Genomic DNA, 64,084 nt, shown 5'->3' with positions numbered 1-64,084 from the left:
TTTTTAATTTTGGAGATGTAGTGACCAATATCTTATAACTGATCAGTTTTAATAAAAAGGAGTTTGTTTGCACTTTATTTCTACCTCCTCCTTATAGGTAGTTGGAGAGCATAATAGTAATTTTCTCTCTAACTCTCCAGAATTGGTGCAGAATGGCATGAAAACCTTTCCCATGCAGCATCCAGGAAGGTGGGAGGCAGGGGATTGCAGCAGTGAGGAGATTTGGAGTAAGATACTCCTGCATACGTGAAATCTCACCTCTTCTTCTTACGACTGCTACATAAACCTTCAAGCCTCTCAGCTTCTACATTGGGAAAATGAGCAGCACCTCATACGTTGTTGTGAGGATGAAGTAAGGTAATAAGCATGTTCCTGGCACATAACAAGCATTTAATAAGTATTCATTAATATTAACTTTTCATGTGCAGTCTTACACAATTTCTGAGTAAAGCAACATTTTATGTTCTGACTCAATGGAGTGAATCTATTTCTGGACATTCATCCATGAACATCATAAGTTTTGGAATGGCTACCAGTTTTGTTTGTTTATTTATCATGAAAACACTACTTTCACATTATAAAAAATTATTCTTCCATTTTGTAAAAACATGACTTTCATCCATTTCTCTGCATACCTAAATTGACCTGAGATTTCACTGATCCTTTCTTTACCATTTTTTTTTTGCTTTTGTCCTCTGTAAATATGATAATTACCAAGAAGAAAAGAGTAAGTCTTTTCACTAGGGGGCATGGAATGAATCTAAAACTCATCCACAAAATAAGAAAGTTCTAGTAGAAAGTTTTTGGAGAAAATCTTAAGAGAACTCTACATCATAAGTAAAATGGATAGGATTTTTGAGAGGGAAGAAAATACCAGAAGACACCACTCCAGCTCAGTCATTCTTGTTTAGGACTTGAGCAGAATGTCCTATCTATGTTTAAACTTCTACCTATTCTCAGTCTTCATCTTCCTTAACATCAGTTTCTCCTTCCATGTCAAGGCCCCTATAAGAAATAGGGTTGTTACATGAAACTGAAACTGGGTAATTTGAGGAGAGCTCAAAAAACTCTATAAAGATGTGGGCAGGATATAGAAAAAAACCACAAGGGATGATGTAGCTCCCTGAGGCTCCTAACAACAGGGATCCCGAAAAGTCAACGGAGGGAGTGATTATTGGCACCCATAGAGTATAAACTGTGTGGAGCTGTGGCCTTGGGTAGAGGGATGCAACCACTCTCACCATCTCCACTGGGTGGAAACTAGGGAAACTGTGTTTTCACTTTCTTTCATCTCTCTGTCTTCTGTTGATGGTACCCCTTAGCTGAATCAGCCAGGAGCCAGAGGGCAAGAGTGTCCTATTAATCTAAACTATATACAAATCAGGTAGAAACAGTCAAAAGTAGTTTGGAGGGGAAAATGAAAGAAATCCAGCCAAGCTTATATGATGAGTCCTTCTCTACAACTTGTTAATTTATTTAATCATTTGTCTTATGCAATATGGAGCATCTATTAGAATCAAGAAATGTGCTAGATTGAAAAAAAAAACAAGATATGCTGCTTTATCTCAAGAAACTCGGTGAAGTGAGGGAAGCAATACATCTAAAAATAGTTTAGTTCAATTATACAAATGTAAAAGAAACATATTCAAAATCCTAATGGAGCATAAAGAGAAAAAAGATAAAGAAAACATCATCGAGGAGGTGATATTTGAATTAGGCTACATGGGTGCTTTACCTCAACCCCAGCTGCTACTTAACCAACTGCTATTTTCCTTTAACTTTGTATCAGCTTCCATTACTGTTCATGACATCCAAGACCCCAGCATAGAGTCAGGTCTGCTAGTCTTCAGCTTGAGTGTGCAGAGAAATAACCTGCAGTCTTATAGAGCCTGCTGTAAAAATCACAATCCTATTTGATGAGAGTAGAAAAGAATATGAATATTTAGATTGATAAAAATTCTACTGCTGGAGGTATATTAGCTAATCATTTACCTCCTATCTTGGGATTATAGTTAGTCTAGAATGACACTAGTAATCCTTTGCTACCTTCCTATGCATAAAAGCTTAATTTATTCATAGTTAACTGGAACATGATGTAAATCTGTAAACTATTTTCACCCTTCTATTTTTAATAGAAAGATTCCTGCCATAATCTTCTAGGATTACATGTAAAAGTGTGGACATTCTCTTTCCAGAATAGGCTTTAGTTATAAATTAACTGATTTCCTTTGTTAGTGAAAATGAGTCAATGCTATTTGGTTTGGGGGTATCTATCTTTTTAAAATACTTCTCCCACTCAATTTGCCTGAAGGGAGGTGGAGGTTGCCATGAGCCAAGATCATGCCACTGCGCTCCACACTCCAGCCTGAGTGAGACTCCGTCAAAAAAAGAAAAAGAAAACAAAAAAAAAAAACAGACATTTGTCTTTAATGAGATCTGAAGGAGTTACGGTAAATACAAAGCACTTGTTAGATGAGCAGACAATTCCCAAGAATTAACATTACTTAATATGCCTACACAAAGTTTTCTCTACCTTTATTATTTAGCAAACATTTTATATTACACTTGTTAAGTGCCATGTACTGCTCTAGGCCCTTTAGAGGCATTAAATCAGTTCCCTCTCATAACAACCCTACCAAGTAGGAACTATTATTACACACTCGACTTGTTTAGGTAGAATCAAAACACAGAGAGATTCAGTGACTTGTCCAATGTCTCACAGCTGGCAAAAGGCAGAGTCTGGATTTAATTCTGAAAGATTTAACTCCAGAGGAGTCTGCTACCTATGGCAAGATCCAGTCTGAGCTCCTAAGACTAGAATTCGACTCTCTTCTCACACTCAGGTTCCACACTTCATTCCTGTCTCCTATGCATGACTCTTCACGAATATCACCTTTCCTGCCCCTGAAATATGCACTGTCCCAAACAGATCTTACCCTTAGCTGTTTGTTTCTCTGTTCTTGCCTTCCCCCTTCCCTTCTGCCCAAACAAATCTTACCAAGCCCAGCTCCTATTACATTTCCTGCACATAGAATCTGCCAGCTATGGAGACACCTGCTTCCCATGTACGCTTATTAAATATACAATCCAACTGGAAATTAACCAAACCAACTTAGGTGACTGCCTTTCTCTGTTGCCTTATGTGATTATTTTTTAGAAGTTTTACTTTAAGATTACTTATGTAAATATCTTTCTAAATAAAGTGTGAGCTTCTCAAACTCAGGGCCATGTATATATCCTCAGCATTCTCCATGCAGTGTATAGTCTGTGTTCAATGACCCCTGAGCTATTCCCTATGGATGCTAAGGGCATCCATAACTTAAACTGCTCTTCAGGATGTCCAAGGTGCCATTTGAAGTGGGCAGATTTCTGTTACAGCCTTCATAGCAAAGCAATTTACTCTCCCCTCATGCCCTGGTACTCTGACACTTCCCTCAAAAGAAAAAAAAAAAAGATAAATGGTCAAAAAATAAAGGCTAGATTAATTGTATCAATATAGAAGGAAAACAATATTTTTTAAGAATTGTTTTTATGAAATGTTCACAAAACCCTGAGACAGGCATTTATTGTCTCCATTGTTAAAAATCATTGAGGAAAATGAGGATTGGAGAGAAAATATCTCACTGGGGACTAGTACACTAATATAATGGGTCAAGAGCAGAGTTTTCTACTCAGGAATATCAGTCTTGCTGCCGTCCAGGAAGGTGACCAAACTGTGTTGCCAGGGCACAGTGTTCCAGAGCAGTGGTTCCCAAATTTGCATGAGAAGCACCTGGAGGGCTTGTTAAAATACAGATTGCAGCTTCTCACCATTCCCTGTCCATTTCTGATTTAACAGGTGTAAGATGGTCTAAGGATTTGCACTGAAAACAGGTTGAGTTTCCCATGTTGTTGATATGGGGACCACACTCTGAGAGCCCTGTTCTAGAGAAACTTGACCCAGGAATGAAGAAAGAAAATGACAATCATAAGACCACATAAGACCATTAGTCCATTACTCTTTCCTGATGTCTGTAAAGTAGCAAGTGAGGGAAATGTCAAAGTAAAAGTTTATATAATACTTTCTGCAGTGAAATATGTATTTCTGCAAATCACAAGGAGCTGCTCATGCTTCCACCTTCAAGATAATTTGAAATAAGTGAAGTGCTAAAATATGAGGTTTCTAAATGCAGTGTTTGCAGGGCAGCTCTTGTTAGCATAGAATATTTCTAAGGAACTGGTGATTTAGGTGTGTGTGGGGATGGTGGAATTGGGAGATGGAGGGAGGAAGACATTTCAAAATCTCATGTGTCAGAATTTCTAAGAATGCTCATGCCCTTTTGTTTAGTAATTCTAATTAGAGGACTTTACCTCACGAAAATAATCAGAGATGCTTACAAAGATTTATGTTCAAAAATATTTATTGCAGCATCATTTTCATAGCTCCAAACTATAAATACTTTAAAATATGAGATTGATTAAACATATTATAATACAGCTATATGAGAAAAAAGATAGAGCAGTTAAAAATCATTCCTCCAAGAATATTGGAAGACAAAGAGGTAGAATATTGGTGTAAGGAAAATGGATGTGCTGTGGTCAAGAATAGGCCGAGGCAGACATCCAGTCCAGCATGACTCAGTGAGTTTGGAGCAGAGGTGCACAACTCTACTCATTGTGTAACTACGCCACATGAGGTGCATTAGGTGATCACCCACGTGAGTTCATGCTAGGCTTGGAGCCACTATTGTTTGTAAAAGGTATAATTATCTTGCTAACGCTGTACATATGGCTCGTGCCTGGACTTGCTCGTGCCTAGAAAGAGTAAAGCCACGTCAAAACTGTCTATGTTTCCTTGAGTGTTTTTCCACCTCCCCCGCACTCGCCCACCAACTCCCCTTGGATCTCAGTTAGAACCTGACAATTGGTAAATGAAGAGGTACAATATTATGAAGCAAAAAAAAGTAGAAAACAAAATAGCGTGTAAAATATCAAATATACTTATATTTATTTTCTAGAGGCAATTCGTGCAGTGGGTCTCCAAGTAAAAATTTTTCCCCCTGCTTTCTAATTTTTAAGATATTGTAATTAAAATTTTTTTCAATGAATATGCATTATATTTGTAAATATAATGCATACAAGGAATCCCAATAAATGATTGAGTATTTTTAAGTACCCTGTATAACAGTGAATTTGAAGTTTTCAGAAGCAGAGGTGCTATAATGGGGAAGTGTATCATAGCAGTTAATGTTTCTTGAATGCTAACTATAGGCTAGGAGTGATACATATTATCTCACAATTTTCTCATTATAATAATACATATGTCATAAATATGACATGTTATATTGTAATACTGTTAAATACATTGTGTTTGTGTATATTATATATATACATACACACTATAGTATTTTATATACTGTTAATAAGAGTGCTATTACTAAACTTATTTCAGAGAGATGATACTGATCTAAGAACTGACTTAAGAATTCCTTTTAAAAAAATAACTGTTTAAAAACACCTCTTAATGAGTATGGTGCTTTTAAAACATGTCCCCCAGTTCTTTGGCACTCCACCCATTGAGAGGTAGAATTTATGTTCCTGTCCATTGAATCTGCGTTTTGTGATTTCCTGTCAAATAGAGATGATGAAAGTGACGCTGTCAGTTTCTGAAATAGGTCTTAAGAAACTGGCACTGTCTGCCTCCTGTTATAACCCAGCCACCATATTCTGAGGAAGCCCAAGCAGCAAGATGCCCAAATGAAGAGGAATCAAGACCCTTTTCTCTAGGGCCTAGCTAAGCTTCCAGCTGACAGCTAGCATCAACTTGCCAGTCATGTGAGTGTGCCGTCTTGGAAGTGGATTCTCCCATTCCTAGACTGATACTATGTGAATCACACTCAAATCAGCCATGCTGAGCCCTGCCTGAATTGCAGATTCATGAGCTAAGCAAATGATTTTTGTTATTTTTAGCCACTAAGTTTTGAGGTAGATTGTTTCTCAGCAGTACATAACTAGAGCAATTGGCATGCTTGTTTATGAAAGTAAGATCTTCTGGATATAGTGTAGTGGGTCTGCATCAATAGGGATTCATTAGATAGGTAAACTGCTTTATACAAGAAATTACAGAAACATAGAGGATGGGGAACCAGAAATCTAGGGAGCAGAGGAAGTGGAAGATGAAAGGAGAGGGCTCTAGCAATTAGTAGAGTGTCTGGAGCACAAATAAACTCAACAACCAGTGAAAATGATCTCGTGCCAGAGATGGCATGGGGCTATTTAAGAATAGGAATGCCAGTGGTTCGGGTTTAAGGTGTATGCTAATGCAGCTGCCTGCCATATGATGAACTACCTGCTAATCTCCATCAAGTTACAGCAAACCTTCAGCCAAATGCTGCCACACATACAGTTGCTGTTTCTGGACTATTCAGGATTGGGTAAGTGTGCTGTAATGAAGGCTGGTGGGGTAATGCAGTGCAGAGAAAAATGGTGCATACTTGATGCAAAGTGGAGATTGTAGTTTGAGAATTCATTAGAAACAAGAGCCGGAAGCCCGAGGTGACTCAGAGGTAACATATAAGATTTGAAACTGCCCTTAATTTCCTTTCTTGCTCTATATTCCCCAATGACTAGATAGATGTGAGGAATCCTGGATGTCTGTCTTTGTGGAATATGGGTTCAAGCGTTTTGGGGCCGTAATCTTAAGGTTTATAGTGATCTCAATTGACTAGTGGATTATTTAAGGGACATGTTACAGCATTAATCTTCACTGTGCAGTAGGTTGCCAAAATGTATGTCTCTGATATGTAGCTTTTGAGAGGGATGACCACATTACTTTCTGGGGCCTCACCGTGGACTCTCAGGGACACATGTTATCTGTGTTGCTCTTCGGTGTCAGTGGAGTGTCAGACACCTTCGTTGGTGTTCCTTACAATGCTACTTAATGAGCCAAGCTCAGATCAGACTCCTTAGGTTGGCCAAAATACTCTGGGTACAGGAAGTAAAATACTCTGGGTACAGACAAAAATCAATACCAGACTTCTGACCTCCAGAGCTGTAAGATCATAAATTTGTGTTGTCTTAAGCCACTAAATTTGTGGTCATTTGTTACCACAGCAATAGAGAATTAATAGTATCTGGATGTGAAATACTAATAGAGTATTTTAATTAAATGAAGGATTTAAAGTAGAAGAAAATAAAACTATCCATAGCTTGTTTTTTGAGTTAAAATAAAGACAAACAATGCATGTTTTCTTTGAAGTAATTTTTACTGGGGAAAAAAAAAAATAAAACATTTTTTTTTCCAAAACAGTCAAAATAAAAGACCATTACACAAGATTGCACAATCATTTACAAATGCTGGCAATTAAAGGTAAGTAGCCTAGTCTCACAGAATCCTTGTCTAGTTTACTCCATATTCAATGCACTGAAAATGTGATTCTCAGAGCTGTTGAGATTCAAAGTCCCCTTGGCTGGATTCAAAGTCCCCTTGGCCAAGCTCATTGCATTCTACAATTGAATCATATCAGACCTCAGGCAGGAACTTTTCCACCAAGATTCCTACGTTGAGAGCAGTTTAAAATTTCACATTCTTCCCATTTACCACCAGCTTTTTTCATAGTCCGGGGTATAACATTATCCAATATCCTTCCCCATTAATCACACAATTTACTCTCCTTTTTTCCAACATAACTTCTACAGTGTTCACATTCTTTTCAACCACTGTTGTCTTTACTATACAATAGTACGATTTATGTGTAAATACAGAAACACACGTCTTCAAAGTGGGGATAAAAAGAAAGCATGACCTGCTATGGATACAGGTATGGTAAGTTATTCAGGGAGCCCTGGGAAGGACTTTTTGCCATTAACACTAGCATAAAAAGCAATTATGAAACTTAAAAAAAGAAAAAGAAATCAAATCAGATATGTGTGTGTGTTTTATTCTGCACCATTATGAATTAAACAGGAATAAATCTAATAATGTGTTCTAGTTGCAACACGAAATACTGAATGTTAACAGCTTACAAATGCTGCTCTGAACATTCAGTTCTCTTCTGAGACACAGGACATACAAATGAGTTCAATTTTCAGACTCTTCCCCTGGGCCTAGTACTCACACGTGCCACAGATGGACATGTTTTTTTCCCCAGAGGACCAGCATCTGCAATTCTGATTAGATTCAAGCTTAAGGCACCAATTAGCAAGTGCTACATGCTTTATTAATGATTTTATGCACCTGTGAGGTCTACTTAGGACCCAGAAGTTAGTTAAGAATATATAAGCAGTCTCTTGATAATATATATCTTATTTCTACATATATCTCCTTAGAAATTATGTGAAAGCCTAACATATTTTGTGAATTTGATTTTTATAAGCAGTTTTATCAAACAAACTTACACAAAAAATTTCCCCCTCAACAGTACTGATAAAATACAGGGCACCTTTTTCTTTCAAGTATTTGGGTGAAATAGCATACCCTGAGAATTTGGGGTGCAAACCTACACCTTGTAAACTGTAGAAACTCCTCAAGCACCACATAAGAAAATGTATACCATGATAGTTTTTAAACACAAAGACTATTATTGAATGTTGTTTTCCCATGCACATATACATACTTATCATGAGATTATAGTCAATCTACTTAGGAATCAACACTGTCCTGTCCTGCAGTCTAAAGTATTATTTCAGGTAAGGTGAGCACTCAATTTGTAGCAAACACAGACTTTGATTTCTATGAAGTATGAAAACAATTAAAATGTATCTTTTTGAGAGGCAAGGATGATAATGTCAAATTTGAAAATAAGAAAAAGGAATTTATATCACCAGGTATTTCCAGTGACATAAGGATGCATTAGAAATACATGTCAATAGTTGAGATTTGTTATAAAGATATAATGTGTAATTTGCTTTAGCTTATTTACTCCACGATAAATGGACATACAGAGAGCCTATCTGCTATGTCATTACCTATGTATCTGGGCCTTCACTTAATCCTGAGGGCAATTTCATTGAGTACTTTTTAAGAAAATACATTCTGGTGAATTAAATTTTTATATGGTTACAAATATGTTCAGTTTTCCAGAAACGATTAAAATGGGACATATTTCAAATATGACCATTTTATCAACAAGTAAAAAGTGGGTCTTCTGGAAAACTGAGCCACACATATAACCCTAAGAGGATATTATAAAAGCCAGACTCTGCAATTCTGATTAGATTCAAGTTCAAGGCACTATTTAGGAAATGTTTTACTAATGGTTTTATAGTAATAAAAAATAAAAGGGAAGTTCAGTAACTAAAGGGACATTATTAGGGTAATAGTTTTATGAGTCAGAAGGCTTCATAGATTCTTGTTTGATTCCAGTTGAGCTATAAAAGGAAGGGTATATCACTTCATTCAAATATTCATGCAACCTCAAGAAATGACAAAACAATAAAAATAAAGATTGAGATTTACCTCATGCCCATGAAAATATTTTTTCCCTATCACTGGAGGTAGTGAATGGCCTAGCAGCTTTGTATGATTTGGTGAAATAGAGAACCATAAAATTATCAACAGATGACATGATATTAATAGAACATTATTTAAAAGTTGCGTTTTTAACCACTTAGACATCACTGTTTCCTTGGCAGCTTCCTAAAAGGTGAAGCCTCTTGTATAGAACAAACAAATGAAAAGCTTTTTCTTTCTTTCCTTAGTTTGTGTCCTAATTTACCTCAGTGTGAGAATTTAAAACTCAAATCTGCTAGCGAGAAACACTGATACATAGATTAGGGGTCCCAAACCCTCAACTCTACCACATTTTCTAGAGAAGGAGTTGTCTCTCTTTTTGAAGAGCTGGCGAGCAGTCACTACTCAACGTGGCCACTGGTTTTTCCTGAAAGTCGCATTTGGCTTTAAGCCAGTCTTAACAATTTTGGTACTATCCACCCAAATCCTATATAGGTTTCACCAGGTATATTCAAATACTGGAGGTTTCTTGGTGCTGCTTTCAGTAAAATAAGTGTAAGATTTCTGAAAGGGATTCTACTTTCTTGGGTCAATATTAAGTTACCTTATACCCAGCCAATCTCTCCTGAAAATGAGGAAGCTCTGATGTCATAAGACTTGTTCCCCAGTGGAGAAAACTTAAGTCAGTTCTGGGAGGAATTGATTGACGGGTAAGAAGACCTCTAAGATAAAGAAATATCTTTTTCTTGAATTTGGAACAAGGGCATCTTTTTTATACACAGAGACTATGTTTCATATTTCATGTCTCATAAAGTCTATAGCTTCATTTCACAGCTCATCAGCACAAGCAATTGAATCGTGATCAGAGCTGACTATTCCCACCTCAAACCTTTCCCTTTCCCTATACCCAAGAGAACTTTTTTTCAGAGTAAGATCCCTTAAAGTAAGGCCCTGAAAGTGAAATTAAGTTTTTTTAAGAGTCTGAGATGGGAAGCATAACCGCAAAGTAACAAGATTATATAAATCATACAAAACTCAGTCTCCTAGTTTTTTACTCACACTTTTTGTCATAAGTAGCATAAAATTCTGTGGCTTATGAAGAAAAGTTAAGCAGAAAGCAAATATTGCTGATGTTTACAATAATAATAGGGTGTTTAAAAAATTACCAGAATGCTTTATCTTTAAACAAATTGGTAAATAAAAGGAGATTCTTAAAAAAAAAAAATCCTGGGAAAACCTTCAAATTATTCCTTTAAAAAGTAATTAAGTAATATTTCAATGTAACATTTGCCAAGTATATATCGATACACTTATTATAACAAGCTAAATATTTATCTGTTCAATCAAGTCTTCCAGTCTTCAAGACTCCCTGTGAACACTCACTCAAATAGCCTTCAGAATTGGGTTACAACTGAGACAGTACTAAATGTCGATAAAAGATTCTGTGATTTGGATTCTTGACATCTCTTCAAACCTGCCTCATCCTCATAAGGAGCAAGTGCTGTAACTCTAGGTTACTATTATTGGGATAGTGAGGCTAGGGCTGGAGTGAATCACAGCCACTGAATTAGTGCCATATTCTACTCTACTGCCCCAAACGGGTCACTCTTTAGACTCTAAACAATCCATGAGAGACATGAGTATGCAACTATGGAGGGAATTATTGAAGAAAAGAAAAATGCTATGCACCCACAAAAATAATTGGATTCTTAAAGGAAAATAGATATTTTATACCTTTCTGAGACTAAGTACTTAATTTTAGATGCAATCATTGGCTTTCCAGTATTTCAAGCCATTCTATTTTAAGGCAACAAATAGTGTTGTGGCATTGTAAAAATGGGAAAAATAAAATAAAGCACAAACATTAAAACCACCATTTTTCACAATCACATTTGAAATCGTGCCAAACCTAATAAAAGAACATATAAAGCATAACCAAGAGAATGGGTAGGTTTGGCTGATATATGATTCAAAGAGCAGACCATCATACTGAAAACTTAAATATGTATTACAACTCAGCCAGCTAGTCTTGATATATTCCAAGAACCTATAAGGAGATTCGTGATCCAAATTACTCATTTACTAGCTTGCTTTACAACAGAATCAATCCCATTCTGTTGCATGTTTTGACTGAACAATGGGAACAAAGGAATTGTTTGTCTAGTCACAAGTACAGGGGGGAAGGAGGTGAATAAAAAGCTTATATCCTGTGTAGAAGTATAAAAAGAAATAGTCATAAAGGGAAAAAATGCAACCATTCAATCAACTTAATAAAATTAAAATAAAAACTGCCTTAAGAGGATTGTTCAGAAAAATATAGAAACTTACACACTTGGCTTATAAGAAGCAAAAATTAAGAATAACACATGTGGAAGAAGTTTTTCAGATGAATTAATTCTTAGTGCTATTACAATGCAAATTCCAGATTAAAGAAGAATAGTCCACCTTTTTGTCTTGCTCCTATAAAATAAAAAAATTAAAAAAAATAGTCAAGGAAAAGATTTTTAGTTCTAAAAGCAAATTTCACTTTTACAAAACAAGAAAAATATTAAAATACATTTTATTTACTGTTTGACTAATTTCAATGTTAATAATGAAGTTAACATTTTAAAATGTGCTTGGCAAATGTTTTTATGAACTTACTAAACATTATGCCAACTTCAAGAAATTGCCCCAAGTGGAACTTGAATCAAATCTAATCAACTCTTCAAAAATGACTTTAAAGTTAAATGTTCAGTTTCATTGAAATCATTCATAGAAAAGATAAAATAATATAATAGATATGTTTCTAATATTAGCATGCAGAAATATTTAAGCGAAATGGAAATATTTGAAATTTAGTTATCAATCTTATTAAATGAGTAAACCCCATACTGAGAATTCTTGTAAAGCAAATGACCAGTACTTAAATTATGTGGAAATTCACATAGTACATTTTGTTCAAAATAGGATGTACTGGTTAGAACCTAACTTAGTTAAATCCATTCTAGAACAGCATTGACATGTTCAAAAGCTTACTGAAGGTTAGCCTTTTCTATCTCCATATAAGTTCTAGTATATCTACCAGAACTTTGCCTAAGTAAGTTTTTTTTAACATATGGGAGTTGATATGTGAACATAATATGAAAACAGAAATAGAGTGGCCTACAGGTAATATTTGTTAGGGATTAAGAAGGCTCATGTGAAAAATAACCTCCAAGAAGTATCAAATAACAGCTATCTAGCCAATTATATACACTCAAAGTAGCAAGGCAAGGGACATTTTAATTCTGTCATCTAGAAACAAACTTGTTTCAATATGTGTTTTAAAAAAGAAGTCTATAAGAATGATTTTTAAGCTTATATGTATATACTCCATGTTTATTTTATTGTGTTGTACTTTATATTGAGGAATGACCTGCAAGATGAAAAGGACCGTTGTGAATTTGGAGACCTCTCATTTGCTAAATGTAAGTTTTTCTACCTTAGGACATAAAAAGCAGCAATACAAAAAGAAAATTTAATTACAAGAGGGAGAAAAGAAAATATGGGACTGAGAAGAATAATTTCAATGTGGATCCAAGGGTTGGATAACAACTCTGGCTGAGTCCCATCACTAGGCAAGGTTTGCAAAGACTCCTTGAGCAGTGAGAAGACATTGAGGGGAGACAGAGAGAGAGAAAGGAAACAGTCAAGAGAGAGATTGCACTATAGGACGGTAATATAAATGAAGGAGAAATCTGGTTATACAATCTGCTAGGATCATATTTAGGGATTGATAGTGTAGATATTGCCTTTTTGGATAGTCACAGAATATCGCTTCTGCTTACATTAATTTCAGAGGAATTTGGTTTGAAATTGAAAAGTAGTAAAGTTGCTCCCAATTCCTGTTAAAGAAAAAGCAATAAAAATTGCCAATATAGCTAACCTGTTAGAGGCCTCACAAACATTTACTGCAGTAGAATGGATCATGAAGAAGTCAGTAAAGATGAAGGGATGACTACACTGTGTCACCAGGGAGTTTAACTGGATGACTTCCCACGGTTTTAGGACCAGAACACATGACAGAGTTCAACAGGGATGCTGGGTCAGATTTTCCCTTTCTCCACGCCGGCCTGTGCCCAGACAGAGGGGAAAATCACCACACACAGCTGGCAAGCTATGCTCAGAGTTGTATAACATTCTGGAAGGCCTTGGGGGATACTAGAGTACCCTGACACACAGCCAACTGGCCTGCCCTGAGAGATCAGCCAGCTAGCTCAAAGAGGATTGCAGAGCTGTGGGCACTGCCTCCGGTTTGGGGAAATACAGAGCAATCCTGGGCACAGGTCCATGATGCTTACCCTGGGAGTCTGCATTGATAAGGGCTGATTTTCTGCTCTGGTTAGGGGCCCTGAGAAGATAAGAAGATTCTGAGGCATTTATGAGGATCTAGTTTCAAGGGAGCTTGAACACTTACATGAGCCGTGTACTATGTGCTATGTCTTCTGTCATGGTTTCATAATTCAGTCTTCACTACTCTCCTGAAATGTACCCCATTTTACAGATGAGGAAAATGAGGCTTAGTGACAGCAAGTCACTTGCCTGGACTACACTGTGACTAGTAAGTAAGACTAGTTACTTAGACTAGTAAGTAACAGTATTAGAATCTGAGTTGGGGTTGCCTGACTTCAAGGCACATGTACTTGTGATTTAGTAAAAGCCACACAGCTTCCCTTCAACTAAAATGCTTTAATCCACTGGCATCCAAGAAGATTTCACCCTTACCTTTACAGCCCACATTCTTCTGCTTTACATAAACAAAAATTCTCCCACCACTGGGAGCCACAGCTCCTAGGAGTCCTTAAGCTGGCTCAGGTTTCTTTTTGGGGCATACCATGTTCTAAGGACAGCTAGATTTTTAATCAAATGAAAAACACACATGGAGTTTTAGTATATGCTGAACACTGACAGATTCAGGGTCAGTTTCTTACCTTATTCCCTTTCCCTGCTCTTTCCTCCAAGCCACAACACACACACACACACACACACACACACACACACAAACACACACACACACACACACACCCTCCATGGCAGTAAAATGGCCAGAAGATTCTATTTCCTCTGAATGAAACAGAAGTTTGGAAAATTAGCAGCAGGGCAGCCAGTAAAATTCCAACTGTGTTCTCTTCCCCCATCCACAAGGACTTTAATGTGTCATATAATTAACCCTTTAGCGGACTGATGTGGCCGAGAGGAAAAATGCAATGGCTGAAAAATTTTGGAGAAGTTAGGTAGTGGGAAAGTCCTGACACAAAGAACAGATAAGGGAAGAGGGACAATTTACAACAAAGAACTGAGACCAGAGAGCAGAGAATAAGACAAATAGATGAGCAAGGGGGTGATCTATAAGAGCACGGGCCACGGAGCTCCAAGTGCCTGGATTTCAATAGCTGTTGATCTGGGATAAGTTAATGTTTAATTTGTCAAACAGAGATTAAAAATAGTACCTACCTGTGTTAATAATTCAATGATGTTAAGTCTTGGTATATACTAAATGATTAATACATACTAGCTTTTACTTTTAATTTCTTACTAATTTTAGATAAGTTAAAAAAGAAAATATAAAGGTAATGGAATCGTGAAGAAGCGTACAAAATAGTAAGCTAAAGGAAAGCCACAATGCGATTAAAGGGAAAGGGAGAAAAGAAAAGGCAAAAACAAACAAATACATTAAGAAGATAAAATAAAACAGCAGCTATATACAATAATTGGGAGAGGAAGTCACTACCAAGTTAGTGGGGAAAATAGAAATAAACTAATCAATTCATGAAGGTAACTATGGAATGAAGTGAAAATAAAACGTCTAGGTTATAGCCTGTAGATTAGCTACCTGGCCTGCATGCACCGAAGCAACAAATTTCCTGTCCTTCGGATGACTTGCCTGGGCTCAAAGTACAAATGCTTGAAGAACATTCAGGTGAGGGAGATGGAGGACTCACCCAGTCCTACCCTTTAAGCCGTCTAATCTATGATAAAAAAAAAAAAAAAAAAAACTACAAGAAAAGTGAGGAAAAGGGAAGAAGCAAGGTGTTGGAACATTGAACTAAATCAAGTTGAAGTGAACGGAAAATGAGAAACCACAATAAGGAACAAGTTGAAAAAAAAAACAAAAAACAAAGGACAGAAAATAAATTCTCAAGCAAATGGCAATGGAAAAAAGAGAGACTAGTGGGACAGACACCAGGAAGTAACTCCATCAAAGAAAAGTGGCCTTAGGGAGAAAAGGAAAAGGAGAAATGGACAAGAAGAAGAAGGCTCCTGTGCACCACTGCACTCCAGCCTGGGCAATGTAGTGACCCCATCTCTAAAAAAGGAAAAGACTGGCATGGAATATTTAGGGTTTGAGTCCTGGTTCTGTGACTAAGGAAGGGTCACTTAACCTTTCTGAGTGCCAATTTCCTCTTGGAATTTCAATACAAAGAGACTGGGTTTGATGATCTAAGGACCAGTCTAGGGACTCATTAGAATAATAAAACAGCTCTCCCTGAATCCAGCCCTTGCTCTTGCTACTTTAGTTGCTGATGCATGGGGCCCTATACAGGGGGTAGAAATAACTCTGAGGAAGTAAATAGAAAAGAAAGAACAACAGTGCAGGAGCAACATGAAACACAGGGATAAATGAAGAAACAAAGGCTTACAGTAAAATAAATAAATAAATAAATAAATAACACACAGGGATGAAACAAAATAATTGCAATTCTCTTAGGCTGATATCCACTACTTGTGCCAATGAAAGTTTTCTTTTGTTAATATTACATATTTATTTTATCTTTATGCCCTTGTAAATGGTATTTAGTATCAAGTCCCAATTAAAATCTTAAAACAAAAATACAGCATCTAAGTGGATGGGCAGGAGAGCATGTCAGGAAGGGAAAAATATAGCCATGTTCCTCAAATAACAGAAATCTAAAAAGAAAATCTCATTAAAAAGTTGTCAAAGATCATGTGAAGAAGGAACATTAAAAACCAAAATAGGCAGACAAAAAGGCCTAACAACAACAAAAAAAGAAAGTGGTGAAGTGTTGCAACTGGTGTGCCTAGTACACTGGTGTGTTGTAATTGGGTTACTGCTGTAGCCATCTGGGCAGTTGAGTCCCAGGTGGTGCACAGCCTTGTCCCTTAATCACAATGTGAGATGAGAGTACTAAATAATAATAAAGTGAATAATATTATCTTTTTAGATGAGTTGTGGCATGGCAAAATCTGCGAAGTACTGGGATATTGACCACAGGATGAAGAGAAGTGAGAAAAACCCACTTATAAATTTTTTTTTAATAAAGGAACATTTATAAGAGAATAATCAGAAAAAGATAACAGCAGCTGTTTATGTCCAAATATATATGGGAAGGAAGAACAGTGAAGCTCCCTATTGCAATGTGGTGCTAAAAATAGATGATGAAATACTTATTATTTGAACTGGAAGGAATCTTAAAGGTTATGACAATTCTTGAACACTTGTTTTGCAGTTTTGTGTATACAAGTCTGTCTTCCGCTGGAGTGTAGGCCCCTAATTTGTGTTATCTGTATGTGGGTTTACGGCCCCAACAGGGAGTACACAGTGGCTTGTAGAATGTAGGCATGTAATTCATGCTTGTTGAATTAGTGCATTTTGTTGAAGCATTCATTTTACAAATGTCCAGAGAGGCAAATGGAAACACAGATGGTTAATGGCCTAATGCCACCACAGAGCAGATCCCAGGTGTCCTTGCTGCCAGTTCAGAGTTCATTACACCTCCTTTACTGTCCCTTTTTCGCTCCATGCATCACACCAGGGAACATGGAGTGGTCTGCAGGGAGCAAGGTGTGGCCCAGGAGTTAAGAGCTGGTTCTAAAGGTCTTCGTTCTCTCATTCTCGGGGACCTCAGTAAAACCATTTCTTTCTAAGTCCCAGTTTTCTTCTCTGTGAAATACTGTGGTCAGATAAAATCATTTACACAAATTCTCATTTGAAAAGGAGACATAAACCTACCCTACCTCAAAACAAATATCTGCAATAAGTCTGGTTTTTAAAGGAAATTTTGACCTGAAATCACCTTTCAAGATTTCTCACACTGACCATCTATATGAGTATCTTGAAATATCTGAACGGTACTTACAATTTGTTTACACAAGGAAAAGAATTACCACTTAAAAAAAATCCATCTGGCTTTTCTTTGGAGGTTGGTATAGAATGTTCAAAATGGCGAGTTTTGAAAAATTTTTAATTCATTATTTCAATTTGGCTAAGTCAACTTTTACCTGCATACTAAAAGCTAATCTTTGGCTGCCAACCAAATTTGGCCTGTCTGTCTATCTTTAGGGCTTTATTTACTAAAATAAATGTCATGCTTTCAAAAAGGGAAACATTTTCAAATATCACTATTCAAGTCCCAAACACTAAAAACTCTAATCTATATCTGTGTCTACTGGAAACAACCCCAAGACTAATCTCTCTAGACTCAACAGACAGGGGAAAGGCCAAAGGCAGCTGCTTAAGAGGATACTGTGCAAGTGTGTGCCCGATCCTCCCTCCTCTCTTCCCTGTCCTCCCTTCCCCTTGCTTCTGCACCTCCACGGCTTGCACAAAGGCCTCATAGCATTAGTTGGTCCAAAAAAGCCCTAGGTAAACACACCACCTGTCTAAGCGGTTAAAACACTTTTGCCTTTAGGCTACTCTTTTCCTTCTTCGAAACTAATTCTCTAATTCTGAGTCTCCTACCCATGCATATTGAATATTTTTAAAATTTTCTACACTAAACAAAAGATGACTTATTTGTCTTTAATTTTCTCCCTCCCCTTTTTATCTGTTATCATCACACACTGTCTGTTGCAGACTCTCCCAGAAGAAGAATTTAAATAATGTATTTCTAGATTGCAGCTAAAATGAGGCTTGTGCTTTCAACTGAATTCTTAGAGAAAGATTTAAGGGTTTTTTAAACAGTGCCTAATATTGTCTTACCGTCCAATAAGTGTAATAATATTCAGTAACAATCCCTTAATTTGAACAAAATTTTTAGCTTGCAATACATTGTTATATCATCTGATATTTAGATACATGTTTAGGGTTAGATATTATTTATTGTCCCCACTAGAGATGACACATGAATGCTAAAAAGTTTGTCATGCCCAACATCACACAGCTGGTGAGAAGCTGTGTGACTCCAAAATCCAATGATCCTAACTCCCGAATGAAGGCTGTTTCGTTGCACAAAGCAACAATATTCCTGTTCCTTTTCAGTTATAACAGAGAAGAGAGAAATAATGTATTTTTTATTCTAGAAGCATAAATAGGATTTCTCTTCTTTCCGTCTCTCTTTTCTTTTTTTTTTTTTTTTTTTGGTTCAGAATATGATCTTACCAAAGACTGAAAGTCCTAGAAGCTTTTATAATATCACCCTTTCCCGATCTGAAGAGAACAGGAGTGTAAGGGGCAAGTTTGTCCCCACACAGTTCTGACACCTTTACGCTCCTATCTGAAGGTGTCTTTGCCCTGTCATGTGTTTGACCTGAAGTGTCCCAGTTTGAACAAGTAAAGCTCACTCTTCCTATCAAGTTCCATGTACTGTATTTCCAGGGATTCCTGTTTGGACATTTGGATTAACTTAGTTGTCAGGAATCTATTTACTCTGATTTCCTTTACCTAGGGGTAAGTGTGGAAGTTGATTCTTTTCTGAAGAAAGAATGCAGACATGAAAATAACAGTTGTGGGGATTAGCAGCAAAGCATAATGTGTTGTCTGGAAAGGACTGGATTAAACACAGCAACTCCATGCAAGCAAGGAGTAACGGCAGCTCCAGAATCCTCCCTCCCCCATAGAGATCAAAGTGTGTATGTGTGTGTGTGTCTGTGTGTGTGTGTAAGATACATTAGAGACCTTGAACTCATCCTAAGAACATGTTCTGATTATCTGAAAACTGAAAAACAAGAGCTTAGAAAATACAGCTGCTTTGTATAAGCAATTTCAAAAGGAAGATACAAGAGGAGAAAGAAGCTTTTCTGCAGATTTTAGAAAATGTTCCTACAAGAAAACATCTGTCTTTGCTTCTCCATACTTCCGGGGAGCAAACAGATTGAAGGGGTTTCCAATGACCTTCTGAGATGTTCAGTGCCTCCTGTCCCTGGGACTGTCATGAACAGAGTGAGGCTCAATCCACAAAATCCAAGCTGGGTTTTCATTTCTTTGCCCTGACAACATTCACCACAGACTGAAGGAGCAGACCCAAGGTTCACTTCCCTTCTACTCTCAGGTGGGAAAAAACATTCAGGCAATCTGAAAAGGTCAAAGGGCAAAGGCTGACCTTGGGGACTGAAGCCTAGAGAGAGGGGGAATCCTGGCAAAATTATCCCCTTTGTAAACTGGATGCGGTTTTGTTCTATTCTCTCAAAACATCCATTTCTAGAGACAGTCTCCTTTGTTTTAAATCTCTCACTTCCGACACAAACAAAAAAATATTGTTCTTACTCTCTTAAACCTGATTATAAAAGTGAAATTCACTTACCAGCAGTTTTTCATTCTGCTTCCTGGTGGCTGCTCATCATCTGTGTTCTACCACAAAGCTCATGGTGGTGCCATCAAAGGAAGGGGGAGCAATGATCCGTGGCCCCAGGGGCTGCGAAGTAATGCTGATGACAGGCTTGCCATGCAGCTGGGCAAAGCCCTTGGCCCCTACGAGTTGGGGTGTGGCTGCTGGGGCTGAGGAGGATGAGGAGGCCGGAGACTGACCAGAAGCCATGAAGTATGGGGCCTCGGTGAACGTTGCAGCTGCCTCTTTGCTGGAAGGCTCTGCCACCATTGGGGAGAGCTCACTGCCTCCTGGAGTGCGAGCAATTGGTGTGGGCTGCAGGGCATTGGTGGGCAGCACAGTAGGCAGAAACCCAGGGTAAATCATGTAGGTGGGTCCATAAGCCCCGGGACTCAGGGCCAAGGGAGGCACAGGGATAGACATGGGAGCCACAGCCTGCTGCTGGGAGGTCATGGGTACATCCACATACTGCCCTGTCTCAGGGTCAAACAGTCTCCGGGTCATGGGCTGTACTGGTGTGTCCACCAGATAGTACTGGCCCGTTGTCACATCCAGGAGCATCTTACGCTGGGTCTGTTGAGGCTGTGGCTGCTGGAAGGGGTCTGTGGGGACCGGAGCTGGGCCTGCAGGTGCTGGGGCAGGCATGCTGGGTGGGGAGAAGCAGAGGACCTGGGGCTGGGCCCCCTGTAGGGTGAAGGGCAGCGGCGGCTGGTGGTAGATGGTGGTGGGGGGATGCTCGGGGTTCTGTGGCCCTGGGGGGGCAGCTACTGTCTCCCGGGGGTTGTCAGGTTTGGTACGCCAAGCTGGTCGGCTGGTTCCACTAACCTGAGAGCCTTTGGAGCTACTGGGGACCTGACTGCGGGCACTCAGTGGGGGTAAACTACAGAGAGTGGCTGCTGAGGAGTTGGGCGGCCCCTCCCTGGAAGCCCCAGGCCTGCTAAGAAGCTCTCCTGCAGCAGAGCTTCCTTTAAGAGGGATGGTCAGGTAATTCTCACAGTCACTGTTGCTCTTCTCCAAATTGCTGCCACTTTTCCTGTTGGTCACCTCATCAGGAGGTGCCCGGGTGGCTGGAGAGATCTTGAGGGACCGGAGTCCCTGCGATTTGATGCCCTTAGCTGCTGAAGGACTCTCCGGAGAAGGCCCTTGTGGGAACTTGCCAGCGACACCCCCAGTTTTCTGGATGCTGCTGGCACTCACTGTGAACACGTTCCGGTTGCTGGGGAGTGGTGGGAGGGGCTGCAGGGGTTGGGTTCTCTCCACATCCTTGTGGACTGGGGGAATATAGAGAGATCGGGGTCTTTCCCTGGCCAGGTTCTCAAAGGCCGCTGCCCTGGCAGACACACTCTCAGCGCTGGGGTTGGAATTTCTCCGCTGCAGACGTTCTATGGGGGCCCCTCGCAGGACTACACCAGCTTTGTTTCCTGTGCCCCGCTCTTCCACCTCACCCAGCCGTCTGGACAGCTTGTCGTGGTCTCCCTCAGCACCCACTACCCCTTCCCTCTCCTCACTGGCAATGAGCGACAGCACGTGGCTGTCCATCATCATAGGCAAGGGGTCGCTTTTGCGCTTCCACTCGTTCCTGTTGAAGCTGTACAGCTCTTCCATGGACCTCACGGCTGCGGTCAGCTTCTCCAGGGCATTCCGGGCTGGCTTTGTGGCTTTTCCTTCCTCCTTGACCTCCTCCTCCTTGAGCTTCTCTGGGGTCTTCTGGGTAGAAGCCTTGGAGACAATCTTGAGCACAGGCAGGTATGAGCCCTGCTCGGGCTTATTGGGGGCAATGGTAGCCACAGGCAGCCTGCCAGATGCCCTGTGAACCAAGACTGTCCCTTCTGGGGAGGAAGAATTCAAGACTCTGCTGCCGCCCATGCTCTCCCTGGGGTCTCGGTCCATGCTGTCTTCCCTCTGGTTCACTACAGCCTGGCATGTAATCACCATGGGGGACAGGGATCCAGATCCGCCAGCTGCTGCAGACAGCTGCCTGGGTTTGGGTCCCGTCAGCCCCTGCTCTGGGGTAACACTGCCCTTGTCACTGCTATCCCCTGACCCTTTAATTAGTTTCCTGACATCTCTCACCTGGTGGAGGGGGCCTTGAGACTTGGACTTGTCTCTGATGTCTCTCACTTGGAAATGGGGCACTTTTTCTAGGTTGTCCCCACGGAAGAGTTTCTGCTGTGCCCTGCTGTTGTCCTCGATGGTCTTGAACAGGTTAGAGGCGCTGCCACCAGCCAGCTTGGGCGTGAGCAACTTGGCAATGTTGAAGTCTGAGCTCGGCTGCTGCACACTCCCCAGCCGGATCTTGATTTCGGGAGCCTTGGGTCTGATCACCGCTGTGGAGGTGGCCTGAGCAGCAGGGTACTTCGTGGCCTGCTTCCTCGGCTGCTTGTCCTTGGGTGTCTGCTGGATGTTGGGGACAAAGAGGCGAGACATGATGGTGTTCTTGCTGGCAGAAATCTCCCCAAGATCAGCCCGCCAGTCGCCTCCTTTGGGCAGCTTCAGCTTCCCTATAGGGGCTTGTTCCTCCCGCTTCTCGGCCTCTTTCTCCTTCCATGACCGGAACGCACTGTTCTGACTACGGAGGAAGATGCCCTTGACGGTCTCTGAGGCACTCTTTTTAATTTCACACACTTCCGTGTGTCCATCGGTGAAATTCCGGCCAGGACCTGCGCTGCGCTCACGAGGAGTACTGGCTTTGAAGACTGGGGATTTGGAGCCCGCCACGGACCCCTCCCCGCCCGCGTCGGACATGCTGACCACTGTGTACTCAGAGCCGGCCTCTGAGTGACGAGAGCTCTGCCTCTGCAGGCCCCTCTCTCGCTGCCTCTCGCTCCCGCGGGCGCCCCCCGTCTCCTTGGAGGTGCCTGCGAGGTGGTGGGATGTATCCGTGACTTCTCCCCTCTCCATTTTGAACTCGTGTTCCCGCTGCATCTTCTTGGAAATGACATTTTTGAGCAGACTGGAGGCGTACTTGGACTTCTGGGGGCCATCGGCGCGGGAGGCGGGCTTGCTGCCCTCGGAGGTCTCGGAGCCGTCGTCCGTGTATGCCGACCCGGGACCCTTGCCGAGACCTTTGGTGGCCCTGCAGGGCCCAGGGGCCGAGCTGGCTTTGCTCTCACTGCGTACATTCAGGGGCTCCAAAAGGGTGACAACCCGGGAGCCCGTCTGGACCTGCTTCTGGAAACACAGGGGCGTCTCCACATGTTTGATTTCCCCCTCGACTTTGCTGACCACGAACTCCAAGGCCTTGGTCTGAGACTTCTTGGACTGGATGTAGAGCTGGTCGGCAGTGGCACGGGCCCCACTGCCCTTCCTCAGACCTGCAGCCACAGAGGCCGCGCTGCTCCTGAGGAGGCTCTGCTCCACCCTGGCCCCAACACCCCCACATTTTAAGTCCAGTAAAGTTGACCAGCGCCCAAAGCCCACTTCGGAGAGTGTGGTGGAGGACTCCCGGGAGCTGATGTTCAGAGCCTCAAAGTAGGGGTAAGCCAGGCTTCGGAAGGCCCGGGAGGTCAGGTTACGCACCTCTTTGTCCGCATCGTCCAGTTCGCTCACAGCACTGGAGGCTCCGCTGGAGTAGTCCACCAGCTCCTTCGCCCGGATGGCCCCGCACCTGGTTTGCAGGCGAGCAGGGACAGCAACGAATTTCTTTGCATGGTCCTGAGCCACTGCTGCAGCCGGGTTTTGCTTCAGCGAACTTGAAATGTGTTCAGCAGCTGTAGAGACGCGGAGGCTCATGTCGCCTTCATGCTTGGCAGCATAAATAATGTTTTGCTTTGCATGCACGTTGCTAGGCTCATTTATAGCCCGGGAAGCCGGTTTGATTGATAGGAGGATCTGGCTTGCTGCACTCCCACAGCTGCTTGCGGCGGCGGCTGCTGCCCCTGAAGCTGCCTCCGGGGTCTCGGGCAAGGGCTCAGTCAGGGGGGCAGTGCCAGGCCCAGTGGGTGGGGGAGTGGGGCCACTGTCAGAGGGGCCACTGCCCACTTCCGTGCTGCTGGTGTCGCGGCCACTGCGGCCTGCATTGGGGCGGGCCAGGTCGCTGCTGGTAGGGCTGGGTGTCCGGGTGGTGTTGGTGCTGGGAGTGGTGCTGAGGTAGCAGCTGTTGTCGTCGTCCTCTTCGGTCAGACTGGTGATGTCCCCTGGGGTCTCGTCGCTGCCACCAAAGGAAGCATAATCCACGAACGAGTAGATCACGTTGTTGTCCTCGAAATCCCAGCGGGAGGCCAGTCCCACGTCGAAATCCATGTCCTGTTCCACCTCACTCAGCTGGATCTCATGGGTGGTGATGTAGTGAGCCTCTTCGACTTTGGGGGGGTCCCTGCTGCCCTGGGACTTGGCAATAATGTCCCTGCACTCTGTTCCATCTCCTGCCCCTCCTCCCCCTCCTCCTTTTCCTCCTCCCCCTCCTCCTGATATTTTCTCTCCTTCTCCTCCCACGGCCTGGCAACCTTCACTTTCTCCACTCTCACTCTCAAAGCCTAAGGATGAAGAGGAGGTGGCCAGAGCCCCTGTGGATGTGGTGGAGTCCTCCATTTTGGAAAGGCCATCCTCTTCTGCTTTATTCATCGGGGAGGAGGATGAGGAAGATGAGAAGTTACCACCCTCTTCAGAGGCAGAGTGCTGGGATCTAGAGAGTTCGGAGGAGGCAGGATTGTTCTGGGGGCTTGGAGTCTTGCACTTTTGACTGCTGGGTTCATCTTGGGCTTTCTCCTTTGGGCTCCTAGAGGCCCTCTGACCCCCAGGGCAGTGCCCTAGGGTAAGTTTCATGATCCGGGGACTCTCTCTCTGGACTTCAGCTGAAGCACACATCTCCACATATTTCGTTTCTCGCTGGGAGGAGGCTGAAGGCTTGGGAAGTGGCCACAGCTGCTGCTTGAGCTCCTGGCTGTCTTGAGCACTGCTCACCCCGTCCCCCACCTCCGCCTGTCTTGCTTTCGAATTCAGCTCAAGAGGGGCAGCTTCCATTATGAGCCCTTGCCCAGGTTTCAGCGACAGGAAGAGACAATGGTGAGCGCTGGGGAAGTCTTGGGTCCGTCTCCGGCCCCGGAGGGGCTGCAGAGTTGCCCGAAGCAGGGTCCCACGTATCTGGACTAGCCCCAAGGCTGTAGGCACCGCTGCCACTGCTGCCACCACCTCCCAGTTCTTCAGCCCCTGTGGCGGGGCCGCAGCAAGCCTGAGGGAGGTGGGAAGGCTCCTGGATGAGGCAGTGGAGGTGGTCTGTGGCTGGGGGGCTGCTGCTCTGGCCGAGACTGTGGCCAGTGTTCTGTAGCTGAGCTGTCCTGTCCAGTTGTTTGCCTGGCACCGTCGGCAGCAGCGAGGAGTCTGAATGCCATCGGCCACGGAAGAAGCAGCATCTGTAGGTTGACCCTGGGACTCCCAGAAATGAAAGGAAAGCATGTGCTGTTTCTTGTGAAGCCTTGTCCCTTTCCTGGATGGGGCGAGAGAGGGTCACGTCATTCCAGAAATATTTTTAGTGTCCATTCCCTAGTCATATCGAAATCACACTTGGGGGTAGAAAGAAGAGGCTCTAATGAGTTGAAAAGAGAAGGTTGGGGGTGGAGGAGGCATGTGGATTCTAATTCAAATCAGCCAAATGTTCTATGTAATCTATTATAGCGATGTCTAGCAAGTATGAAATTATTCTTTCCTCACAGCCATCTTTCACTCTCAAGTTTTTGATTAAATGGTTCCCCCCACTTGTTCTTAAATAAAATTCAAATTTTTCACGCATTTCAAATGAATTAAGGACACTTTGGAAATATTTCAAAGTCTCCTTGGTACATATGGTAGCCTTATATTTGCCTCAAAATCTATGCATTTCATTTTCTTTGGAGAGCCAAATCAGATGAGTTTTGGTAGTAAAACTTTTCATAGGAATAGAATATTCCATCCCTCTTTCCCCAAAGTTACGCTCTATGAAACACGACCTGTTTGGTTCAAAATAGAAGAATCTCTCCTAGAATCCTTACTGTGGTGACTCACGGTATAAAAGGGCAATTTTCAAAGACCTAAACTTAACACTTTAAGTAAACTTTTCATTATAGTCACTAAAAAGGGCACATGGAGCCAAAATTGGCACTACTTCAAATCCCTACAGTGCCTTAATCAATCTCAAAAAAGATCCCTAAACTTGTAGAACCATGGCAAGACAATAAACCTCCAATTAAATATAGCCTGAGCTGCAGCCTCATGATTCGGTTACACTGGCTGAATTCCAGGCCTGCAGGGCACTGAGTGAAAAGCAAAAGAATAACTAATATACTTACCCTTTAAGAGTACAGTGAGGCTTGGAGGGAGATTCAGAGAGGAAATGTGACCCACTGGCATGCCCCATGGAAACGAAGCCAAAATCCCCGTTCACTGGCTCTGAGGTACCTCCATTTCAGACGATTCGGTAGTTGTGCAAGCAAATTTGCCAGTCAACTTAAGATAGGGGTCTGTGCTGGCCATCCTCAGAGCTGATTCCTCGGGTACTATCGGTGGAGAACTATGATGCTTGATTTTGGTGAGATCTGACCCTTGTCACCTGCCAGGCCCAGTTCCACCACTATACATAGTCTATGTGTCAGTTATGCCGATTGAATAAAGCACTATTTTAAACATCCACATTTGCAGGGAACAAAAATAACACCATCAACCATCCCCTTTCAACATGAATGCCACCTCCACACAGAAAAATGTTCTTTCCTCAGAATAGGTATGTGGGTAGGTATGGAGTGGGAGCCCCTAACAACTGAAGCATCTACCTTCTCATACTTGGGCTGTGGACAACACAGGCCTGCCATTATCCTCCCAACTCCTTTCTGCCCACACCACTGCCATTAAAAGTATGACTTAAGGCAAGACTAAAAATACCAAGAATCAGAATGCAGACATAAAGCCAGAGATCCAGGTGAAGAGAGTAAAAGAGGAAAGGAAAAGGAAAGAAACAAAGAAAGGAAGAGAATGAAAGAATAAAGAGAGAGGGAGAACTTGCTAAATGTGCAATCAACTTTTTGATTATAGAGAACCATGGTTTTTTTTAATCTTAATTTTTTTTTCTTTTGAGACGGAGCCTGGCTCTGTCGCCTAGGCTGGTGTTCAGTAGCATGATCTTGCGTCAATGCAACCACGGCCTCTCAGGTTCAAGCAATTCTCGTGCCTCAGCCTCCTTAGTAGCTGGGACCACAGGAGCACCCCACCACCCCCAGCTAATTTTTGTATTTTTGGTAGAGATGGGGTTTCACCATGTTGGCCAGGCTGGTCTCGAATTTTGACCTCAGGTGATCCACCCGTCTCGGCTTCCCAAAGTGTTGGGATTACAGGCGTGAGCCACAGTGCCCAGCTCTTAGATTCTTAATAACAGTAATTACAATATTTACAGCTAAGACTTATGTAGCATTTACTATGTGCCAAGAACTACTTGAAACATTTTAAAATATGTGTGTGTTAATTTATTTGATCCCCATAACAACTTGATGAGTTAGGTGTAATTATTGTTCTAATTCCTTATAGATGGAAAAGCTGAGGCAGAATGATGTTAAGAAATTATGTGACAGACTTCAAATCCACGCAGTCTGGCTTCAGAGCTTGGACCTTAACCATTATGCTACACAGTGTTGCTGACTTCCATGCTCAAATACTCTACAGGGCACCCAGATTCACAATTAGAAGGAAGCAACTTATCCACTAGGCAATTTCATTTCATCTACATGACCACAAATATACCACATAACTTGTTTGTTTTTTCTGGTTTTTCATATAACAAAACTGGGTACACATTATGTACTCAGGGATTAAGGATCACAATCCTAGAAATAAAATGAAATAACATACAGTTGGCTCCTTCAGGCAAGCTGAGTATTTTCCATGTCCCATTTTAATTTTGCTTTGAGGCTAACCATGTCTTGGACGATAAACCCTGAACACAGCTGTGAGCACTGTGGTGCATACATACTCCATAGTGGAATAGAAGGCAGAGTTTCTGCCCATCAAGGCAATTATAGTCTAAGGAGGAATTTTTCCAGCACTTTTCATATGGCCTTGTCTGTCATGACAACAGATTTCTGCTGAGTTTCTCTCTGCAGTTGGCACACTACAAAACTGGAAGGTCATATGCCCTAAGTGTAGGTTAAAACATAATTGCTTAATACCCAAAGTTCTGAAAATCTACCTGCAGCATCTTGCTTCCTCCACAGAGCACAGCCCTAGTTAAAACTCCCCAAGAGGCAAAGAGAGAGCATCATTCTGACAGTAGTACTTACCTCCGAAGTATCTGTGTGGCTCCTTTACTGCTTTCTATCTAAATGAATGCCAGTGTAGGAAAAAATTTGAAGAGAAATATTTTTCAAATGAAGTCAATTTCCAGTCGGGTTTAATTCAAACCACAAATTCTCTTTAAAAACCATGTGAGCTGAAAATTTTGAATAGAACAGACTCTATTAAAAGCAAAAAACAACTGATAAATAGAAAAATGATAAAGGCTAAAGTAAAACAATTAAGAACCCCAAACTGCTTTCCCTCTGGCATTTTCAGAGTTCTGGTGTAGTATATGTTACTATGAAAATGGATGTCGTCAGTTTTGTTGAAATAACTTGCAGTCATTAGGTAGCCATAGAGCCTTCTATTCCTTAATATGACTACAGTCATTTTTTTAACAGATGAACTCAGTGATTGCTTACCTGATCTCAACTCTTGAGCAATTAACAGTGACTAATGTCACCAGCATTAAACCGTATTAAGCAGGCATACTTGCTAGACCAGGCTAGGTACACTTAGTTGATAACTTTATATGGGAATTCAAAGAGTAACAAAGGCAATGACTCAGTATCATTATTTTTATCTCTGCAGAGAAAGTTTCTTAGCATTCCCTGAAAGTGTTGGAGATGATGGTATGTAAAAGAATGAAGGCCAGACTATCCACCAGTTGGTAAAAGGACACAGCTATATTTAGGGTCTCTGACAGTGGCATAGTAGGATAAATAAATATGTTCTTCAAAAGGAAGAACAGTTTATCAAAGGTAGACCACTAGACCAGAAATGAAGAGAGAATCAAACTCAGACTCAAATAAGGAGTCAGAAAAAGGATTTCCCAAACACAGACCTTCTCAGGATTTTCTGGGCTGTGGTGGGTGAGGGATATTCTCTGACTACCTGAAATTTTGTGTCAGGCTTTCTGTAGACACTTGCACAGCTATTCATACACACTGATGGAAAGGAATCTCTTCTGCGGGCCACAGCTTGATACTCAGAGGGTGGCCAGCTGTTTCTCTTCCTGGCCAAGGTAGGCATGCAAAAGAATTACATCTGAAGGAGAGGCACCGTATTATCTTTTTTCCTGAGGGTGCCAAAGAGTGTTATTTATTTGTCTATTGGGGTAAATGCTTTACATATTTTTGCTCATTAGTCCTCTCAAACATACCGTGAAAGAACAACTATTATTCCCATTTATAGATAAGAATTGGAGGCTGAGTGAAGACATGTGCCCTGAATGACTTTTCATAATCAGTAAGTGCTGGAGGCTTGATTAGAACCCAGCTCTGAGTGACTGGAGCTCACGCTAAGTTGATGATTGAGCGTTCAGTCTATTTGGTGGAGGTCACGGGGTCATGCCCACTGCTGGCCAGTTAGCTGTTTCACGGCCTCAACCAGCTGCCTGCACACAGGAACAGTTGGTCACCATGGAGTCCAAGGAAACGGAGTGGCAGGATTAGTATAAAACTATCCCTGTGAATAGAAAAACAGCATGTACCATGTGGATGAATAAGTAGTACTATCTTCTTGTGCAAAGAAGAGCACGTTATTATAGAATCATGTGATACACATTGTAGATGCAACCTCTTAGCTATGCCATTAAAACTTGGAAGGACAGGAAGAAACAATTCACCACCAGAAATAAAACCTTACTAACAGCCACTCAAGCCTGCACACAGAGGCCAGAGGTGATGCAAAAATGTTTGCTACTTTCCCCCTTAAGTCAGGTTATATATCAAGGAGTCACTCCTCTCTGATCTCCCTCCCTCTCCTTCTCCTCTCTGAATGGTCTCTTAGGCATTTGCCCTCCCTTTCCTCACTCCCATTGCCCTTCTTTTTCCTCTTAGTACCTGACTTATTGTTGCAGATAATAGTTTTCATCTGGCTTTCTCTTAAGGGAGTTGTGGAAGTTTTGGTGTTTCAGATTTTGATGGATAATGGAAAATTATTCCTTCCAGACCAGCCTCAGAATGAAATATCGACAGGACAAACAAATCTTTCTCTATATAATACTGGCAACTTCAAGTAGCCTAACCCTAAATCTTGGTCCATTTTATCCAAGACCTCTGTCTGTTATCCCAGCATGAATGATATAGGACCCCGAAAAGTGAGTGGCCAAGGATACCCTCCCCAGTGTGGAGGGCAGGACAGAAGAGCTGCCTCATTAGGCTTTCAGAAGTTACTTTAAGTTTTTTCAGGTTAATGTTGAAACAGAGTTTCATTAACCAGCCAGCTCAGCTACCTGTCTATAGAATCACATGAAGGACTTATTTCTGTGATTTTTTTTTTAGAAATAATTGTTTTTCGCCTTTTAATTCTTGATATTGCATTTTTGGGGCTAAAATCATGTTTCTGTTTCTGTTTATTCTGGAAAATGTTTCTTCTCCCTACACATCTGATTTCAGACCTCGGCAATTTCAAACACGAGCCTGTAAAGATACACTCAATATTTTATTTTTTAGCTTTCTATTTCTATGAATATTTTTGAAAATTATTTAAGATATCATGTCTTCGCTTTCTTTAAATCTCACGTTCAAACCTTCACAAACCTCAAGTACTGAGACGCAAATTAGAGCAACTTTTTAGAAAACAATCTGACCATTTATATCTATCATACAAAATGAGAAAGACTACAAAGGCTTAATATTATATGCATGAAGGTGCTTGTTGTAGTGCATTATGATAGCAAAAAAAAAAAAAGGAAACCACCTAAATATCAATAAATAGAGAAATGATTGATTACAGTAAATGTATGCTATGGAACATCGTGCAGACATTAATTCAAATGAACAGTTTTAACCTTGAAAGGATTTCCATGAAGAGAAAATTGAAGAATAAAATGCGTTAGTACCATTCCGTTTCAAAAATTAACAATAACAGGCCAGGCGTGGTGGCTCACGCGTGTAATCCCAGCACTTTGAGAGGCGAAGGCGAGAGGACCACGAGGTCAGGAGATTAGGACCATACTGGCTAACACGGTGAAACCTCGTCTCTACTAAAAATACGAAAAAAAAATTCGCCGGGCATAGTGGCGGGCGCCTGTAGTCCCAGCTACTCGGGCGGCTGAGGCAAGAGAATGGCGTGAACCCGGGAGGCAGAGCTTGCAGTGACCTGAGATCGCGCCACTGCACTCCAGCCTGGACAACAGTGCAGACTCCGTCTCAAAAAAAAAAAAAAACAATAACAATAACAGTAACATCCATTTAAGTAAGCATAGAGTTCTGTCAGCGTGGAAAATATTATGGGAGTATAAATACAAAACTAACATTATTTTTGTATGTCTGGGAAGGTAGAATTCAACAAAGGAATGAGTGCATTATTACATTTTCCTTTAGGTAGCTCTGTGTTGTTTGAATTGTTAGAACAAATGTGCTTTTCTTTTATAATAGAAAAAATAATTTTATTTTGGAAAAATATATTTTCTCTATAACCTTTCCTTAAGTTAAACCCAGACTAAGCTGAAGCTTGGGGTTAGAGCAAGGAACATTCACAATGAAGCAGACTAAAGACAGACATTTTAGCTTAACTTCCTTATTTTATCAGTACCGGAACAGAAGTTTAGAGAAGAGACTTGCCCAAGGTCACACAGCTATGAATAGTGGAGGAAGACTAAAATCCATTTCTCCTGAACCCAAATCAGTGTTTGCTCTCGTGTTGTTCAGACTTTGTCATCAGAGTGACCAGAAGGAGACTTAATTGCATTCTCAAAAAATTGTTGTGTATTCCCTTAAAAAGCAAAAAATTTCATTGTGACATCATATTTTATCTTAAAAACTATGTGAATTTAATCAACAAACTACTGTCACATGTAAAAACATGAATGAATCTCACAAACTTTTTTTTTTTTTTTTGAGATGGAGTCTCACTCTGTCGCCCAGGCTGGAGTGCGGTGGCGCCATCTCAGCTCACTGCAAGCTCCGCCTCCCGGGTTCATGCCATTCTCCTGCCTCAACCTCCCGAGTAGCTGGGACTACAGGCGCCCGCCACTGCACCCGGCTGATTTTTTGTATTTTTAGTAGAGATGGGGTTTCACCGTGTTAGCCAGGATGGTCTCCATCTCCTGACCTCGTGATCTACCCCCCTCGGCCTCCCAGGGTGCTGGGATTACAGGCGTGAGCCACCGCACCCGGCCACAAACATAATTTTAAGGAAAAGAAGTCAGTGGCAATTAGAACATACTATATGATTCTACTTATATGGAAATCTAAAACAAGACAAAGTAATCAGTGATTAGTTAGAAATCAGGATAGTGGTTAATTTTAGTTACAGTGTCAGAGAGCACACTGGGGCTCTAGAGTGCCGATAATGTTGTATTTCTTCACCTGGGTGGCGGTTACATGGATGCATTCACTTTGTGAAAGTATATTGAGCTGTATCCTTATGATTGTGCACTTTTCTGAAGAAATGTTATACAATATAGTCATTAAGAAATCATGTGATTTTTACAATCATGTCTGTTTTCATATGTATATATTTCAAATCTTGAAATAAAGTTTATGGCTTATTAAAATATGCAATATTTGTTTTGTCCTTCACATACCACTTGGTACACTGCAGAGTGCCTCCAGAAGTGTCAGCACCCCTAGTGTGAGAAGCAGGGAGTCAGAGCCAACATTCAGGGTGTGGGCAGTACTACACTGCCTGAGTTTGAATAGTGACTCCACCATTCCTAGTCATGTAACTGAGGACATGTAATTTAGCTTCCCTGTATCCCAAAAGGGTACACTTCAATAAGGTTGTGCGGATTAAGTTAGAGAATACATTTAATGCACTTAGTACAGAACCCGGCCCATAGTAAGCACTGAATAAATGCTAATGTTTGGTAACTATTGTTATGCTACGGAGAAATTTTAACCCTTCTCCTACTACATGTGAGTCTCCGCCCCCTACCACACACACACCAGGACACCACACATTGCTTTGCATTTATCAGATGCTCAATATTTTTTAGCTGAATTGAATGCAATAACTCCCTATGGTCTGTAGAAGAAAATTCAATCTCCTTAGTTCTCTTTTAAGGTTGTCCCTCATTTCAGTTCCCATCTATTTTTCCAGTTTTAGTTTGTTCACTGCTTTATATAAATCCCATGTCCCAAACACAGTATCTAAAACTATTACCACATATGCCTTGAATGTCTTTTTATCTCAGGAAGTTTCTTTGCACTCTCTCCATTTCCTGAAATATCCTTCCTCCTTCTCTGTACCTTCTATAATTTAACCAATCCTTTTAAGATTGAGACTAAATTTATCTCCCATGGCAATGCTTCTAATCCTTTTTTTGATTCAGAAAACCCTTTGAGAATTTCACAATTCCCTCTTTTTTTAAAAAAATACCCACATGTATACAAACCATCTAGTTTCTGAAGTTTTACAATCCCCCTGAATCCTAGACCAGCCCCCCCATCTAGGGTTCCCCAGACTACCAGCACCATCACAAAATGACTCTAATTTTTGATACCCAAAGTAATTACTCTCTGGACTAATACATTTTGATTCCTTTTATTGACATTTGCTTTCATTTGTATGTGTTTTTCCTTTTACCTTGAATATAAGTCTCTTGAGGATAAAGATATTGTCTTATACATCTTTGTTTGTCAACAATGACGAGGTAATGTGCCTCTCATGTAATGAGCACACAATAAAGAATTGCTGACTAATTGACCCCTGATCATCTATATTCTTTTCTCCGTTGATCTCATCCTGGCCCTTTGTTTTAAACATTTTGTGTTTACTGATGATTGCTAATTTTTTTGCCTTTGCCTAAACAGTGTCCTCAATTCTAACTCACAAATCCCATGGGCTACTTGACATTTTCATGTGGATGCCTAACTGGCATTACAGAGGTTAACACATCAAAAAGTGAACTCATCATTGTTCATGTCAACCTTCCCCTCAGCAAACCTTATTTCTACCCTGGTCTTTTCCATTTTAATATGTGGCACTTCATCAATTTAGACCTGATTCTTCCCTTTTACGGTGCTCATCCCCATCCCATTTTTAAATAACGCTCTCAAATCAACTTCCAAAGTCCATCCCAAACCCATTCCCTACTCTCCATCTTCAAAGTCACCACCATGGTCCAAGCCCTTACCATTCTTACATGGCTCCAACCTGCCCTCCTGCTCCCTCCGTGCCCCTCTGCAATCCATTCTCCAGCAGGCAGAAATATTTTTTTACAAATAGAAATTGGTTGCTACTCCCTGTCTTAAACCCCTTTCCATTTCATTTAGGTAAAGCCCAATCCCCTTACTTCAGGTTACAAGGACACATATGATCTGGTTCCCACCTGAACCTCCAGGGCTGCTCACATTAAGTTCCAGTCATAGTTTCCTCCCCCAGCAAACTCTTCGCTGCCTAGGGCTATCAACCGGCCTGAAAAACTCTTCCCCTTTCCCTTGGCTCTAAATGTCTGGCTCCTTCTTATCCCTCATGTTTTATCTTAATCATTTCTTCATGGGATATTCTCTGACCACTGTATCCAAAGTAGGAGTCAGAATGACCATGTCCTATCCCATCACCCTGTACCTTACCTTATTATTGAGTTCTCTTTATAAAATTATTTTCCTGGTTTGTTGCCCATCTTTCCCACCAGAATCAAAACTGTATACAGGCAGGAATCATGTCTAACATATTTATTGTTTTAATTCTAACATCTAGGACAATACAAGCTTCACAAGGACAAAGATTTTCTTTTTTATTTTTGTTCTTTTTATTTTTTCTCTTTTGTTCATATTGTCTTCAGTGCCCAAAAAAGGGCCTAGCACATAGTGATCATCAATAAGTCTTTACTAACTCTGTGATGACTGAACAATAGAAACTCAGCAAATGCTCTTTTGTCTACATTATTGAATCAATAATTAAACAGTCTGACTATTACTTTTGAATAACTGGAGAGAAGCTAGCAAGATTATTTAGGAAAAAATCCTCCTTTATTGAATAGGTAAAAAAATTTATAATTAATGCATCAAAGCATTGTGATCTATGGGTATTGTTGTCTACTAACATGTTGTTTACAAATAGTTGTAAACAAACTCCTTAGAAACGCTTAATTTTCAAAAGTTTGCAAAAATTTCCTCATCTTGTTTACATTATAAATTTGCTTAGTAAAACGCTTTTTAAATTAAAGCAAAGATAAAATACTTAATATGCTGTTATTAAATGATGCAAATTCAGAATCAATAAATTCTGAAGTAATGATTTTAGTTTATAATTCAGCTCAAAAAATGATGAGGCAAATCAAGAGTAGGTCTCTTTGGAGCATGCTATAGCACTTCATTAAACCAGGCCAACAGAATTCTTCCATGTCTGTTGATCAGTCCATATATCATGTAAGAGCCTCTGTGGTCAAAATAGCTCACTGAATACATAGTCTTCAAAAGGTCAGGGGTCATTAATCAAGAAAGACTGTTTACTTTAAGCTCAGAACATTGGCTGCTTTCTGCCAGCAGCCATGGGTGATGAAGGGTGCAGGGAGTTCTGACTTTCATGGCTGAGTATCTGGGCTTAGTGGGATTACAAAGAAAGAGACATCAGCCAGATACATTTCAGGCCTGCAGACCCTTCTTATATTTATGAGAACATGTTTTCCTAGTAACAGTTTATTTTGCTGAAAATATTTAAATAAAAACCTCCAGAGACTTTTTAGGGAGGATGGTTTTTCATTCCTAGGGAAGTACCTGCCTGATTTAAATGTGGTATTATTTTAGTCCCTGAAACATATACCCCCTTCCATAAGACTTGAGTTGATCTCTGTACCTTTACCATGCACACAGCCTCTAAGAATAGAAATAGGTGCAGAGGGCTTTTCTGACTAACTCTGGTAAGCCAGCCTCTCTGTATGCCTTCAGCAGCTGAGGAAGCAAAATTGTGCGCAAGAAAACCATTTCTAACTCAACACAACACACTTCTAATACGATACCTTACAAAACACTGTCTCACTGATTTTGGAATGTGTTCTCCTAGTTGAAAGATATTCTTACCTGGGTTTTCTCCCAATTGTCCTAGTGTAACTAAAGCAACTTCTGCACAATTCTGGATCAAATCTAACAGATTGATCAAATACACTCCTGAGCCACTTTGACTTCTCCTCCTTCTCTATTCCAGGTGAATTGCAGTATCTGAAAGGGAGAGACAATACTTTATTAACAAACAGATCTGAATAATACTTGGAACCAGGAGACATCCATCCTTTCAGCCTTGTCACTCACTCACAGGGACATTTTAATTCACAGTGGAGTCTCAGGCTGCTATCTGGTTGGGCTTCTAAGGCATGTTAAAATAAAAAGCAGGAAAGGTGAAAATTATCCTTAGAAATTCTTTACATCACTCATAAGGTCTGATTTCAGGACTTTGAGTAAAAACCTGCATAACATAATATGTGAATGCACATACTTGTATGCAATATATAAGTGCACATATTTATTCAGTATATAATAAAGAACATACATGCAAAATAACACTTGGCAACATTTTATTTCCGAGTTCCCCACCCCCACACACAGAGTGGTTGAATTTATGTAAATCAAATGCTCTTGAGTTCAAGAAAGTTCTCTATTTCAGAGGTTAGATATACCTTTTGGCCTCTGAGTTCTATTCTGAAGTCTTGCTTCCTGTTCTGTGTCTGAAACAAGTCCATTTGGAACCAGCCGTGCACCTTAGACATTGTTTCCATGGAAACGCTTTCATAAAATACCAATGGCCTTAATTAGACAAATCAAATAAACACAGGAAACATGTATCTAGGAACCACTGACCCATATTATTAGCTAGAAAGGCAGAATTTTTTATTTCCTAGCCATAGCCCTGATCTTTTCAAATTCCTGTTATTTGTTGCCTTTCTTGTATAAAATGATTCATTCATTTGGTTTACTTGTGTTTTTTTAAAAAGCCATTAAATGTGTTTTCCATTTCTTTTGGTATACAATCAAATTTAGGTTATGTAAAATTGCAGGAGTGAACATCCCCTGTATGTGTTTACAGTATTTGTGTTTATAATGGAGTGAAAGGGTAGGGGAATACTGGGCTTTACAGCTTCTGAGCAAAGTGTTTATATCTCTCAGAATGGACTTCTAGAGCACACATTTATCCTTTTGCTGTGAATGGACATTTTCTTACTTAGTTCTAGGTTTGCAGAACACACTTTTTAAAAGTTCAGCTTCCATGGCTACTGGCATGAAGAAGACAATGCCAATGACTCAATTGCTTAGGCCACAGCACTGTAGAGAGAATAAGAATGATCTCTCCTGTGTCTGGAAATGGAGAAGGTAAAATATTCTTAGTGAGACACCAGGTGACCTATATTTTACACCACCAGGTGTAAAATATAGCAATAGCTGATAGAGTCAGATTTAGGATTGAACAAGATAATACATGTGAATTGCTTAAAACAATGAGCCCATCGTTGTTTGTTGCTATCATTTCTATTGTGGTCTCATCACAAAGGACATCTTAGCAATGAGTTTAGATCTTTTGGGGACCATCTAGTAAAGTTTTCATAACTCATTGACCCCAGATACTCCAAAGACACATAAAAAGCTGGGTAGAGGTCTCCTCTAATGCTAGATATTCATTTAGAAACAAGATTCAGCAAAGCATTTATTTGGTAGCCTTTTTTGGGAAGTGGATTTGTGGTTCACCACTTGGAGTATGAGTAGAAATCTGTAAGAAGAATTACTCTGTAAGTCATTTAGCTCAATCCACTTACTTTAAAGATAAGAAAATTGAGACTAAGAGAAGCACCAAATACTTGTCATATAAGTGATAATAAGTAGGTCTTCTTTTCTCATTTGTTAAACTCCATGGGGAAAGGAAATCCAAACTCACATTTAACTATGAGATTGAAACACAGTAAAATTTTGTTAAAGAAAGCGAACTCTATGTAGCCTTTAAAATTAATCCTACTATTGAGATTTAACTAACCTCACAAAGTTTTCAGACTCTTGGCCAAAGGATATGGTTGTACATCTCTACAAAGAGTTGAATAGTTGAACAATTTATGCATTTCATTATCTCTTTACTATCAAGTAAACTAACTGCAGAAAAAGCAATCAATGGGAATCTAAATAATGACCAAAATTAAACTTATAGCTAAAATTGTCCTTTAATTGACTCAATAGTATGTGCTTTTATTATGATAATACCTGCAACATGCCTTCTTTATCATGCGCTATGGAAAACGGTGAAGAAGCTAGGGAGTTATGTTGCCAAATTAAATAATGATTATTAAAGATGTAATTATACATGTTCAAGAAGAAAATACAGGGCAATAAACTGAGAACACTGTAATACAGAAATGCAAAGTTTCTATATTTTACCTCATAAAGAATTTACCTACAGGTTAAAAACAAGGAGATCTTTTCCTTTTCCATCATCCTCATCATCATGTCAACATTATCCTCATCATCATTATATCATCATCATTGGTACAATTTAATGAGTCGTTGTTATGAGCTAGCAATATGCTCTTTTATACACACACACACACACACATATATATATATATATATATTTTTTTTTTTTTTTTGAGACAGGGTCTCACTCTGCCTCCCAGGCTGGAGTGCAGTGGCATGATCTCGGCTCACTGCAAGCTCCACCTCCCAGGTTCATGCCATTATCCTGTCTCAGCCTCCCAAGCAGCTGGGACTACAGGCGTCCGCCACCACACCCGGCTAATTTTTTTTTGTATTTTTAGTAGAGACGGGGTTTCACCATGTTAGCCAGGATGGTCTCAATCTCCTGACCTCGTGATCCACCCATCTCAGCCTCCCAAAGTGCTGGGATTACAGGTGTGAGCCACCGCGCCTGCCTACATATGTTATTGTTTTGGTCCTTTGACGCTGAGGCCGGAATCACCCCCAAAAGCAGTGTCAGGGGAATTCCTACAAGGGAGTGTCCCCACACCAAGCTGAGATGAAGCTGGTTGGGATTCCAAAGAAAGAAGCAATAAACACCAGGGTAATCGGCCCAAAGCATTTATTAGGGGAACCTAATTACAGAGTGCTGCATTAATCCTTGTGACAGACAGTGAGAGAAAAAGGATATTTTACTTAGATATGTCTGCAGAGAGAGGGTCAGGGTACAGAGTTTGTATGAGGGTTTAAAAATTTTTGCTCAAGGCTGGAGCCAGTTCCTCTCAGTGTTTTGGGCAACAACCTAGAGACCTTTATCAGTGTCTATGAATGTTCAAGGCCCCAGTTTGGCTTCAGGCCTGCTGGGAAAAGCTTGCGGCTGGCTGGGTCACAAAATGGTCAAGGCACTCTGTGATTTTCAGTAAGGACACAGGAAGAAAGCAGGAGGAACTAGGTGATCCTGCAATTATCTAATTAATCCTCATGTTAGTCTTTTAGGTTAGGTGTTTATTATAATCATGATTCAGACAAGAAAACAAAGGCTCATCTTTCTTTAGGTCACACTGGGAATGAATAGCAGGACTGTGATTTAAACTAAAGTTTGTTGATTCCAAGGCCCAACTTTTGAATCATCAAGTGCTATTGTTAAAATTTGGTAAATATCAAGGTAAAGAAATAAAATTTCCAGAATTCTGAAAACATTTTCAAATGGAAATTAAATTGTACACAGAGACACTAGATAAACAAAGTCAATTATTTTACTAGCACTCTAGAATTTGAGAGAAGATAGTACCTTCAAAAGTTTCCATACAACACTGTATTTGTAATCTATTGCTGCATAACACATTATGCCACAATTTAGTGGCTTAAAACAACAAATTTTTACTATCTCACATAGTTTCTGTGAGTCAGAAACTTGGAAGCAACTTAGCTAGTGGGTTCTGGTTCAGAATCTCTCATGAGGTTGCAGTCAAGATGTGGGACAGGGCTCAAGATATACAAAGGCTTAACTGGGGCTGGAGAATCCACTTCCAGGCTCACTCATACACTGGCAAGAAATTTTAGTTCCTTGTTGGCTGTTGGTAGAAGACTTCAGATACTCACCATGTGGGCCTCTCCACAGGGTTGTTTTGAATGGCTTCCTAACATGGCAGCTGGCTTTCCCAGAGCAAGTGATCCAAGAAAGAGAGAGAGCAAGACAGAATCCATGGCACCTTTTACAACCTAGTTTTGGAAGTCACATCCATTATATTGTGGAAGAGGACTACATAAGAGTGGGAATACTGGAAGGAAGAGATCACTGGGGCCGTCTTGGAGGCTGGCTATCATCATTTTTATCAAAGTGTCAAAGAGCTTACCATCACAATTTTCCATCATTGTTAACTTAAGTAAATGGTCAATTTTACACAGTTGCTATTAGGATGCTTTACATAACCACTATGGCCATTCTAAGGTGCCACTACTGTGTTTATTTTTAGGAAGCCATCATAAAATATTTGGACTAAAGAATATGGACAAAGAGAAATTAGTTTTCTCCCTGGATAGTGTCTTTTAGCAGTCATTATTCAACAACTCTTTATTCTTAGCCCCTCATCCCCTTAATTTTCAAGGAAATTTAAATACTAGATCTATCATCATGCTGACGTTATAGCCAGGTCTTGGTATTGAATGGAGCCACAACAAACATAAGGATCAGCATAAGCTCCTGAAGAATACCCTATATGATATTTCTGTTGATGAAAAGTATTAGGAACCTCCTGACCTTCTTTTCTAGCTTTTAGCAAACCTTAGCATATAGTATTGCAAATATGATGAATATTAGACCTGTTCTTGATAACAAAAACTTAGTGGAAGTTCGCATATGGGTTGATCTTAGAAGTAGAAAGTGCCAAAGAATTCAAAAGAATTCAGAAGAAGACAGGTTTCCAGGAGATAAAACTCTCCATTAAAAAAACTAGGTCTTGTGGCCAGATAAAGACATGAAATATCCTAGTTTCATGGAAAGGTAGACAAATTGTTACAGCCAGGTTGGTGAATCTGTCTTAGGGAAAATGAAACAGACTGGGTTGAAGGCAAAAAAGAAACTTGGTTTAGGATCTACGTACCAGGAAGACTTGCCAGAAATCCAATTTACAGTAAGCTCTTTGACAATTGTCTCTGGTCCCTTCTAAAGCCACAAAAAAATCCAGTAGCAACAAGCCATGAAGATAAGGGTCAGCGAGAGCTAGAAGAGATTTGTATTTGATACATCTGAAGGCAATGTGGCTGGGACAGATAGTCATTACTTAAAGGAAGCAAAGTTGTAACAATGGAGATGGGGCCAAGCACCAAGTACAAACCTGATAGGAAGATAGAAACAAAAAAATCAGTAAGGCAGGATGGCCGATTAGAAGCAGTGGTAGTCTGCAGAACTCACAGAAAGGAATGAAAGTGGCAAGTAAATTTAGCGTGTTCAACTGAAATATCAAGCTTCTCACATTGGGACTGACTAGGCAAACAGCTCTGCCCACAGAGAATGAAGAAAAGCAGGGTGGGGTGACGGCCCACGCAGAAGCAGCACAGAGCCAAAGGAACCCACACCCCAGCCAAGAGAAGCAGTGAGTGATTGTGTGATCCCACCCTGGAAACCATGCTTCTCCCATGAATCTTTGCAACCAGGATATCCCCTCATAAGCCCATGCCACCAGGGCCTTGGTTCCAACACACAGAGCTGTGTGGAGTCCCAGCAGAGCAGCCACTCAGGCATGCACAGAGACCAAGGAGTTTTGCATATTCTGCCCCAGGATTCCCAGCAAGATGGGAGATCCAACCATACATACCCCTAGGAGAGGGGATGAATCTAGGGAGACAAACAGCATTGTTTTTCAGGCCCTATAAATTAAGAGCCATTGGTTTCTGTCTTAAACACATTCCACAGCACCTCATAAGGTAAGAGCCACTGGCTTGGAATTCCAGCCAGCTTGCAGCAACAGGCTAGAGTGTGCCTGAGAAGGACTGTGTTCTAAGGGGGAGGGGAAGCTACAATCTCTGTGGTTCCATTGACTCAGCTGTTCCAGCCTGCCAGTTCTGAAGAGTTCAGACGGTGCAGATGAGGAAGGGTCCCCCACAACACAACACAGCTGCACTACCAAAAAGCAGCCAGATTGCTTCTTTAAGTGGGTCCCTATTCCCATTCCTCCTGACTGGGTAAGACCTCCTGATGGTGGTCTCCAAACACCTCCTACACATATAGTTCAGGCTGGCAACAGGTCAGTACCCACCTATGATGAACCTTCCAGAGGAAGGAGCAGACTGTCATCTTTGCTGTTTTGTACACTTCACTGGTAATACCTCCAGGTATGGGAAAAACCGAGAAAACTAGGATATGGAGCGGACCCCCAGCAAACCACAGAAGTTCTATGAAAGAGTAGCCTGACTGTTAAAAGAAAAACAAACAGAAAACAACAACATCATCAACAAAAAGAAACTCCAAAAAACCCCATTTAAAGGTCAGCAACCTCAAAGATTGAAGGTAGATGAGCCCACAAAGATGAAAAAGAATTGATGCAATAATGCTGAAAACTCAAAAAGCCAGAGTGCCTTGTGTCCTCCAAATGATCGCAACACCTGTCCAGCAAAGACAGAACTGGGCTGAGGCTGAGATGGCTGAAATGACAGAAGTAGACTTCAGAAAGTGGGTAATAAGGAACTTCGCTGAGCTAAAGGAGTATCTTGTCACCCAGTGCAAAGAAGCTAAGAATCATGATAAAACAATACAGGAGGTGATAGCTAGAATACCCAGTTTAGAGAGGAATATGACCGACCTTATGAAGCTGAAAAATACAATGCAAGAACTTCACAATGCAATCACAAATATCAATAGCAGAATAGACCAGGTGGAAGAAAGAATTCCAGAGCTTGAAGACTATCTTGCTGAAAAAAGGCAGACAAGAATAGAGAAAAAATAATGAAAAGGAAGAATAAAACCTCCGAGAAATATGAGATTACATAAAAACATGAAACCTGTGACTGACTGGGGTACCTGAAAGAGAGGGAGAGAATGGAACCAAGTTGGAAAATACACTTCAGTATATCATCCAGGAGAACTTTTCCAACCTAGCAAGACAGGCCAACATACCAATTTAGAAAATCCAGAGAACCCTAGTAAGACACTCCATGAGAAGATCAATCCCAAGACGCATAATCGTCAGATTCTCCAAGGTCAAAATGAAAGAAAATATGTTAAAAGGAGCCAGAGAGAAAGGCCAGGTCACCTATAAAAGAAAGCCCATCAGACTAACAGCAGACCTCTCAGTGGGAACCCTACAAGCCAGAAGAGATTGGGGTGCAATATTCAACATTCTTAAAGAAAATAATTTCCAACCCAGAATTTCATATCCAGCTAAACTAAGCCTCATACATGAAGGAGAAATAAGATCCTTTTCAGACAAGCAAATGCTGAGGAAATTCATCACCACCAGGCCTGCCTTGCAAGAGCTCCTGAAGGAAGCACTAAATATGGAAAGGAAAAACTGTTACCAGCCACTGCAAAAATACACTGAAGTACACAGATCAGTGTCACTATGAAGCAAAGTGACAAGTCTAAAAAATAACCAGGTAGCATCATGATGACAGGATCAAATTCACACATAATAATACTAACCTTAAATGTAAATGGGCTAAATGCCACAATTAAAAGACACAGAATGACAAGCTGGATAATGAGCCAAGATCCATAGGCATGCTATGGTCAAGAGACCCATCTCACATGCAAAGACACATATAGGTTCAAAATAAAAGGATGGAGGAAAATTTACCAAGCAAATGGAAAACAGAATAAGGTAGGGGTTGCAATTCTAATTTCTTACAAAACAGACTTTAAACCAACAAAGATCAAACAAGACAAAGAAAGGCATTATATAATGCCTTTCAACAAGAAGAGCTAAGTATCCTAAATATATGTGCACCCAATACAGGAGCACTTAAATTCATAAAGCAAATTCTTACAGACTTACAAAGAGACTTAAACTCCCACACAATAATAGTGGGAGACTTTAAAATTCCACTGACAATATTAGACAGATCATGGAGACAGAAAATTGACAAAGATATTCAGGACCTGAACTCAGCTCTGGATCAAGTGGATCTGATAGATATCAAAGAACTCTCCACCCAAAATCAACAGAATATACATTCTTCTCTTTGCAACATGGGAATTACTGTAAAATTAATCACATAATCAGAAGTAAAACACTCCTCAGAAAATGCAAAAGAACTGAAGTCATAACAGTCTCTCAGATCACAGAACAATCAAATTAGAACTCAAGATTAAGAAATGTAGTCACAATCACACAACTGCATGGAAATTGAACAACCTGCTTATGAATGACTACTGGGTAAATAATGAAATTAAAGCAGAGATCAAGAAGTTCTTTGAGACTAATGAGAACAAAGAGATAATGTACCAGAATCTCTGGGATGCAGCTAAAGCAGTGTTAAGAGGGAAATTTATAGCACTAAATTTCCACATCAAAAAGCTAGAAAGATCTCAAGTTAACACCTTAATGTCACAACTAAAAGAACTAGGGAACCAAGAGAAAACAAACCCCAAAACTAGCAGAAGACAAAAAATAACCAAAATCAGAGATGAGCTAAAGGAGATAGTGACACAAAAAAACCTTCAAAAAACCAATGAATTTAGAAGCTATTTTTCTGGAAAAAAAAATAAGATAGATAGACCACTAGCTAGACTAATATAAAAGAAAAGAGAGAAGAATCAAATAAACACAATCAAATGATAAGGGGGATATCACCACTGACCCTACAGAAATACAAACAACCATCAGAGAATACTGTAAATACCTTTATGTAGATAAACTAGAAAATCTAGACAAAATAGATAAATTCCTGGACATATACACCCTCCCAAGACTGAACCAAGAAGAAATGGAATCCCTGAACAGACCAATAATGAGTTCCAAAATTTATACATTAATAAATGCCTTACTAACCAAAAAAAGCCCAGAATCAGATGGATTCACAGCTGAATTCTACAGAGGTACAAAGAAGTGCTGGCACAATTTCTACTGAAACTACTCCAGACAATTGAAAAGGAGAGACTCCTCCCTAACTTGTTCTATGAGGCCAGCTTCATCCTGATACCAAAACCTGGCAGAGATACAACAAAAAACAAAATATTCAGTCCGATATCCTTAATGAACCTTGATGCAAAATACTCAACAAAATACTGACAGACCAAATCCAACAGCACATCAAAAAGCTTATTCAACACCATCAAGTTGGCTTCTTCCTTGGGATGCAAGTTTGGTTCAACATGCACAAATCAATAAATGTGATTCATCACACAAACAGAACCAATGACAAAAACCGCATGATTATCTCAATAGATGCAGAAAAGGCCTTCAATAAAATTCAACATTCTTTCATGTTAAAAACTCTCAATAAACTAGGTTTTGAAAAAACATACTTCAAAATAATAAGAGTCATATATGACAAACCCACAGCCAATATCATACTGAATGGGCAAAAGCTGGAAGCATTCCCCTCAAAAACAAGCACAAGGCAAGGATACCCTCTCTCACTACTTCTATTCAACATAGTATTGGAAGTTCTGGCCAGGGAAATCAGGTAAGAGAAAGAAATAAAGGGTATTCAAACATGAAGAGAAAAAGTCAAATTATCTCCGTTTGTAGATGGCATAATCCTATATCTAGAAAACTCCATCATCTTGGCCCAAAAGCCTCTTAAGCTGATAAGCAACTTCAGCCAAGTCTCAGATACAAAATCAGTTTGCAAAAATCACTAACATCTGTATACACCAACAACAGACAAGCAAAGAGCCAAATCATGAATGAATTCCCATTCACAATTGCTGCAAAGAGAATAAAATACCCAGGAATACAGCTAACAAGGGAAGCGAAGGACTTCTTCAAGGAGAACTACAAACCACTGCTCAAGGAAATAAAAGAGGACACAAACAAATAGAAAAACATTCCATGCTCATGGATAAGAAGAATCAATATCATGAAAATGGCCATACTGCCCAAAGTAATTTATAGATTCAATATTATTCCTGTTAAATCACCATTGACATTCTTCACAGAATTAGAAAAATCTATTTTAAAATTCAAATGGAATCAAAAAAGAGCCCAAATAGCCAAGAAAATGCTAAGCAATAAGACCAAAGGTGGAGGCATTATGCTATCCAATTTCAAACTGTACTACAAGGCTACAGTAACGAAAACAGCATGGTGCTGGTACAAGAACAGACATATAAACCAATTTAACAGAATCGAGAACTCAGAAATAAGACTTTGCACTTACAACCATCTGATATTCAGCAAACCTGATAAAAACCAGCAATGGGAAAATGATTTCCTATTTAATAAATGGTGCTGGGATAACTGGCTAGCCATATGAAGAATATTGAAACTGTACCCTTTCCTTATACCATATACAAAAATCAACTCTAGAAGGATTAAAGACTTAAATGTAAAACCCAAAACTCTGGAAACTCTAGAAGAAAATCTAGGCAATACCATTCAGGACATAGGAACAGGAAAATATTTCATGACAAAAACACCAAAAGCAATTGCAACAAAAGCAAAAACTGACAAATGGGATCTAATGCTTCTGCACAGCCAAATAAACTACCATCAGAGTGAACTGACAACCTACAGAATGGGAGAGAAATTTTGCAATCTATCCATCTGACAAAGGTCTAATATCCAAAGACTACAAGGAACTTGAGCAAATTTACAAGAAAAAAATCAACCCATTAAAAAATGGGCAAAGGACATGAACAGACACTTTTCAAAAGAAGACATACATGAGACCACAAACATATGAAAAAAGCTCAACATCACTGCTCATTAGAGAAATGCAAATCAAAACCACAATAAGATACCTTTTCACTACAGTCAGAATGGCTATTAATAAAAAGTCAAAAACAACAGATGATGGCAAGGTTGTGGAGAAAAAGGAATGCTTATACACTGTTGGTGGGAGAGTAAATTAGCTCAACTATTGTAGAAGACAGTGTGGCAATTTCTCAAAGATCTACAGGCATAAATACCATTTGACTCAGCAATCTCATTACTGGGTATATACCCAAAGGATTATAAATCATTCTATTATAAAGATATATGCACACGTATGTTCACTGCAGCACTATTCACAGTAACAAAAACATGGAATCAACTTAAATGTAAATTAGTGACAGACTGGATAAAGAAAATGTGGTACATAACACCACAGAATACCATGCAGCCATGAAAAGGAATGAGATCATGCCCTTTTCAGGGACATGGATGGAGCTGGAAGCCATTATCCTCAGAAAACTAACACAGGAACAGAAAAGCAAACACTGCATGTTCTCACTTATAAGTGGGAGCTGAATGATGAGAATACACGGACACATGGTGGGGAACACCACATACTGGAGTCTATTGGGGGAGTGGGGAGAGTGAGAGCATTAGGAAGAATAGCTAATTGATGCTGGGCTTAATACCCAGGTGATGGGATAATCTGTACAGCAAAGAACCATGACACACCTTTACCTATGTAACAAATCTGCATATCCTGCAAATGTATCCCTGAACTTAAAATATAAGTTGAAGAAGAAACAAAAAGAAAACAGCAAGGTGAATAGGAGGATCAGATGCAGGGCAAAAATAGGAAAAGTTTGGAAATATGGCTCTAAAGCAGAAATTGTGAATAATTTACTCCAATCAAGATTTACCTTGACCACTCTACCAAAATTGCTCTTGTAAAATTTACCAATGAGTCCCTGGATTTAACAATTATGTTGATAAATACAAAGGGCAGTTCTCTGCTTTTTTCATCAGCATCTGACAGGAGTGTCCGTTTTCTCCTCTTTGATTATAACTTTCATTATTTGGTTTGCAGGCAACTACACTGCCTGGGTATTCTTCCTACCATGATCATTGGTCCTTCTCAGTCTTTTGAGCTTGTTCCTTTCCCAGCACATGAGCTTCTTTTCTTCTCCCTGTACACATACTCACTTTGTGATCTCACCCAGGCTCATGACTCAGTACAGTTTATACACCAATGATTTCCAAATGAATATCCCCATTCTCATCTCTCCCACAAACTCAGGTTTCTGTCTCTGCTGGGGTGTCTAATCTTAATATGCCCCAAATTAATCTCCTTGTCTTATCCCCAAATCTGTTTTACCTTTTCCATTTCAGTGGATGGCAACTCCATTCTTTCAGACGCTCAGGCCAAAAACCTTGGTGTCATCACCAACTCCTTCCATTCTCACCTCACAGCCAATTCATCAGCAAATCCTATCGGCTCTGCTTTCGCAATATATCCAGACTCTCACTGCTTCACCCAACTTCCTCTGCTTATTTCTCTGTTTTCAGTCTCCTTCTTCTCTCTCCTGGTTGCTGATGTAGTCTCTCAAGCATGCTCCATTTCAACATTTTCTCCTATAGTCTATTCTCAAGTCAGCCAGGTTGTTTCGTTTTAAAGTATAAATCAGAGCATTTCATTCCTCTGCTCTAAACCCATTTCCCACCAAGTAAAGCCAGATATCTTGTAATACCCTGACCCTTTATGAGATGACTTTATTTCTTTCTCCCTTGATCCCTGTTCCAGCCACAATGACCTCTTTGCTGTTTTTGAAAATACTTTTGTCATTTGTATTGGCTATTCCCTCTGCCTATAACGCTCTTCCCCAATCACTCACATGGCTAACCCCTTCAGGTCTATGCTTAAAGACAAATGCCTCAGTGCAGTCTACCTTGACCACTCTTTTTCAACACTTTAACCTCCTCCCACTCCACTATTTCTGATCCACTTTCATGTTTTTTAAAAATAATACTACTTTGTAACATACTATAAATTTTAGTTTATATTTATCTATTATGTTTTTTCATGGTAAGACTATCTCCCATTGCCAGGGAATTAGTTCAACAAGGGCAGAGTTTTCTGTTTTGTTTACTGGTGTATTCCAAGTGCCTAGTAGAGTGCCTGACATATAGTAGGCACTCTATAAACATGTGTTTAAGAAATAAATGATTTATATATTAAAGGATTGAATCTTAACACTCTGGGGAGAAAAGTCTTCTATAGAAGGATGATGGGTGAAGCAAGAAGCCCTGTCAGAAGCCTAATGCTCCAGTTCTGGTGAAGTCTGTTGGAACTCTGACCAGGTGGTAGGAGCTGTGCAATCTTTTGTGTGGCCCAACCCCCTTGTCTGAACAGAGCTGACCTCACCATTAGCAAGTGCTTTCTAAGTCCTCACTTAGTCCTGGTCTCACTTCCAACACTTGTGAGATAGTATTTCCTTAAAGCCCAGCTCAAACATTAATATCCATGTGAAGCCTTAATCAACTTCTCTCCACCTAGGCTGAATTTGTTGCTACCTTATCTTGTTTTCACATCTTGCCCATATCTTTCATATAATGCTCTTCACACTGCATGAAAATTTGGAGACATATATTTATATATTCATTATTTTGTGTTTCCCCTGCTAGATCGTGAGGTCCCTGAGTATAGGGAATATGTTTTATTGATCTTTCATCTTTGTAACTAAACTAAAATTAATGCCTGCCCATGATAAATGGTCTGCAAAAAAGTAACAATTTTAGACCAAGTTCAATAATTTTTATTTCAGGGAGATATTTTCTTGTCTTAAACAGTTTTAACTCAATCATATAATAACAACACACGCAAGAGGATTCTTTCTTATAGACATTGTGCATTTTTACAATTTTGAAAATGGTTTTAAATGAGAACGACCACCATTCCTGCAATTAAAATTTTTTTTAATGCAGAAGAGTCGAAGAATAGTAGCTTGTTTCTTTCTCTTTTGTTTTTGTTTCTTACCAGAAAAAAGATTCAGAATTTTAGATTATCCCTCATTAAGTCTTGAGTTTCTGGCCTTGAGAGTTAAGCATGTCTTCAGCTCTAAATAAGCAGATTAAGCCAGTTGTGCTGGCAGCTTGAAGCATTTGGAAGCTGGCCAGAACTACCAAAGAATTTTTTTTGCCCTTTTAATTCTCTTCCTTTCCACCAGGCTAGCTCAGGGAGTCCATTTGCAGAATCAAATGAAAATCAATCCCTTTTTATGCAAACCTTCCTGAAACAGCAAGGCTATGTTTGGTCACAACAGCGGAGGTTCGTGCAGTGGAAGCCCTGGTGGTGATTTCTCCCAGCTCAGGGCTTGCCAAAGTCATCTCCACCTCATAGCGATGAAAGGCTGGATCAAACGGCTCTCAAAGCCAACCTCTATTAGACTTGCCTTTTCTAAAAATAGTGCACTTCAGTTAACACCATTGTGAGTTTGCAGTTTACTTGCTGGGGAGTATATTGCCACCTCCACCAAAATTTCATGCATGCATGTATTTATTTATATCTTATTGGACCTTCTTTTATCAGCTAAAACCCCCAGCAAATTTAGTTTTTGTTCTAAAATCTGATATTTAATCAATTCCTGTTCAATGATTTAGAAAAAGTATGAATAAAAAGATTCCTGAATCAGAGCAGGTTGAATGAAAGAAGATTAACCAAAGATAAGATTGAAGTTTCTGCAGTTCTTGGAAAATGCTAACTGAGGTTGCAGAGACCCACTGCCCTGTGTCCTCATGGACACTTTCACAGTCAAAAAAAGGATTGGGTCAATCAAATTAAGATAGTGCATTGCTTGCTACAAATTCTCCTGAGTGTTGTTTACAGATTATAAATATGTATCCCGTTTTATTGTCTGAAAGGACCCTAACAGTGGAGGTGCTGACCTTATTTTTGGTTTATGTCCACCTTTGATCCTGACAGAAACGAAATCTCTCTGTTCTGTAGCCAACACCTGATCCTTGGACTTCTGTTCACCCTCACCTAAAAAAAGATAGTGGAGAAAAAGCACATGAAGTGTGCAAAGCTCAGTACTGATTTAGGACAGGAACCAAGGAACATGATCTCCAGTGGAAGCCATGGGGATCACCAAGGGAGGATGTGATGGTTTGAGCTGACTTTAGCCCAAGAGGTCCCCATGCTGGTGGGAGAGATGTGGGAATGTGAATAACCACAAATGGACAGAGTCTACTCTTTGTGGTATATTGGAGAGGTGACACTACGAAACCAGCTTCTCCCAACATTAGGGTCAACTGCATTAGATTTTGTGCAGAGGAAACCTCAGAGTCCCAGTGAATCATGGCCCCTTCCATCCATCGTTTTCAACACCTGTTATTTCCTTCGAAGCTTGTTTGTTCTTCTCTGGAAAATTTCTATTTTATCAGTTTATCAAGTCAACTCAATAAATTAGGATAACAATTTTGGAAAACAAATCTTTCAATCTGAAAGCAGGTAGAAAAAAAAGAAATAAGTGTTATATAACACTAGCTAAAAATGAAAGAAGTGATAACAATAGGCAGAACAAAATAGGAGAGTTAAGAAGTCAAAATTTTAGGCCGGGTGCGGTGGCTCACGCTTGTAATACCAGCACTTTGGGAGGCCGAGATGGGCAGATCACGAGGTCAGGAGATCGAGACCACGGTGAAACCCCGTCTCTACTAAAAATACAAAAAAATTTAGCCGGGCGTGGTGGCAGGCGCCTGTAGTCCCAGCTACTTGGAGAGGCTGAGGCAGGAGAATGGCGTGAACCCGGGAGGCGGAGCTTGCAGTGAGCCGAGATTGCGGCACTGCACTCCAGCCTGGGCGACAGAGCGAGACTCCGTCTCAAAAAAAAAAAAAAAAGAAGTCAAAATTTTGTGGATTTTTTTGTATTTTGCCCTTTTTCTTTTTCTCTTTTTGTGCCTATCAACTATTTGTATATTCTTCAGGTACTCAATTATTCCATCTTCAAAAAGAATGGAAACTAAGGTTTCATGCATTTATAAGATGAGAATCCCACTATAGAAAAATTCCCCCTGCCAATTTCTTTTTACTTACAAAATATAAATGAGGACATGGTTTTCTTCTTTATAAGAGGATTCTTCAGTAGCTTTCTCAAAAATCAGAATTATTCAGAACAAAGCTTTTACAAATAGCTGCCAGATAGTGGAAAGAATCGAAAAATCTCAATTAATGTTCCAGCCACATTGTTTATTAGTTCTGCCTTGAGGACTTGTCAGTTAACATTTTTGAGCTTCTGTTTTCTTTTATGTAAAACAAGATAACAACACCTACTTCACAGACTTGTTAGTGATGAGATAATTTGTGCAGAAGCTCTTGGTTGAACACTCATTTATTTGTGAAGTCAGTGAACATTCATCAAGCGTCTACTATGTGTCAGGTACTTATATGTTTTAAGCACTGATAAAATCAACACAGTGTGTGTACTTTCATCTGCAATTTTCCTCTCTTACAGACGTCCACCCTGGGTTACAATGCTTAATAAATGTTTAAATAAACTATAATTGCTACACAGTTTTAGAATGTCACCATGATAAAAACTATTTAAAAGTAAAATTTGGTTTCTATGTAGTGTATCCACAACTTATCAGAAATATATCTACTGTGTACAGTAATGGGCAAGTACACATATTCATTTACTTCTTCACATATTTCAGATACACCATGGATTGTGAACAAAAGGCCTACTTCTAGAATACTTACAAACTTTATTGGCTATGGTGAAGCAAAGGAAGGCACATGTATCTCAGCCTTTCCCAGAAAGAGGATGGAAAGAAAACGACTCTTGGTTTTGGGGAGCAGATCGTATGGAGGAGCTTAGCAATCTAGAGACTCTTCCACATTCTTCTGCAGTCCATATCCTGAGCCCCTGAATTGGGCACCATTGTGGAGTGTCCCTACTGGGACTAGTTTCCAAGCTGTGACACATTGATGGAAGTTTTCCCTCAGTCAGTTTTGATACAAAGGGCTTTATATTACCTTCTTATGAGGTCCTTCCCCAGCTACCTGAGAACCTGTTGCCATCGACATTTCTCTCTTACCTCTCTCAGCACCTGTGTGCAGCAATAACTGTTTCAGTCTTACGTTAGATCTTAGGGCTCATATACCTCACATGACGTTTCTCAAGAAGCTGTGTAGACTATCTTTGGAAATTTTTGCTTGCACAACCATAAGAAGAACAGTTGAAGCATTGCACAACTCAAAGAGGCTTCAAACACATTCTGGTCTATAATCATAGCACATTTTAAAGTTGTGGCCAGGCATGGTGGCTCACACCTGTAATCCCAGCACTTTAGGGGACTGAGGTGGGTGGATCACCTAAGGTCAGGAGTTAGAGACCAGCCTGACCAACATGGAGAAACCCCATCTCTACTAAAAATACAAACTTAGCCAGGTGTGGTGGCTCATGCCTGTAATCCCAGTTACTTGGTAGGCTGAGGCAGGAGAATCACTTGAACTCAGAAGGCAGAGGTTGTGGTGAGCCAAGATCGCACCATTGCACTCCAGCCTGGGCAACAGGAGTGAAACTCCGTCTCAAAAAACATTTTAAAAATTTAAAAAACAAAGTTGTGTTAGTGCACAGCACATCTAGCCATACGTGGCAACCCCAATAGGAAAACTAGAAGCGCTACAATATTCCCTAAAACTGAATCTGAAGCTTGACTACATGTGAAATCTACACTCTCTTTCATGCCCCCGAAAATTGTTTTGGCCACTTTAATCTAGCTTCCTACTCAGTTAGCATTGGAAAGTGTCCTAAGTATAGGCATGCTTAATATCTAGGAATCTATCTCCTCCTCTTTATTGGAATTATCACTGCCTTAGTTCAGGTCTCTATCATCTTTCCCCTGGGTTACTGTTGCAGCCTCCTATCTGGTCTCCCTGCCTCAATCTCTCCTTGTCCCCATTCATTTTCTAGTGTTGACCGGGTGACCCATCTAAATCACAATCTGATCATACCATTCCCCTGCTTGCTTTTAACTTTGATAACTTTCCACTCCCTTCAGAATAAAATCCAAACTCTTTAGCACAGTTATAAAACCTTTCATGATTCTGGCTTTTGTTCTTATCTTTTGCTTCTGTAATACCATGCTTGCTCAAGTCAAGTTAAGGCCTCTGCATTTGATACTCCCTCTGCATAGAATTTCCTTTTACCCTTCCATCTCTTTTAACTGACCAAGCCCAGCTTGGATATAACCTCCCCTGGGAGCAATCTGAAGACAATAAAAATACTCCTGGCTGGGCGCGGTGGCTCACACCTGTAATCCCAGGACTTTGGGAGGCCGAGGTGGGAGGATCACGAGGTCAGGAGATTGAGACCATCCTGGCCAACATGATGAAACTCTGTCTCTACTAAAATACAAAAAATTAGCCAGGCGTGGTGGTGTGTGCCTGTAGTCCCAGCTACTCGGGAGGCTGAGGCAGGGGAATCGCTTGAACCTGGGAGGCGGAGATTGCAGTGAGCAGAGATTGTGCCACTGCCCTCTGGCCTGGTGACAGAGTGAGACTCCATCAAAAAAGTAAAACCTCTTAGACCCACAGACTACTGAAAAGTAAGGATCTTGAAGAAAAGTTCAGAAAGAAGTAAATTCATGCCTGGTCCACCACACCCCTGATTCACAGGGGTCAGTCTCTTGTGGCAAGTTCAGTAAACTATGTAGAGTAAGGACATGCTGAGCCAAGCTACTATTTTCCTTCCTAACCTCTAGGCCAAATGTCAGGGCTGACACCAAGGAGGTGGGCACATGGGTACTTGTAAGTGCCTCTGGGCTACCACTCAGAGATAATCAGATGTCTAAAAGACCCCATGAGAGGCAGCTGCAAGTCACATGGGAAGTAAAAGATGGAAAATGCAACAAAAAAGTATAAGCTTGGGAAGCAGAAAAACTGAGTTCTGGTCACAAGATCTTTAGATTCCAGTTTATCACTTTAATGCAAAAAGACTGGACTCTGTCATAGGTTGTCATATTGTGCTTCGTATAGCCTGGGACAGTCCTAGATGTTTCTCAAGGACCACCATGGGAGAATAGAGATGGTGAATATAACTCCCCCCAGAACAGCTCCTCTCTTGATGGATATTCTGTTTTTCTGTGTAAGATTTCAACTGAAGAAACGGTCATGCTGCTTAAAACACATTGAAAATCTCAAAAAGAAATTAATAAACAGCAGATGTTCCTTGAACCAACATGTACATCACCTTATCCCAGAGTTAAGTAAGATGTGCTGATAGATGCACCTGGTGGCTGATGGGGCACTGCTGTGAGCTGTTCCCACAGACACCTACCCCTCTACTCCCTCCAGGAGAGCCACTTACTGTCCAAGAATCAGTTGGACTTTGTCTTCAAGCCAGTAAATGCCAGTCATACTTGTTATTTCGATTATATTGATTTAATTATATATTATGTAATCCAGTGAAATAGAGTGAAAACAGAGTAGTTTTTTTTTAATATGGTTTGACTGTGTCCCGACCCAAATCTCGACTTGAATTCTATCTCCCAGAATTCCCACGTGTTGTGGGAGGGACCCAGGAGGTGATAACTGAATCATGGGGGCCGGTCTTTTCTGTGCTATTCTCATGATAGTGAATAAATCTCATAAGATCTGATGGGTTTATCAGGGGTTTCCGCTTTTGCTTCTTCATTTTCTCTTGCTGCTACCATGTAAGAAGTGCCTTTCACCCCCTGCCATGATTCTGAGGCCTCCTCAGCCATGTGGAACTGTAAGTCCAATTAAACCTCTTTTTCTTCCCAGTCTCAGGTATGTCTTTATCAGCAGCATGAAAAGGGACTAATACAGTAAATTGGTACCAGTAGAGTGGAGTATTGCCGAAAAGATACCTGAAAATGTGGAAGCAACTTTGGAACTGGGTAACAGGCAGAGGTTGGAACAGTTTAGAGTGCTCAGAAGAAGATAGGAAAAGGTGGGAAAGTTTGAAACCTCCTAGAAATTTGTTGAATGGCTTTGAGAAAAATGCTAATAGTGATATGAACAATAAGGTCCAGGCTGAAGTGGTCTCAGATGGAAATGAAGAACTTGTTGGGAACAGGAGCAAAGGTGATTCTTGTTATGTTTTAGCAAAGAGACTGGCAGCATTTTGCCTCTGCCCTAGAGATTTGTGGAACTTTGAACCTGAGAGATGATTTAGGGTATCTGATGGAAAAAATTTCTAAGCAGAAAAGTATTCAAGAGATAACTTGGGTGCTATTAAATGTATTGTGTTTTAAAAGGGAAACAGAGCATAAAAGTTCAGAAAATTTGTAGCCTGATGATGCAGCAGAAAAGAAAAACCCATTTTTTTAGGAGAAATTCAAACCAGCTGCAGAAATTTGCATAAGTAGCAAGGAGCTTAATGTTAATACCCAAGACCACGGGGAAAATGTCTCCAGGCCATGTCAGAGACCTTCACAGCAGCTTCTCCCATCACAGGCCCTGAGGCCCAGGAGGAAAAAGTGGTTTTGTGGGTCACGCCCAGGGTCCTTGTACTGTGTACAGCCTAGGGACTTGGTGCCCTGTGTCTCAGCCACTCCAGACATGGCTGAAAGGGGCCAAAGTACAGCTTGGGCTGTGGCTTCAGAGGGTGGAAGCCCCAGACCTGGGCAGCTTCCATGTGTCATTGAGCCTGCAGGTGCACAGAAGTCAAGAATTGAGGTTTGGGAACCTCTGTCTAGATTTCAGAAGATGTATGGAAACACCTGGATGGCCAGGCAAAAGTTTGCTGCAGGGGCAATACACTCATGGAGAACCTCTGCTAGGGCAGTGTGGAAGGGAAACATAGGGTCAGAGCCCCCACACAGAGTCCCTACAGGGGCACTGCCTAGTGGACCTGTGAGAGGAGGGCCACTGTCTTCCAGAAGCTAGAATAGTAGATCCACCAACAGCTTGTACTGTGCACCTGGAAAAGCTGCAGACACTCAGTGCCAGCCCATGAAAGCAGCCAGGAGGGAGGCTGTACCCTGCAAAGCCACAGAGGCAGAGCTGCCCAAAACCATGAGAATCTACCTCTTGCATCAGCGTGACGTGGATGTGGGACCTGGAGTCATAGGAGATCATTTTGGAGATTTAAATTTTGACTGCCCTGCTGGATTTCAGACTTGCATGGGCCCTGTAACCCCTTTGTTTTGGCCAATTTATCCTATTTGGAATGGCTGTATTTACCCAATACCTGTACCTCCATTGTATCTATGAAGTAACTAGCTTGCTTTTGATTTTATAGGCTCATAGACAGAAGGGACTTGCCGTGTTTCAGATGAGCCTTTGGACTGGGGACTTTTGGGTTAATGCTGAAATGAGTTAAGACTTTGGGGAACTGTTGGGAAAGCATGATTGGTTTTGAAATGTGAGGATACAAGATTTGGAGGGGTCAGGAGTGGAATGATATGGTTTGACTGTGTCCCCACCCAAATCTCAACTTGAATTGTATCTCCCAGAATTCCCACATGTTGTGGGAGGGACCTGGGGGAGATAAGTGAATCATGGGGGCCAGTCTTTTCCATGGTATTCTCATGATAATGAATAAGTATCACAAGATATGATGGGTTTATGTTAAAAAAAAAAAAAAAACGCTTTTGCTTCTTCCTCATTTTCTCTTGCTGCCACCATGTAAGAAGTGCCTTTCACCTCCCACCATGCTTCTGAGGCCCCCCCAGCCATATGGAACTGTAAGTCCAATTAAACCTCTTTTTCTTCCCAGTCTCAGGTATGTCTTTATCAGCAGTGTGAAAATGGACTAATACATTTTTTCTACGAATACTAAGAAGTATTAGCATCAGAAAACTAATTACTAACAGTGTTGCTGACGAGTTATGTATGAATGAGTTAATTCTTTGGGGAAAGATTGTAAAAATCTAGATGGAAGCTACTCTCAGATTGTTTTATAACTATCTTGGAGTATTAATTCTACTTTAAAGAAATCTGTAATGCATAATGCATTAAGAAATTTTACAAAATACAAAAGTGACATCCACATAAAAGAGGCAACAACAGAACTCCAAACACCATGTTCACACCAAAATCATTGGATCTACATTAGACATTAGAAAATAAATAAATTTCTATAGTTTAAGATAAAATAAAATATTTAAACATAGATACATATATCTATATGATTCCCCACTTTGACTTTAAATTAACTGCAAGTGCTATCATCTAAGTTTATATGTGTGGAAGAAACAAATGAAAAAATACTTCTTGTGCAAAAATGAAACAATCCACAGTATCAGCTTGTAATCTGAGGTTCCGATGGCATTTTTTTTCTTCCAAACAGAGAAGACACTTCTATTAAAGTGAACACTGACTGGCCTTGCATATGTGCAGCTGTTGGGCTCAATGATCACTATAACACAGAAAACATGGTTGTTTCCAACTACAACAGCTGTCCCTGATTTTTAGTCTTTCTTAAGTTTCAGCAGAGACTGCAGTATGGTCATGGAAAAAAAAAGTTGGACAAGAAGAAGAAAGATGGGGGTGTGGAGTGAATGATGTGACCTGGAGACTCTCTCTCTCACTAGTCAGTATATTTGTAGTGCAACAGGGCTTTGCTTGGCAAGCCCAATGTTACAAAGATTTATTGATTCTGCTTTCAACTGTGATCAGCCACTGAGTGACTTGTCTCATTTTGGGGGGTAGTGTATGTCTACCATACAAAGCATTCTTTGCCTAGAAACTATTGTAACTGTTTACCGCAAAATCAGTATTGCTATGGGTCAGTAGAAACGTGCCAACTAGGTGGGCATTGATCAAACAAGAGAAATACAGTAGTTCCTTGAAAGATTCACTATATTCTTTGGTGGAAGGTATAGCCATTCTGAAAAGTGAATGGCCTATAAAACAGTTTTGTGAAAGACTTATTTATTTTATTAGGAGTCTTTCTGACCTATAATTAAAGTACAACATTTAGCAAACAAATAAAGAGCTTAATGTTTTAAATTACATACAAGGCATGAGCCTCCTAAATGGCATCCTGTCACCTGGAGAATCCCAGGTGGAAAAGCAAACAATGTATTCAAAACCTCTGAAAAACAAACATCTCCTGTATCTTATCACTCTCCTGACCTTCTCACACCTCTTCCCTATGGCAGCCATTTTCTCAGTACAGATATATTTCATGAATATTAAAAATCTTTTCTTTTTAATAACACAATTGAAATTACATTTTATGTACTGTTTTTCAACTTATTTTATGTGTCTCATTTTTGGGGGTCTTCTTCCTCCCCCCCTCAGCCTTATTAAGGTACAATTGACAAATTGAAATCATATATATTAAAGTATACAGTGTGATATTCTGATATATGCATACACTGTGAAATTATTACCACAATCAAGCTACTTAACATATCCATCACCTCACATAATTAGTTTTTTTTTCTGGTACGGAGAATATTTAAGATCTATTCTCTTAGAACATTTAAAGTATGCCAAAAAATTAGCTGGACGTGGTGGTAGGTGCCTGTAGTCCCAGCTACATGGGAGGCAGAGGCAGGAGAATGGTGTGAACCCAGGTGATGGAGCTTGCAGTGAGCTGAGATCATGCCACTGCACTCCAGCCTGGGCGACAGAGTGACACTCCATCTCAAAAAAAAAAGAGCAAAATTTAAAGTACGCAATACAGTAAGACTAACTATAGTCACCATGCTATATATTAGATCTCCAGAGCTTATCATCCTATATAGCCAAAGCTTTGTACCCTTTGAGCAACATCTCCTCATTTCTCCTACTTCTCCCTACCCCTCGCAACCACCATTCTACTTTCTGCTTCTATGAGTTTGATGTTTTTAGATTCTACATATGAGATCATGCAATATTTGTCTTTATGTGCCTAACCTGTTTCATTTAGCATAATGTTCTCCAAGTTCATCCATATTGCAATTTCCTTCCTTTTTAAGGCTCAATAATATTTCATTGTATATACATGCCATGTTTTCTTTATTCATTTATCCTTTGATGGACACAAGTTTATTTTATATCTTGGCTACTGTGAATAATACTACAATGAACACAAGAATGTAGGTATCTTTTCAAGATACTGATTTCAGGGCCAGGAACTGTGGCTTATGCCTGTTATCTCAGCACTTTGTGAGGCCAAGGCAGGCAGATTGCTTGAGTCCAGGAGTTTGAAACCAGCCTTGGCAACACATTGAGACCTTGTCTCTCCAAAAAAAACAGCAAAAAGAAATATAAAGATTCGCCCAGCATGGTGTTAGGTACCTGTAATCCCAGCTATTCAGGAGACTGAGGCAGGAGGATCACCTGAGCCCAGGAGGTGGAGGCTGCAGTGAGCCATGATCATGCCACTGCACTTCAGTCTGGGCAACAGAGCAAAACCCTGTCTCAATAATAATAATAATAAAAGAATACTGATTTCATTTCCTTTAGATATTTTAGATATAGACTCAGAAGTGAGATGGCTGGTTCATATGGTATTGCTGTCTACTCTCCCTTCAATTCTGTTTATATTTGCTTTATATATTTAGGTCCTCCAATGTTGGGTGAATATATATTTATAATTTTTACATTTTCTTGATAAATTGACCCCTTTGTCATTATATAATGATCTTCTTTGTTTCTTGTGAGTTTTTGACTTAAAATCAATTTTGTCTAAGTATAGCCACCCCTGCTTTCTTTTAGTTTCCATTTTTATGAAATATTTTTTCCAACCCTGCACTTTCAGCCTATGTGTGTATGTGTGTACTTAGGACTAAGTTGAGTCTCTTTTAAGCAGCATATATTTGAATTTTGTTTTTATCCACTCAGACACTCTATGTCTTTTTTTTTTTTTTTTTGAGACGGAGTCTTGCTCTGTCACCCAGGCTGGAGTGCAGTGGCATGATCTTAACTCACTGCAACCTCCACCTCCAGGGTTCAAGTGATTCTCCTGCCTCAGCCTCCTGAATAGCTGGGATTACAGGCACCTGCCATCATGTCGAGCTAATTTTTGTATTTTTAGTAGAGTTGGGGTTTCACCATGTTGACCAGGCTGGTCTCGAGCTCCTGATCTCAGGTGATCCGCCCACCTCAGCCTCTCAAAGTGCTAGGATTACAGGCATGAGCCACAGCACCTGGCTCTATGTCTTTTAATTAGATATTTTAATCTGTTTACATTTAAAATAATTATTGACAGGTAAGAATTTACTGTTGTCTTTTGTTAATTGTTTTCTGATGATTTTGTAGTTCCTTTCTTCTTCTTTTCTTGATATCTTTCTTTCTGATTTGATGATTTTGCAGTGTTATGCTTATTCCTTCATCTTTTGTATACCTACTAGACATTTTTTTGTGTCATTACCATGTAGCCTACATAAATCATCTCATAGTTAGGACAGTCTGTTTTAAGCTGATAACAACTTAACTGGTAACAACTTAATTCTGATCACATACAAAAACTCTATGCTTTAATTTATCCTCCTCCCATATTCTGTGTTTTAGACATCACCATTTACATCTTTTTATATTATCCATCCATTAACAAATATTGTAACAATAGTTATTTTTAATAGTTTTATGTTTCATACTAGAAGTCAAAGTAATTTACATACTACTGTTACATTATTAGAGTATTCTGAATTTGACTGTATTCTTATCTTTACAGTCAGTTTTATGTTTTTATATTGTTATTTAGCATCCTTTTATTTCAACCTGAAGAACTCACTTTAGTGTTTCTTGCAAGGCAGGTCTACTGGTAATGAACTCTCTTTGCTTTGGTTTGTCTATGAGTCTCTATCTGTCTACTTCTGAACAATAGCTCTCTTAAATATAGTATCCTTTGTTGGCAGAGGTTTTTTTTTTTTTATTTCAGCACTTTGAATATAACGTTACACTTTCTCATGGTCTGCAAGGTTTCTGCTGAGAAGTCCACTGATAGTTTTATGAGAGTTCCTTACTTGTGACTAGTCACTTTCCTCTTAATGCTTTCAAAATTCTCCCTTTGTAGTTAACTTTTGAGACTTTGATTGTAATGTGTCCCAGTGACCATTTCTTTATTTATCTGAGGTTCTTTAATTATTTGAGTTTGTGGATCTGGATGTTTATTTACCTCTTCACATTTGGAAAGTTTTCTGTAATTATTTCTTTAAATAGGCTTCTGCTCCCTTTCCCTTTCTTTACTCCTTCTGAAACTTTCATAATTGGTTTGCTTGATGCTGTACTATAAGTTCTGTAGGCTTTATTCACTCTTTTTCATTTTCTTTTCTTTTTGTTTCTCTGTAATTTCTAGTGATGTATTTTTGAGCTCACTGATTCTTCCTTCTGCTTGGCTGAGCCTACTGTTAAAGCACACCATGGAGGTTTTTAGTTCAGTCATTGCATTCTTCAGTTCCAGAATTTCTGATTGGTACTTGTTTATGGTTTCTATCTCTTGAACTTATCTTGTTCATGTGTTATTTTTCTGATTTTATTTCATTGTCTGAGTTCTCTTGTAGCTAGGTGGAGCATCTTTAAGACAATTATTTTGAGTGCTTTGTCAGACAGTTCATGCATTTTCATTTTTTTAGGGTTGGTTTCTTGTGTTTTATTTTGTTCCTTTGGTGGTGCTGTGCTTCCCTGATCATTAATGATCCTTGTGTCTTTGTATTGGTGTCTACACATTTAAGAAGTAGATGCCTCTTTTGGTATTTACAAACTAGCTTCAACAGAGAGAGCTGTTCTCCCGTCACCTTGCCTAGAAATTCTAAGTGGGCCATCTGTTGAGGTCCATGTGTGTGCTTCCTGTTGGAGTACTTAGGTGGACTGACCTCATACCAGGGTCTGCAGGGATGTGCCTGAATCCTGAGTCCAATGGGGTGGGGCTTATGATGGGTCCATAACAATTGGCCTGGAGTCTGTGTCTACAGGGACAAGCCTGGAGACTGGGTCCACAAGGGTGAGCCTGAAATTTGTTTCCATAGGAGCTGACCTGGTGCTGGAGCATGACTTAAGTATGAGTCCACTGGGGCTGGTGTGGTGCTGGGGCAGGCCTGGCACCTGAGTCCATGGAGATGGGCTTGGCACTTGGGTCCATGGGAGTGGGCCTGGTGCCAGGGTTAACTGGAGTTGATGGTGAAGTCAGGTGCTCACTTCACTCTTCTTCCCCTAGGTGGAGGGTATCTTTCTCCATACTGTGGTGCCCAGGTTTGTGGAGGAGTGATGCCGATAAGGTGAAACCGTTCTTTCTACCTTCTTTAGGGTGCCTTTTTTTATATCTATGCTCCACCCAAGTGCTATAATATCTCATATGGATTCCTTAGCTCTTGTGAAGATGTTTTCATGCATGGATGGTTGTTCAAATTGGTGTTTCTGTGAAGGAACAAGTACTGAAAATTTCTCCTCCACTATCTTGCTGATATCACCCTCCTACACTCACTTTTAAGCTATACCACAGTGTACAATTCTATGCATTTACTAAAGCTTATTTGGTTAGATAGTTCATGTTTTATTTTATAATTGAACAAGGTCATAATGGAACAAAACCATTTAAAACAATATAGAATGATAAAACTTAAAAAAAAAAAAACAAACTTCTGACCATCTGGGAGGTACAATAGCTACTCTGAGGGGTGGGGAAGGGCCTGGCCTCTGAAGACTATCAGTTTCTCTTGAGAGCAGAAATAGACCTGCTGGTGATGAGCTTTTCAATCTTTCATGAAATTCAGGGCTAGTTCTCAAGCTCAATGAGAAGGTGTTTAATTTCTCAGGGAACAATTCACAGAACAGAACTTTAGTAATATCAGGAAATATTTCCCAATATTGTCCTTACCTTTAACTGATCTCTCCTAGTTTATAACACCCCTGCAAAGGTGTTAAGTAAGTTGGAGTCAGAGTTTTCAAAAGCCAGTCTCCTCTGGTGTAGCAGGTGTCAAGCCATTGCAAGGACTCATTATTCCCTTAATTAATTTTTTTCCTTTATTTAGTACCTTGCTTACTGATTTGGGGTAGGCTGAGTGAGCTTAATGGAGTCTCCCAAACTGTAACAGCGAACTGGAGTACAGTTCTTAATGGGATAAAAATAGTCATGCTTCTGGCTTCCATCCATAGGGGTAGTTGCGGAGAGTTGCAGAGTTCCATAAAAAGGGCATTAACATCTTCCAGCCTTGCTGACTTTGAAAACCCTGCCCCTCTTTGGGCTAGCTAATTCCCAGAGACAGTAAACAACTAGCCTATGAGTGTCTTTTATATGTACACTAACCAATTAAGGTTCCATACCCCCAACC

At 40.2% G+C, this 64,084-nt stretch overlaps 1 protein-coding gene across 1 annotated transcript; it reads right to left on the bottom strand.

Moving 5' to 3' along the window:
• Positions 1-7,225: 7,225 nt before the first annotated feature.
• Positions 7,226-50,849, bottom strand: C10H4orf54 (chromosome 10 C4orf54 homolog). Its single transcript, XM_055296207.2, has 5 exons — positions 50,817-50,849; positions 36,165-36,302; positions 28,197-28,345; positions 19,933-25,381; positions 7,226-11,890 (listed from the first exon to the last, which is right to left on the bottom strand). The coding sequence occupies exon 4, from the start codon at positions 25,348-25,350 to the stop codon at positions 19,969-19,971; it is 5,382 nt and encodes a 1,793-aa protein (XP_055152182.2). The 5' UTR covers positions 25,351-25,381; positions 28,197-28,345; positions 36,165-36,302; positions 50,817-50,849; the 3' UTR covers positions 7,226-11,890; positions 19,933-19,968.
• Between the last annotated feature and the right edge of the window lie 13,235 nt (positions 50,850-64,084).

Source organism: Symphalangus syndactylus, chromosome 10, assembly GCF_028878055.3.
Source record: "Symphalangus syndactylus isolate Jambi chromosome 10, NHGRI_mSymSyn1-v2.1_pri, whole genome shotgun sequence".
NCBI classification, from domain to species: Eukaryota; Metazoa; Chordata; class Mammalia; order Primates; family Hylobatidae; genus Symphalangus; species Symphalangus syndactylus.
This window is presented reverse-complemented; position numbering and strand designations above follow the sequence as displayed.

Coding starts and splice junctions, on each gene's coding strand:
- C10H4orf54 (XM_055296207.2), bottom strand. CDS start 25,350: ATGCTTTCCTTTCATTTCTGGGAGTCCCAGGGTCAACCTACAGATGCT.